At 39.6% G+C, this 72,089-nt stretch overlaps 2 protein-coding genes across 5 annotated transcripts; one reads left to right on the forward strand and one right to left on the reverse strand.

Annotated features, from left to right (window-relative positions):
- Positions 1-6,656: 6,656 nt before the first annotated feature.
- LOC143571926 (uncharacterized) lies at positions 6,657-10,374 on the reverse strand. 2 transcript variants are annotated; one of them, XM_077057223.1, is made up of 14 exons: positions 9,947-10,374; positions 9,660-9,854; positions 9,335-9,586; positions 9,144-9,264; positions 8,889-9,064; positions 8,538-8,796; positions 8,330-8,464; positions 8,215-8,268; positions 7,853-8,145; positions 7,628-7,778; positions 7,403-7,553; positions 7,236-7,331; positions 7,041-7,149; positions 6,657-6,701 (listed from the first exon to the last, which is right to left on the reverse strand). In XM_077057223.1, exons 2-6 carry the CDS (start codon positions 9,702-9,704, stop codon positions 8,644-8,646), a joined length of 747 nt encoding a protein of 248 aa, XP_076913338.1. In that variant the 5' UTR covers positions 9,705-9,854; positions 9,947-10,374; the 3' UTR covers positions 6,657-6,701; positions 7,041-7,149; positions 7,236-7,331; positions 7,403-7,553; positions 7,628-7,778; positions 7,853-8,145; positions 8,215-8,268; positions 8,330-8,464; positions 8,538-8,643. The 2 variants fall into 2 exon arrangements, with proteins under 2 accessions (XP_076913338.1, XP_076913339.1); XM_077057224.1 differs by having other exon boundaries at positions 8,538-9,064; positions 9,335-9,578.
- Positions 10,375-30,446: 20,072 nt separating this feature from the next.
- On the forward strand, positions 30,447-56,163 carry LOC143571925 (putative serine/threonine-protein kinase). Of its 3 annotated transcripts, XM_077057222.1 has the most exons (5): positions 30,447-30,589; positions 53,759-53,923; positions 54,197-54,313; positions 55,012-55,092; positions 55,594-56,163. In XM_077057222.1, the coding sequence occupies exons 3-5, from the start codon at positions 54,202-54,204 to the stop codon at positions 55,722-55,724; spliced, it is 324 nt and encodes a 107-aa protein (XP_076913337.1). In that variant the 5' UTR covers positions 30,447-30,589; positions 53,759-53,923; positions 54,197-54,201; the 3' UTR covers positions 55,725-56,163. The 3 variants fall into 3 exon arrangements, 2 of the variants coding, with proteins under 2 accessions (XP_076913337.1, XP_076913336.1); XM_077057221.1 differs by lacking the exon at positions 30,447-30,589 and having other exon boundaries at positions 53,749-53,923; XR_013142181.1 differs by lacking the exon at positions 30,447-30,589 and having other exon boundaries at positions 53,871-54,364; positions 54,663-55,092.
- The last annotated feature ends 15,926 nt before the right edge of the window (positions 56,164-72,089 follow it).

Consider the following 72,089-nt stretch of genomic DNA (forward strand, 5'->3'; position numbering starts at 1 on the left):
TATAACGAATCTAGCTTTGTAACGAGTCAAGCATTATAACGAACTGGTCCTTTTGACGAATTGGACCCTTTCACGAACTGGTCCATATAGCGAATTGGACCTTAACGAATTGATCCTTATACGAACTGGTCATAACGAATCAAAGGTAATTCGTTACCCCTTTCCTCTAACGAATCGGAGACGAACTAGAGCTAGTTCGTCGTGCTCCCTTTAGCGAATTAACTAACGAACCACCCTTCAATTCGTTAAGTTCCCATAACAAACTAGGGTTAGGTCAGGGAATGTCAAAACATTCCCTGGCATTCTCTACCTCGTATTAACTTTTCCGGCACCGCCACCGGAAAACCGTGAACTCGTCAGAAAAACGAGTTTTACCGTTTTTCGTCCCGTTCGATCCAGATCTGAGCTAGGGTGACATCATAGGTTCGGTTTATACCAGATTCCACCCGGATCTCGTGACTTAAACGGTTTAACGGTGTTGGCTCGTCGTTTCGTGGCTATATCTAACGGTTAAGCTCATACAATATTAAACTATCATTACCTCGGGTCGGTGCTCGGATTCTTTCTTGGTTTCGGCTAGAGAAGGAGAGAACTAGAGAGAAAGCTTAAGTGTTTGTTTTGGTGGTGTATGGAATATGTGTAAATGAGGAATTAAATGGTGATTAAGGGTTTATATATTTATGGCTCATGGGCTTAAGCCCATGATCTTTCCTTCTTTCTTTCCTAACCCAAGTCCATAACCCATATCCGTTTACCCAACACTAGCTCAACTCGTATTCTATTTATCTACACCGATAACGACCCACTATAAAATAGACGAAATTTATTTTATTAATATAACCAAAAGTATGATGTTACAGACTACCTTTAGCCAATGAGGGCCGCTTACGGAGTATCATGCGTTACTTAGTTGGTCGTTAAAAAAAACATATAAAAGTAAATTATGATTCAACCTAAAATAATTTATTCAAACTTCAACTATTTAAAGCTCACTTATAATATACACCTGATTAAGATTTTATTCTGACCATCGTATATTAGAAAAAAAATCCCACTTACAAAAAATATGTTGGTGCGAAAAAAATCATAGTGCCCTTTTTGTCTATGTTGGTGGGTATCCATTTAGCCATAATTATTTATTTCTTTTTCTCTCATAGGAAGTAAGCAAAATATAAATCTGTATTAATAAATAATTGTTTTACTTAATAAAAAATATATAAACACATATCTTTTCCATATTTATTAACCGTCTGAAAAGTAGTGATGGCATCAAAACAAAACAAAGACAAATGACATCAAAACAAAACAAAGACAAATAGACAACAAGCTACATCACTACCATCTTTGAATTACAAAACTCAATCTTTTAAAAACTACACTGACTGATCTTTGAGTCATAACATTACTACATGGCCCCTTGAACCCGGTTAAGTAACTCCACAACTTCAGACGCGAGATGACCAAAAGTGTCAAAAACAAAAGGTATAAAAGCAGTTGATTGACCGTGAAACTATTACTCCCTAAGCCCACCAGAGAGTAAACCCTTATTAGATCCACACAAGTATGTTTTCCTCATATTTATCCAAACACCAAAAATGTCAGCCGATTAGAGAGAAGATCTTCCATCCGACGGGTTAGTCAAGAAATTAAAAGGTGCTTCTTTCTTAGAAAAATACTGGCCCGCCTGAATAAATAATCTTTAAATAGTTAGCACTTAGCATAAAAAAATTTAATAGTTTATTATTGGTTGAATACATACTTTTTATTTCAATTATTAATCATATATCTTTTGAAGAAATAGTTTATTCATAACATTGTATTGTTTTACCAATTCTTATATTTAGTTAAATATAGTATTTGTTTTTGACAATTATGACTAGATTCATGTATTTTGTATTCGGCATGAGTAGTGTGTAATCTTGAAAGCAATAATATTCACTAATTGTTCATAACCCGTAATATCAATCGAATAATTGAATTAAACAAATCCGGTTTTGTGAGTCGATGAAGGTTTGAAACTTGAGATTGGGTGATTGATTCTTTTTAAAATATAGGTTGGGTTAGTCACAGTAAATTGATACAAACCGAATCATAAATCAACTAATTCAAGAAAAAAAAAGGAATCCCGATCAATTCATCATTTTTCATTCATGATTCATAATAATGATATTGAAAATAATAATGATATTGAAAATAATAATGTAGGCAATAAGATATGAAATCCCAAAAAAACAACTACTAACTCTTAACTAACCACAAACACTTTGTAACTACGTAAAATAAATAAAAACATGAACTTAAATTAGGTGCATGGGCTACGTGCCATGGAGATCATGGGATAAAGGGCATGACACGTAACACGTATCTCTACTATATATAAAGAGTGAGTAAAGGACCTCTTAAAAGTTAAGAGGTCTAATAAATATTGCTAAGTTTACAAGTGTTAATGCATGTCTTAACTTATTTTTAAGGGTAAAGATGTCTTTCTATCAATATTTACATCTTGGCCCCTTAATTTTTATGAACTTTTACTATATAAACAATAATTATATTTTTGGCACATCAAGTAAAACCAACTACCCCTCATGATTTTTAAAAGATCATAACTATTTCATACGTTAATATTTAAAAAAAGAAACTACACCATAAAAACGAGAATTTTGTTCTCTTTAATTTGAGTATAGTAATGCTATACTTTGTAATTTTAAAAAATTCGCATGTTACACGAATACGATTTACGACCGACAACCGGGTTCTGGCAAGGCATTTAACATCGTCGGGTTACACCGACACTGGTTAAGCGTTTGATGTCGGGTTACATGCGTACCAACATCGGTTACGAGTCAGATGCCGCGTTACACACATGGCGACGTTAGATTTCATGCGTTCAAGCGCGGGTTACCCAGGTACCGAATCTGGTTACGCATCCGATGATGCATTATGCGTTTATGGTCGTCAAGTTACGCTCGTACCGGTAACAACTATGTGATCGATGTGCCTTCGTTACATGTGTATCGATATTGATTACAAGTTTGATATTGCTTTATGCGACAGATGTGGGTTTGTGTTCGTTCCAATGTTGGTTGACGCGCATAGCGAGCCTGACGCTCCTACTAACGTCGGGTTATGCGTGCCATATCAACCTATTCTGATCAGTTGGAAACTAACGCCACCTATTTCTAACCTGTTTGAAAATAACACCAACCCATTTTGACACGTACATAATCACGCAATATATGTTGCAATTTTGCATGCACATAATTACGCATAAAGAAAGATAACTGCACACCTTCTATGATAATTACACAACATATTTTCATAATCACGCGTGACTATAATCACACTTATTATACGCACAACACACCTAGGTATAAAGAAAATCATTTTTTTTTCTTTAAAAAATTAGTATAGCAAAAAAAAGTAGTTTGTTTTTTAGAAAAGAAAATACTTATGTAATTTTTTTTAAATGCTTGATTTTATGGTGTTGTTTTTTATATAATACTGTCGTGGAGAAAAGTTATCAATGTTTTAAAAGTTGAAGAATTATGCTTAATTTAGGTTCTCGTATAATGAGGAGAAAAATATAATTGCATATAAAGTTCAATAGTTTAAGTAAATACAAGTGTTAAAACACATTATAAATCTTATAAATAATTTATCTTTTTGTTTAACGTTACACATTTATTATTGTTTCTCTATCCATATGAATGGGGAAACAATATGGGAGAGACTATATATTCAATAAACACAAGTTCAGTCCTTATAACAAGCAACTGACTTACTCAACTTTTTGGTTAAGTAAAGTCTTAGAATTAATCCATCGACATGATTAAATTATATGTGTGATATTTATGATAATAAATTATAAAGTTGAGCCAAATTGAGTCAATGAGAAAACGTATGGTCCTCTTGCAAGATCTAATCGCATAACATGATACGTACACGAGACGATTATGTTAACAATACTTTATTGATATACGTTGTTGTTCATACATTACATAAGTTAAGCCTATAGAGAATTCGGCATGGTAACGTTACACGGAGAATAAATATGGCATTGATATGTACGTATATTCATTAGGAAATGCCTATTTATAAGCTACCCTCATTTGTTAAATATCACTAATGAATGAGGTCTCTCATTCGTTAGACACACCTAACGAATAAGGTTTCCCATAGAGAATGACCTCCCATTCGTTAAACATTCTCAATGAATGGACATTACATTAACGAATGAGCCTTCATTTGCTAAATCCCTTAGCGAATGAGCTTAATCTATAATGAATGGACCTCATTCGCTAAACATGCCTAGCGAATGAGCCATATTACATTAAACATAAAGACTAAACTACACTTAACTTATTCGATCAGCTGTGGACAACAAATCAAACACTAACAGTCAAGCATACCATCTCAAGTTTAATTTGAAACCTAGCCAATTCAGCTCGGAATGAAGTTCGAGCTAGCCCTGGTTTGGATTATATTAGCTCGTTAACAACCTTTAACTATTATTTGCTGCCGCATCGCGCGGTCACTCTACTAGTATGTCTAAATGGTTCGGTTGGTGCATCTGAGCTTTCTCTTTTTTTCTTATTTCTTTCATTGTTTGTTTGCTAACTTTAAATCGTTAGTTTGTATTGAGGTTTTAAAATTATATGAATATCATATATATTATTCCCAGATAGTATATAAATGTTCAATCTATATAACTTTTTATCAAAACCCGCAGAAATAGACGACAATCATTTTACTAAGAGATAGTGAAAAATTATATAGAAATAAAAACACATGATATAAAAGTTAAAAAAGAAAAGGTATAAATTACAAAATCTTAAATCTTTCTATTTACCTATATTGTAATAAAGTAAAATAATTGTAGTTATTTTTTTTGTTAATTCTCATAATTTTTTCCCCTTCAAAACTAAGATATTAATCGAAAGGTTCGGAATTTGGCAAATTGATTATTTTTCCCTCTACTATTAAAATATAAGAAAATATTATGAACACTTTCGACATGCCACCCATACCTATCAACGTTTCTAACTTTTATCAAATTTGAAATTTTTATGTGATCAGCATTAACTTTTCCTTCCATGGTAATCTGAACGTTATATGGGAAGCATGTCATGCAAAACTATGCTTAAATGAAACAAAATATTCATAAAATTAAATGGGATAACATGTTATTTTTTATGTTGTCATTATGACAAAGTTGAGAAGCCCCTGAAATTTCTCAAAAAGTTTTTCATGGTGTAGCTCAGAAAAACATAGTTCTTGAAAAATATTCGTCGTTATAATTTAATGTTCTCCTTTCCTTTCCTTCAATGGGTGGTAAATTGATAAATATATCAATAAAGGTAACACTCCTTCTATATTTAGACTGAGTGGTTATAACTACTCTCGTATGAGAAGTCTTATTTCCGAAATTGGTTCATAACCAAAATTCTTTCAATTATACATATATGGCATGAGAATGAAATTTTCAATATAAAGAAGTTTTATCGGGTACGGTTTTGCATGTGCGTATATTTTTATTAAGTTCATTTAAAAAAAAGTTATTCTGTGATAAATATAAAATCAGTTTATGCACACATAGTATAAATACAGGCATAAATGTAATACATTTTTTCATGTATGCTATGTAATTATCTGCTTTACTTGTAATTTTATAATTTAAATTATCCCGTGTGTGACACGAACTCTAAAAATAATATTTTAATAAAAAAATAACTTAGACACATGTCACTTGTAGATTCATTCATAGCCTAAATTTTCATATGAAATTAGTTTTCTATTTTAATGTAACATGTTTATGTCAGTGTAATTAAAACATATCAATTTATCATTTAGGAAACTAATAATTATCTAAATTATATGGATTCAATATATACGGGTATTTATGTTAATATAATCAAAATATTTTATAATCTGATCTACCTTTTTTAATAAGAATATTTATATACACTTTTGAGTGTAAAATAGGAATGTGCTAAAATCAAATGAGTGATATTTATAGGTCTATGATGATAAATACAAGGATTAATTATGAGGGTAAAGTTAATATACAAATGAAGACAGAAATGAGAAGTTTGAGAAGAATTTGTGACTACACAAAAACTTTTTAAAATAAATTCAAAAAAATAATAAAAAATCATATCTTAATATAAATAAAAAAAAATTTAAAAACTAAAATGTTTCTGTCATCATTCTCCACTAGTACAAATCTGATTTTTTGAGGTGGTGAAAATGATTTTATGAGGTGGTTTTTGAACCACCTCATAAAATAGTGCTTTATAAAATCACTTTCTTTTGAGGCGTTTATATGAACCACTGCAAAAAATTAAAATCACCGCCTCAAAAAAACACTCCGGTGAGGGTCACTACTATTATTTAAGACGGTTTGTGAACCACCTCAAAAAAACGCATTATCTAAGGCGTTTTTAAAGATCGTCTTAAAGTCCTTTTTCATTAAAAATAATAATTACTAAAAATAATAATTCATGAATAACAGATGCTTCCAACAAGCTTAATTTAAAAAATAACCATATCCATTACAACATTCACAATTTACATTAAATGTCATAACAAAAGAGTTAACATACTAAACTACAAAAACTACTAATCAACAAAACCTAGCTTCTGTTTTAAACAAGTAATAATGCCTTGATCCACCCGCTCCCGGCCGTTGATCGACAATTCATCTACAAATAACATAATGTAGTATTAATAAAATGGAACTTAAAAGATACCTCACGAGCAAACAAACAATATGAAACTTGCAACCTGTAACACGGGCCTGTAACCCATTTTCTCCCATTAAAACCCATAACCCTATATTCATTGTTACTATAATTTGGTAACCTATTTTTATACTTAGAACCCATAACCCATGTGAAAAGTAGGAACGCGTTTCAACATGACCGACGCATTTAAGGTCGGACACATCTTAAGTCTTAACCATCTTGTTTCAACCCACAACCCAATACTATGGACGTATTTTCTCCCGCACCCGTAAACCAAAATACATCAGTTTCACATACCCGAGTTCATATCCGGTTAGGAAAACATCTTACTAAGAAATTGTTGCACTGTGTCTAAGACCAATTCCCCAATCTCTTCTGTTGAAACCAAATCGTTTTGATTCCAAATCTAGAAATATAAACAAAAATTGATATAAAAAATATATATGTATAGTGCATTAGACATAGTATATAAAATATATACTAATAGCTTACAGTCTCAGGAAAAGTATGTTGATAAAAATTCACAAACTCTTGCATATGCTTTATCACCATAAACCCGCATTCCCAATATTGTTTTTGTTGTCGACACTGCATTTAGTTAACAATAATCTAATTTATGTACGCGCAAATAAATCAATAAAAAAAAAAAGAAAACATACCTTTACCATTTGCCAATCGAATGATAGCCCAAAAGCATTATCAATTGTAGAGGAAAGTTTGTATGAACCTTTATGTTTTCCTCTGTTCATAGAATCAACAATATATCCTTGTCGCTTTAAAGGACAAACAATAAATAGCGACCAATGGTTTCTACAAAAACGAATATTATAGAATATTTAAGCATGTATATGAATGTGTATGTATGTTGAAATAATATAAATAACCTGGCTACATATGGTGCAAGAAAAAACTGTTTGTCACGATGATGCAAAAATATGTCTATGATGTGTTGCTGAGCGTTAAGAGGATTTACCATTGATGTGCTCCGGATTAAAGAAAGCACATTTAGAATTCATGCCAGATTTATAAAAATCCCTTAAAAAAAGAAACAAATTGTTATTGTATCTAAAAATATTATTGAACCATAAAAATAAATAAAAAAAACTTACATAGCAAACCAATGTACGATGCTGAAATCAAGCCAATCATTGCAAAATAGCTGTAAAATTTCCACATATGGAATCGCCATAACAATCGTCTCACGATACATACCCGCAGGTGAAGAACTCTCAATGTAATGACGCTCACCCATGAACGTCTTTAAAGTTTCAGCCAATTCTTGAATTTCCAGACTCATCATCTTTATTTTTTTCCAAGAATCATCTACTTCAGGATCGATAAAACGATCTGGATATGGATCGGGAGCATGTGTAGTTGGCATTACTTGTTGCATCGTGGTTAACTAACAAACGATTATGAGCTCATTAGTACTCTTGTGGATCATTATTAAAAGAAGTTCTTAATTAATTACCATATTAGTAAAACTCGGCTGAAGATTGTCATTGCATGGATCGGCTTCAATAAACTAAAATAACAAACAATTTGTTATAATATAAACATATCAAACTAAACTAAATGTAAATTACCTGTGGTTTATATATTGAGCTCATTGCAAGATCACTTGTGTTTATTTGTGGCGAGACACGTCCATGACTTGAACTGGAACTCGGAGTCTTTCCCGAGGTGCTCATTGACTTGCGGGGTGCCTCTTTGCTAACAAGCTATCATTTAACAACAAAATTTTATAGTAACTATTGTTATACGAAAAAATAAATAATATTTATACAAATATACCTTTAATGCAAATCTTGGCCACATGACAAACTCATGAAGCATGTCTCCAACTTTTTCAATATTAGTAGTTCGTGAATCAGGAAGGATTGGCATTTTATCGCATCCTTCACACACACAATCTACCTGGACTTTTAACATAATCCTTGTTTAATTGCGATGTATGCAATAAGGTTTCTGAAGATGGCCATACTTTCCCTTTAGCCACAGTCATATTCAAACTAACATCATATGGAAACAATAGGTCACATCTTTTCAATTCCTACAAAAGCATACAACATTTTTTAATAAACAAATATCTGATACATGTGAGTGCACGCGCTCGCGTAAAAATAAATATATCTTATCAATTACCTCGATAGATGAATAATCAATAGACAAATCACCAGACGCATAACTAGATCCAGGAAAACTTGGGCTCGCGTCAACCCTTGGTACCGAGAATCTCTCATGGTTAGCAAATAGTCCCGCTTCACTTCTTATTAGTTTCCAACTACCTTTGAACAATCCTCCACGGACTTTTGTGGATCCTATCAATTCAATATCCAAAAGTACATCAATATGAATACAAACATTAAATAGAAAACTCATGTATATTAATGGTATTACCTATTACATTGGAAATTGTTCGTGTTCTACCCCCATGTTCAGGTCCCAAAACCCTTATTAGAGGATCATCCTTACCCTCGAAATAAGTGCCATCTTCTATCATTTTCTTCTCGGTACAGGCCTATACAAAAATAACAGTTAAACCAATCAACTATAGCTATATATAACTAAATAGATATATATTTATTCACCATTTCATTAATTGTTTCATGAGCATCAGATGGAAGTTCATATGAGTCAGTTCCTTTGATTTTTTTTGCTCTAGCCATTATATACGATTTAGTTCGTTCATCTCGTATATTTTTCAGATAATTTGGATATTTTGCAACAAGTAGCTGCCAAAGAGTATTAGCCTTTTCTCTCAAACCCGCATAACCGGTGCGTCCTAGACGGGCAACATTTTTGTTCGCTTTTGCACTTTCTTTGGCTTTATTACTTTTTGCCTTCTCACAAATCAACAAACTATTATTAATATTTGCAAACATATAAGTACACAAATAATAAGCATTTACGTACCAAAGATTCTTCGGTTGATTTTACTTTACAGAATTCCTTCCACATTGTAGCATCAAGAAATGGGTAATCACCAAAAGGTTCTGCCTCTTTTCTAACATACTTGGTAACAAGCTTGCTTCTAAAATTGGTACAATGTCTCTTCGCCTTTTTTAAAAAATAGTTTTTTGGCGCGTCGCTTTTAATATTCCAAGTCTCCTAAAAGGTTACAAAACAAAATGTTAAGCATGATAACTAACAAAACTTTGATATTTCTAATAATTTAAAATATTAAGAATTCAATACAATACCTTGGTTAGTAACCATAGTTCTTCCCACTGCTTGTCTTCGAATTTACTCGTCTAAATATAATACGGAAAATCGTATCTACATTGTGATCCGAACCATGACATTAATTTTGAACCAGCCTTGCCCAACGGCTTATTATTCTCATCATACTCAATATTAACATCCTCATCGTGTTTCTTTGAACATGATGCACAACCGCGTTGACCTCTTTTCCGCTTAGCCATAGTTTACTAATTAATCAATAACATAATCAAAGTTATTTAAGTAAAAAGAACAGATTAATAAACTAAAGAAAAACACATAAATACGTATTAAATCAAAACTTGGTAATAGTGTTTAGATTTTGCATGATTGTGCACAGTGTATCATTTGTAATTCTGTTTTATTGTATGATTCTCAGTATGCTAAGCTATGTATGCCTGAGATGTAGTGTACACATATTTTACTATATATATGAGCTCTAAGTCTTTAACAGAAAGCAACAAACTAACTACATGTGCAATCGATTAAAAAATTAACACAAAAACAACAGAGGACCACTTGAAATTATTAACTACTTTAAATATATCAACCTAATACTTAAAAATTAAGTTCGTATCTATGTTTTCGTCGATCTGTGTCAAACAATGAAACCGGTGGCGTTGATGCTCCAGAATGATTTCTATGGACTTCAACTGATAATGCGCTAGATGGGTGGGTGGTTTCTCATAGCAGGCGGGAACGATTAATTAGCTAGGGCTCGAAAGATTTTGATTTGCTTTCTTCATATTATAAATTAAAGATATGACTTGAAAATTATGATTTAATTTTGGGAATTAAAAGTTGTACTGAAATCAAAACAATAAACATAAAAATATACTCAAAACAAATAATCGAACGAAAGCTTCTTATCAGCCTCATCATTGTTTATCCTGCATAAGAATTATTATATCAATAAATTGGCTATATTTGAAATTTTATAAGAAAAAATGCATAATTTATATATATGCCATACCGTATTTTTCGATTTACGTGCTTTATCAACATATATTTCATCATTGTGATCAGATCAAAAGTATGTCTCGCCATTGTGTGTCCACTGCCGATTGAACACAAACAGAAATGGTGGTAGATCATCAAATTGGTCATATTCTTCCTCATCAACAACATTATCAACGCCAAGAATGTGCCGTTTACCTTGCAACACGATGTGGTATCTTTTTCTGCTCGGGTCATTAACAAAGAACACTTGTGTTACTAGTTTCGCGAGAATGAATGGTTCAGATGCATAACCTTCACTTGTAAGATCAACAAGTGTAAAACCATATTTGTCGACTTGTACACCTGTACATTTATTCACCCACTTACATTTTCTAAGAGGTATAATGAAAGAATAATAGTTCAGTTCCCAAATTTCTTCTATGATACCATAATAAGAGTTTTTTGGCGATTCTTAACAATCTATCATGATTCGTCCTATCGAATTCGGTCGTTGATGCTATTATTGTAACTCCACTATTCTGCACTGTACTTTTTTCATCCTGATCTTTGGTGTAAAATGTATAACCATTAATTTTGTACCCTATGTAGGATGTTACTTTAACATATGGGCCATGTACCAACCTTTTCACAGTTTGATCAACGTTAGCTAATGTTGTTACCTTTGTTTTAATCCAGCTAGAAAACTCTTTGTTATGCCTCTGAACATGCCACATTTCGTCCTTATCACGATATGTCGACCGTAATACGTTCATGTGTTCTTCAACAAATGGGTCAATACAAGTCATGTGCTTTAAGACTACTAAATGTGCAAGTTGTAAACGATCGTAAGTTGGGAAGAATGTTTTCATACCAACACCTCCGGCCCCTTCAAGTTTACCCGTGTGACAAGATTGAGGAACACCAATACTTTTGACACCTTCCAAATAACCTGTGCAGAATTCAATCGCCTCCTCTGAAGCATACCCCTCAACAATACTACCCTCGGGTCGATTACGATTTCTTACGTAATCTTTTAAGAAACCCATATATCTTTCAAAAGGGTACATGTAACGTAGAAATACAGGACCACAAGACTTGCTTTCTCCTACGATATGAGATACCAGATGAACCATCACATCAAAAAAGGACGGTGGGAAGTACATCTCAAGTTCACAGAGCGTGATGTAAACGTCTTTTTCCAATGCATCCAGCGTATCAGGATCAATAGATTTTGAGTGAATCGTGTTAAAAATCCAACAAAGCTTTGTGATTGTATTCCAAACGTTCTCTGGTAATGAACCACGAATTGCAATAGGAATCATATATGTCATCAATGTGACAACTGCCCAAATCCGACCCGACCCAGGTACCCGTTTTCGAATCCGATTCTTTTTATGATTTAAAATTTGATTATTAATCTTTGTAAAAATTAACATTAAATAAATCATATATATATATATATATATATATATATATATATATATATATTTATATTACTTACTAATAATAATAATTCCTTTCCGCCGTCCCGCCTCTTCTTCCCTCTTGTCGCCGTCCCGCCTCCCTTTTCTCTCTTGTCGCCGTCCCGCCTCCCTTTTCTCTCTTGTCGCCGTCCCGCCTCTTTTTCTCTCTTGTCGCCGTCCCGCCCCTCTGCTTAACCCTTAAGCCTTGAAACCTCTTTTTCTCTTAACTCTTTGCTTGTCCTTTGGTTCTTCCCGCCTAAGGATGTATGCGCAGCTCCACGCGCCAGACTCCTTACAAGGAAGCCTGCGCGAAGACCAACTGTTCCTGCAATACGCGAGGCAAACTGTTCCCGCAGCGCGCTAAGAATGGTAGTTCTTCCCGCGGCGCGCTAAGGGTTTTAGTTCTTCCCGCGGCGCGCTAAGAATTGTAGTTCTTCCCGCGACGCGCTAAGGATTATAGTTCTTCCCGCGGCGCGCTAAGAATTGTAGTTCTTCCCGCGACGCGCTAAGAATTGTTCTCTGTCTGCCTCCGCCCTCGCGCGCGCTCGAGTCTTCTCGCGCTAGACCTTAAGTCTTTTCTTCAGTTTAGGTCAGCTTGTATTCTTTTGAAATATCTTATCTTTTGTATGAGCACTGTAGGTCAGTTCCGACATCTGTCCGAAAAGCCACTTTCGGCGCAGCATGCGCACCAATCCTATTGGTTGACAGAAAAAGTGACTGACATAATCTTTTGAAATCTTCTTTTGCATGTCTTGAACAGTGTTTTATCTGACACCCCCCATGCTTTGTTTAGTAATCTGTCAGCTTTTCCCCATCCCCTGCAGCTGCCGGCTTATCTTTTAATATCTTTTGCTTTTGGTTTCTTGTACTTTTTAATATCTTTTGCTTGATTTGATAAGATCTTTTCCCCTTTTTAAGGGATTGTGTTCCCTAGGGTTTTCCTATAAATTAAGCTAAGTTTATTAACACTACACACACTACACTTAAGCACTCCCCAAATCTCTCTCCCTTTGCTCTCTGCCGTAGTTCCTCAGCAGCGCCACTCCTCTCTTTGCCTCCTTCTTCTCTTCTGTTCTGCCCAGATTCTCGGTAAATATAAATATATAGTTTGTTTTAATTTGTTTAACTAACAAAAATCGATACTTACTGCATATATTCAAGACATAAAAAACCAATAACCTCTTATTTATAGGTTAACTTGTGCTTGTTTAAAAGTTGGTTCTTGCATTATCTTTCAACACACCTTTTTCAGGTGAGTAATCTCGTACTTAATCCCCTTTTATTTTTAACGTTTTGGGATGTTCATGTGTTCGTACAACTTGAGTCTTAAACTTGTTTATGAAATTTATGTGCGCAAAACCCCATGTGTTATGGACGTTTACTTGGCTGTTTATTTGTATGTGTGACTCATTAACCGCTTTGACAGCCTATTCCGAAGTTTTCATGGATCCATTAGATGAACACGGGAGACCTATCGTTTACGGTTTTCTTGATTTGTTACACATGCACGTATGATTTCTTGTTTTTGTGCTCAATTGGGAGCACGGATTGAACTATGAGCTATGATCTTAGGCTTGATCACAATCTGATTACACCCTATGTTAAACCCCAGTTAAGCACATGTTGCGCGCAGTGTTTATTATCTATTTATATCTATTAAACTTGATTTCTCACCGACACGCAAGTGTTGACGTTTTATTTTAACACATGTTCAGGTTTGCTGTAGCTGCTTTTGGGAATCTCAAGGACACGTAGGATGTTTTCTTTTTCTTTGGACCTAGATTAAAATGTAACAAGACGAATTATGTTATTTGAATATTTTAAGTTATGATATGATTTATGTTACTTTACGATTCGTGTTCTGCGCGTGCGCAATGAAAATGTATTTATTAAATATTGACACCCAAATAGTGTCACGAGTAATGAAACAATACGTGGCGCCCCGATGTATAATCCGCCATCGGTCGGGGTGTTACAGATTGGTATCAGATCTCCGTGACTTTAGGATAGGTGGTTAGACGTAACGACCTAGAATACCTAAGAGTCCCTTTTCGCGCATGAGAAATATCTCATGTTTGCGCGCTAATTGTTAATTACTCGATATTTATAAAATATGCTTGCGCTTACGCAGCACATGATTTCATGTTTTATTCGCGATCTTTCGATTTTATTGTTAAATTTCAATTTATTTCTTTACTTGCATATTCGTTGGTTGTGGGGATTGAAAATCCGAGAAGTCATGGTGGTACATGAATAGTTGATTTTCAATTACCATTAACTTTATGTTTTAAATTGAAGATTTGAAAAGTCATGGTGATACATGAATTGTCAATCTCCAATATTCATTTACTCGATATTTTAAATTGAGAATTCGGAAAGTCATGGTGATGCATGAATTGCCGATTTTCAATTCGAATTTATTACCTGTATTAAGTTTGCATTTAATTCATATTTTATTTCAAAATTTGATAGCATTTAACTCCGTGAAACAAGCTTTACGACGATATACTTTGCGCTAAAACGAATTCCCATACCAAGATATTAACAAAAACTAAAACTTTTATAGAATGTCTCCGCTATCAGCTCGCCGTCATCAGATGAGAGAAGCCGCGCGCAGACGTAGGCAGCAACGTTCCCAGGAAATGGCCGCCGCAATAGCCCAAGCCTTAAACCAAAACAATACCAACCCCTCCGGATACAATATTAAATCCTTTAATGCGGGTAACCCTCCGAAATTCACAGGGCTTGAAGGAGCCACCGTAATGCTCCAATGGCTTGAGAAAATTGAGAACACCTTCCTCCATACCCAATGCCCTCCAGACCGACGAACCTTATACGCCTCAAGTGTCCTAGAATCAAGGGCGCTTACTTGGTGGAACGGAGTAGCTCACGCGCGTGGCGCAGAGGCTGCTTCTAGCATGCTCTGGGAGGAATTCAAGGAACTTTTTACTAGAGAATTCTGCCCTCCCAACGAAATAAAGCGCCTTGAGGAGGAATTTTGGAACTTGAAGCAGTACAGTGGTGAAGCGCGCGAGTACGCCATGCGCTTCCACGAACTAAGTTTGCTTGTCCCACACCTAGTTACCCCTTCCCGCCGAGCCATCGAGAAGTTTCTTGGGGGTCTCCCCATGGAAATTCAAGATTCTGTATGGGCCAGGAACCCAGCAACCCTCTCTGACGCCATCAAGTTGGCCGCTGTGCTCAGCGACAACCATGTCAGGGCAGGAACCCTGTTCCTGCGGGGAGCCGAGAAGACCAAACTCACCAAAACTGTCCCAGAACCAACAGAAACCAAGCCAGAACCCTCAAACCGTAACAACCTCAAGCGTAGGCGCAGACCCAATCATCAAGCCTATGCGCTTATCAACCCGCTCGTTGTCCAGCAACCCGCCTACCAACCTCTAGTATACGCTTCTAACCCACTGTCAACCTACCCAACACCCCCTGTAGTTCATAACTATGCCTTAACCAATCCCGCACTCCCTGCCCCGTCAACTAAGAAACCTTACACAGGAAACCAACCCTTTTGCCCAACCTGTAGACTTCACCATCCAACTCAAGTCCCGTGTCGACAATGTAACCGATGTGGCCGTACTGGTCACACTGCTGAGAACTGTAGAGTCCTTCCCGCCAACCCAATCGCGCAAACACCACCAACTTACCCGCTAAACCCACAACCAACATACCCTAATCCACGACCCAGGTCGTGCTATAACTGCGGTGACCCCAGTCATTTCCAGAACGCGTGCCCGAGACTGCAAGTACAAATTACCCAAGCTAATCCGGTTAACCAAATTTCAAACCAAGTGACGCGCGGACGAGCTTTTAATATAACCGCGCACCAAGCGCAAGCGAATAATGACGTGGTTAATGGTACATTTTTACTTAACGGACAATATGCATCTATGCTTTTTGATACTGGCGCCGATAGAAGTTTTATTTCTCGCGCATTTGAACAAAAACTTGCGCGACCGCGAAAGAACTTAAACGAAAACTTTTCAGTTGAATTGGCTAATGGTGAAACTATTTTAATAAACTCCGTGATCAAAGATTGCACGCTTAACCTTAATGAACATGATTTTCTAATCGACCTCATTCCCATGCCTCTTGGAAGTTTTGATGTGATTATTGGAATGGACTGGCTCTCGCAAAATCGCGCCGAAGTAATCTGCGCCAAGAAGTTGATTCACATTCCTCGGAAAAATGGTCAAGATCTTCATATCTACGGCGAGAAACCATCTAACGGTCTTAAACTTATGTCATGCACTGAAGCCCGGAGACTTTTGCGGAAGAAATGTGTAGCGTTCTTAGCTCATGTGGTCAAACCCGATGAAGGAAAGAAGAAACTTTCTGAAATCCCCATCGTGCGTGACTTTCCTGAAGTCTTTCCCGATGATCTTTCTGGTTTACCTCCCGCTCGGGAAGTCGAGTTTCGTGTTGATCTTGTCCCTGGTGCATCCCCCGTAGCCAAATCTCCTTATCGACTTGCACCCGCTGAAATGCAAGAATTGGCAAGTCAACTTCAAGAGTTGACCGATAAAGGATTCATTCGCCCTAGCTCTTCGCCATGGGGTGCTCCGGTGTTGTTCGTTAAAAAGAAAGACGGTTCGTTTCGCATGTGTATCGATTACCGCGAGCTGAACAAGCTCACCATTAAGAACCGGTATCCCTTACCGCGTATTGACGACCTCTTTGACCAACTCCAAGGTGCCTCTTGTTTCTCCAAAATCGATCTCCGTTCTGGCTATCACCAGTTGCGTATCCGCGAAGAGGATATTCCCAAGACTGCCTTTCGAACCCGCTACGGTCATTTTGAATTCTTGGTCATGCCCTTCGGTTTAACCAACGCACCCGCTGTTTTCATGGATCTAATGAACTGGGTGTGTAGATCTTTCTTGGACCGATTCGTGATCGTGTTTATCGATGACGTTCTGGTTTATTCCAAAACCAAGGCCGAGCATGGACAACATCTTCAGTTGATGTTGCAAAAGCTTCGAACCGAACAACTCTATGCCAAACTCTCCAAGTGTGAGTTTTGGTCGGATGAAGTACAGTTTCTTGGTCATGTTGTAAACAAGATGGGTATTCATGTCGACCCATCCAAGATTGAAGCAATCAAGAACTGGATTACACCGTCCACTCCTACCGAAATCCGTTCCTTTTTGGGCTTAGCTGGTTACTACCGGCGATTCATTTCGAACTTCTCAAAAATCGCCTTGCCTTTAACAGCATTAACGCACAAAGGCAAACCGTATGTTTGGGGCTCTAAGCAAGAAGAAGCCTTTCAAACGCTCAAGCAATTGTTGTGCGAAGCTCCTGTTCTAGCGTTACCTGAGGGTACTGACGACTTTGTCGTTTATTGCGATGCCTCCAACCAAGGTCTCGGTTATGTACTTATGCAACGAGGCAAGGTTATCGCTTACGCGTCTAGGCAACTTAAAATTCATGAAAAGAATTATACGACTCACGACCTCGAACTTGGTGCAGTTGTATTTGCCTTAAAAATCTGGAGACACTACCTCTATGGGACTAAGTGTATCATATACACAGACCATAAAAGCCTTCAGCACATTTTTGATCAAAAGGAACTTAACATGAGGCAACGCCGATGGAACGAACTCATCAGCGATTACGATTGTGAGATCCGATATCACCCTGGAAAGGCTAATGTGGTAGCCGATGCGCTCAGCCGCAAGCCCAGCCAACTCAACTGTATCTTGCCGCGCACGCAGCTTCGTTTCGCGCCGATCCAAAACGATCTTGAATCGCGCATTCGCGACGCGCAGCGCGCATCGATCAGCAAAGGCAACCTACGCGCCGAGTTAGCGTGTGGTGCAGAAGCACATCTAGTCCCTAACTTGAATGGAATTCTCTGTTATCTCAATCGCATCTGGATCCCCAATGATGAGAATCTTCGCTCTGTCATACTGAGTGAAGCGCACAAAACTCGGTATTCCATTCATCCTGGTGCTGACAAAATGTACAAAGATTTGCGCCTTTCTTATTGGTGGCCTGGTATGAAAAAGGATATTGCTGTGTTCGTAGCTAAATGCCTAACTTGTTCTAAGGTAAAAGCTGAACATCAACGCCCATCTGGTTTACTCGAACAACCTGAAATTCCTACGTGGAAATGGGAAAGTATAGCAATGGACTTTATCACCAAGTTACCCTTGACCGCAAGCAAACATGATAGCATTTGGGTAATAGTGGATCGATTGACCAAGTCTGCCCACTTTCTGCCCATTCGTGAAACCTACCGTGTTGAACAACTTGCGCATCTATATGTTAAAGAAATTGTCTGCCGTCATGGTACTCCCTTGAGCATCATATCCGATCGCGATGGCCGTTTTATATCTCGCTTTTGGAAATCTCTCCAATCTGCGTTAGGAACTCGTTTGGACATGAGTACTGCATATCATCCTCAGACTGACGGACAGTCTGAGCGAACCATCCAAACCCTTGAGGATATGCTTCGATCTTGTGTTCTTGATTTTGGAGGTAATTGGGATTCACACCTACCTCTGATCGAGTTCTCTTATAATAACAGCTATCATTCCAGCATCGGTATGGCCCCATTTGAAGCACTTTACAGTCGAAAGTGCCGCTCCCCGATTTGTTAGAGCGAAGTGGGTGAAGTTCAAATCACAGGACCCGAACTAGTTCAAGAGACAACCGATAAAATCGCCAAGATCCGTGATCATCTGCTGACTGCCAGAAGCCGACAGAAGAGTTACGCAGATCGCAGGCGGAAGCCTCTCGAATTTCTAGTTGGTGATCTTGTTCTCCTCAAAGTGTCGCCCTGGAAGGGTGTTGTCCGCTTTGGGAAGAAAGGTAAGCTTGCACCTCGTTATGTTGGACCATTCAAGATTCTTGCGAGGGTGGGAAAAGTTGCCTACAAACTGGACCTGCCGCCCGCGCTCAGCAATGTGCATCCAACTTTCCATGTATCCAATCTCAAGAAATGTTTAGCTGACGAGAACCTCCACATACCACTTGATGAAGTTCAAGTTGATGAGTCTATGCATTTCGTTGAGAAGCCTGTTGAGATTATGGATCGCGAGGTAAAGCAAACCAAGCGCAGTCGCATCCCTATTGTCAAAGTTCGTTGGCAGTCCAAGCGCGGAGCCGAGTTCACTTGGGAAAGGGAAGATCAAATGAAGATCAAGTACCCGCACCTTTTCTCTGCACATCCTACTTCGAGATAAATTTCGGGACGAAATTTCTTAAAGTAGGGGAGACTGTGACAACTGCCCAAATCCGACCCGACCCAGGTACCCGTTTTCGAATCCGATTCTTTTTATGATTTAAAATTTGATTATTAATCTTTGTAAAAATTAACATTAAATAAATCATATATATATATATATTTTTTTTATATTACTTACTAATAATAATAATTCCTTTCCGCCGTCCCGCCTCTTCTTCCCTCTTGTCGCCGTCCCGCCTCCCTTTTCTCTCTTGTCGCCGTCCCGCCTCCCTTTTCTCTCTTGTCGCCGTCCCGCCTCCCTTTTCTCTCTTGTCGCCGTCCCGCCTCTTTTTCTCTCTTGTCGCCGTCCCGCCCCTCTGCTTAACCCTTAAGCCTTGAAACCCCTTTTTCTCTTAACTCTTTGCTTGTCCTTTGGTTCTTCCCGCCTAAGGATGTCTGCGCAGCTCCACGCGCCAGACTCCTTACAAGGAAGCCTGCGCGAAGACCAACTGTTCCTGCGATACGCGAGGCAAACTGTTCCCGCAGCGCGCTAAGAATGGTAGTTCTTCCCGCGGCGCGCTAAGGATTTTAGTTCTTCCCGCGGCGCGCTAAGAATTGTAGTTCTTCCCGCGACGCGCTAAGGATTATAGTTCTTCCCGCGGCGCGCTAAGAATTGTAGTTCTTCCCGCGACGCGCTAAGAATTGTTCTCTGTCTGCCTCCGCCCTCGCGCTCGCTCGAGTCTTCTCGCGCTAGACCTTAAGTCTTTTCTTCAGTTTAGGTCAGCTTGTATTCTTTTGAAATATCTTATCTTTTGTATGAGCACTGTAGGTCAGTTCCGACATCTGTCCGAAAAGCCACTTTCGGCGCAGCATGCGCACCAATCCTATTGGTTGACAGAAAAAGTGACTGACATAATCTTTTGAAATCTTCTTTTGCATGTCTTGAACAGTGTTTTATCTGACACCCCCCATGCTTTGTTCTGTAATCTGTCAGCTTTTCCCCATCCCCTGCAGCTGCCGGCTTATCTTTTAATATCTTTTGCTTTTGGTTTCTTGTACTTTTTAATATCTTTTGCTTGATTTGATAAGATCTTTTCCCCTTTTTAAGGGATTGTGTTCCCTAGGGTTTTCCTATAAATTAAGCTAAGTTTATTAACACTACACACACTACACTTAAGCACTCCCCAAATCTCTCTCCCTTTGCTCTCTGCCGTAGTTCCTCAGCAGCGCCACTCCTCTCTTTGCCTCCTTCTTCTCTTCTGTTCTGCCCAGATTCTCGGTAAATATAAATATATAGTTTGTTTTAATTTGTTTAACTAACAAAAATCGATACTTACTGCATATATTCAAGACATAAAAAAACCAATAACCTCTTATTTATAGGTTAACTTGTGCTTGTTTAAAAGTTGGTTCTTGCATTATCTTTCAACACACCTTTTTCAGGTGAGTAATCTCGTACTTAATCCCCTTTTATTTTTAACGTTTTGGGATGTTCATGTGTTCGTACAACTTGAGTCTTAAACTTGTTTATGAAATTTATGTGCGCAAAACCCCATGTGTTATGGACGTTTACTTGGCTGTTTATTTGTATGTGTGACTCATTAACCGCTTTGACGGCCTATTCCGAAGTTTTCATGGATCCATTAGATGAACACGGGAGACCTATCGTTTACGGTTTTCTTGTTTTGTTACACATGCACGTATGATTTCTTGTTTTTGTGCTCAATTGGGAGCACGGATTGAACTATGAGCTATGATCTAAGGCTTGATCACAATCTGATTACACCCTATGTTAAACCCCAGTTAAGCACATGTTGCGCGCAGTGTTTATTATCTATTTATATCTATTAAACTTGATTTCTCACCGACACGCAAGTGTTGACGTTTTATTTTAACACATGTTCAGGTTTGCTGTAGCTGCTTTTGGGAATCTCAAGGACACGTAGGATGTTTTCTTTTTCTTTGGACCTAGATTAAAATGTAACAAGACGAATTATGTTATTTGAATATTTTAAGTTATGATATGATTTATGTTACTTTACGATTCGTGTTCTGCGCGTGCGCAATGAAAATGTATTTATTAAATATTGACACCCAAATAGTGTCACGAGTAATGAAACAATACGTGGCGCCCCGATGTATAATCCGCCATCGGTCGGGGTGTTACAATCAAAACATGACAGTCATGAGACTTCATACCAATCAATTTCAAGTCTTTCATCGACACCAACCTTTTAATGTTTGCAGAATAGCAACTTGGAACTTTAATTTCGTGTAAACATTTACAAAACGTTTTTTTTCTGCGTTTGACATTGTATGACTCGCCGGTGGTAGAAAAATACGATTGCCTTTTTCAACAGGAGCAAGCTCTTTACGTATTCCCATTTCTTGCATATCTCTACGGACTCTAATCCCGTCTTTAGTTTTTCCCGGGATGTTTAACAATAAGCCCAACAAGCTATCACATACATTTTTTTTGATATGCATAACATCTAGGCAGTGTCGAACTTCAAAATCTTTCCAGTACGGTAAATCCCAAAAAATTGATTTTTTCTTCCATATGCCAACTCCAACTCCAGCTCCAGCTCCATTCCCATCACGAGTTCTTTTTCCCAACACTGAATTTATATTTTTAACTTGATCATAAGCATTAAATTGTTTCCTTTCCGTTTCGTGCTCGGTGCACCCGTTAAACTCATCTTTTTTCTTTCGATAAACGTGATCTTCCGGAAGGAATCTTCGATGTCCCATGTATACGATTATTTTGCAATTTCTTAACCTAACCGAACTTGTATGGTTTTCACAAACCGGACATGCTTTATAACCTTTCGTACTATATCCTGACAAGTTCCCGTATGCTGGAAAGTCACTTATGGTGCAAAAAATCATGGCCCGCAAGTTAAAGTACTGTTCAGTATAAGCATCATACACGTTAACACCTGAATTCCGTAGAGTTTTTAAGTCATCAATTAAAGGCGACAAATAAACATCAATGTCATTGCCAGGCAGCTTCGGACCCTCAATTAACAACGACATCATAATGTATTTTCGTTTCATGCATAACCATGGTGGAAGATTGTAGATGCATAGAAGAACCGGCCACGTGCTACGAAGACTGCTCATGGTTCCAAAAGGACTAATTCCATCTGAACTAAGGCCAAACCGTATATTTCGAATCTCTTTTCCAAATTCTGGATATATGTTATCAATTTTTTTCCACTGTGGTGAATCCGCCACATGCGTTAATTTCCCATCATTTATGCGCTCTTCCGAGTGCCAACGTAATAATTTTGCTTCTTTTTCATTTGAAAATAATCGTTGTAGTCTCGGTATAATGGGAAAATACCACAACATTTTGGCCGGTGGTCCATTTTTCCTTACATCATCATGAATTTCATCTGATTCTTTTTTACGTTTGTACCTCGATGTACCACAAGTAACACATTTATGAAGATTTTCGAACTCGTTTCTATACAACATACAATCATTTGGACATGCATGTATTCTTTTGATTTCCAATCCCATCGGTCATATTAACTTTTTTGCTTGGTATGTCGAAACTGGTAACTCATTATCTTTTGGAAGCTTGTCATGCAAAACCTGTAGCAAATCTGTGAAACTTTTGTCACTCCATCCGTAATTTGACTTTAAGTTAACTAACCTCAAAACAGCACCAAGTTTTGAAAATTTGTCACAACCAGCATATAATGGTTTTTCTACATCATCAAATAGGTGTTGTAATTTTTCATGATGATCATCACCAATATTAGTCTCTAAATCATGTAACATCTCATCTAAATGGTCATCATCGTCATGTATGTATGAATCATTATTCTCGGTATTGTCATTGTTTAAATTGATCGGCGGCGTGTTACGCTCGATAAGGGATTCTCCATGACTTGACCAACAAGTGTATCTTGGCCTAAAGCCATTTTTCATCAAATGAACTTTTATATCATTGATATCATTAAATCTCTTAAAGTTTTTACAAATTGAACAAGGACAACAAATTGATTCATTTCCTTCTTTCATTCTATTAGCTTCTGCCGCCGTAAGAAAATCCTGAACACCCTTCATATATGATAAGGTTGTGCGTTCAGGTTGGTACATCCAGTCTTTTCGATGCATCTGAGAATTAAACAAACAAATATATGCATAATGTAAACCGCTGCTCCAAGGGCGGATCCTAATCTATTTTTTGAATATTCAATATATATGCAACACACAAATATAGTATATATATTTGGAATGGGTCGGTTCTAGGAAACCGGGTTGCAACCGGTTTCAAACCTACACGTTAAATCGGGTTGAAACCGGTTTCTATCATATTTAGTCCAAATTACTGGTTCGAGTTCATGTTAGGGGTAGCTTTTTTAACCGTACCTCGAAACCCAGCACAACCCAAAGCCACCCAGAACCCATTTAAACCATACCCGACTTACCCGAAACCGAGTAAATATAAACCCTATCCCGATAACATTTAATTAGGACCCACAGGGTGAACTCGATTAACCTAAAAACCATACTCGATTTTAAACAACCAATTAATTGCTTCCTAATTGTTTGGTTATAGTATGAAAATTTCATCGATTTTCATAAGTCTGGTACTACATGTATATTTAATTCTTTAGCTATTGGAAAGAGACCCATAATTCATCACTTCATCCTTCTATTTAATTTCCATAAAACTTTGGTGGTGTTTACGATCTTATAACAGATTGTATTTTTAATTTTTGTTTTTAAAAATAAAATATACACATACACAAGAAATCAAGCTATCTACATACAAAATTAGTGGACATAAACAAACCTGACAGTTGAGGACAACGAAAGTTGAAGAAACAAATTAAGGTTAAATGTTCTTTTTTCTAAGAGGAGGAAAGGTTTACAAAATTGAGATTTTAATTTAAATATTAAAAGATGAGGTGGGGTAGCTCTAGATAATAAGTTCAAATTTTGAACGTTATTATTTATATCTTATTTTTTGTTTGAATTATGCACCACCGCTTCAAAAAATATTGCTAATTAAAAGCGGTTTGGTTAATTGTGAGGCACCCCTTCAAAAATGATGCATATGGCGGTTTGGTTTGAGATGTGAAACGGTTTTGTAAATCCTCAAAACTATGAGGCGGTTTGGTTTGGCAACCACTTTAAAAAATAAAAAATCGACCACCTCAAAAAATCAGATTTGTACGAGTGCTCGTTCAAAATTAAATAATTAAAAAAATTTGACGAAAAGACACAATGCCGAGATCAAGACACAATGAAAAAAATGAATAAAAGACACAATTATAACTAAAAAATACACAATATATCGCAAAATATAACACAATGCCGAACAAAATATAGCCCAATATAAAAATAAAAAGACATAATATCAAGGAAAAAGGCACACTCAATGATGAAAATAAACACAACACACAATGATAAACAAAAATACACAATGATTTTTTCACTTACAATTGTGTCTTTTTTTAGAACAAGAAATATGGTGAAAAAATTTGTGGTTTTATTTTTTTCGTTTTTTTATTAAATTTTTAGTTATGATTTTATTATTCTTTTGAGGGGTTCTTTTGTGTGTCTACAAATCCTTCTCATTTTTGTTATAATTTGTAGAATAACTTGACTCTCATTTACGAATGAATATCAATTTTATTGTTGCATATTTATTCAACCTCCATGGATCTCTATAGAGTTTTCATCACTCTCTTTTGAAACTTTAATACAAAAGCGTGTTTTATTCACGCTGATTATATATGATATTTTTTTACGTCATTAATAATCAACATCTTATTATCATATGTTATAATTCGTTATTCCATTAAAAAAATATAATTATAACTTATAAAATCATTATGTGTTTTTCCTAATTATGAAGACACTGCGTGAGAATACACCATATATTCATATATAAATATTCCATTAGAAAATTTGATTTTAACTTATAAAACATTTAATTTCATAAATATAGTTCTTTTTTAATTTAATAATTTAAAATCTATAGCTTAATTGTAATTTTTTATGCATTCCGTGAATCACACAGGTTATAAAACTAGTTACATAAATAAATATAAAACATACATAAGTTAATAATTATTTTAACAATATAAGACCATACCTTTAGTATTCCATGCCTTGCTTATACGCACTTCCACAAAAGGTTCTCTTTATTTCACCACGCATGTGTTATATATATTCACTTTTAAGACACCATCACCGTCACTTGTTAATATCTTACGTCCAATTCCTGTCTTAAATTCCTCACAACCAATGGAATCCAAATCCTTTTCTTTCTTCAATTCCATCCATGATTTCTTTACATTCTCGTGTTTTTGTTCACACCCATTCTTCTCCATCGTTGTTACCATATACACTTTGATTCTCCTTTATGCTCCATCTTTTTTCCTAAGAGTAGTTCTTTCCCCTATTCTTAATTCAACTGGAATCATACTTCTTTTCCTTCTCAAGTTAGGCGTCAACGAGAGGCCGGCGAAAGATTTAAGTTCTCAAGAAATAATAGTTCTTCCTTCAAGTGAAAATGATAGACTGGAAAGGGAATCCAGTTATTTGAAACAAAGAGTTCTTGAATCCAAAGATAAACATTATGGGCAGACATCAAAAGATGGTGACAACTCGACTTTTAATTCATGTTTTGCTCTAGAATCAACTTCTTTAGAACAAAGATTTGTTGATTGTCTTGATAATAATCACGCCAATGAAAAGTTCGAGGCTAAAGTGGAATTAGGTTTTGGATCTAATCAAATTTCCATGGAGTCCATGCCCGATTCTAGTTTAGAGCTAGAATACAGCCAAATCAACGTAGAACTTGAGCATGATATAGGATCAGAATCCAATTCACAAGATGATAGCTACAAAGGGGAGTTACTAGATACAATTTCCATAGATTCACCACAAGTGGTTGAAAAAGGGGAGAAAAGAATGAAAATGTATTCAATTCAAATGGATACAACAATGAAACTTCTTGAATGGAACTTGAAAGTACCATTAGAGATCATATATGAATCATATGAAGGAGAAGAGGACAATGATAGTAATGAAAATATCATGGATTACACTGATAAGTTAGTCATGGGATGTGTGAGATATCCATCATTGTCAATGTATTACCCTGAGATCGAGACAGATAGCTCGTCAGATGATGAATTCCCAATAAACGAAAAGTGGGAAACAAACGAAAGGGTGTTTTTCAAATGGGAAATGGAAGTGGATGAAAGAGATGAGCTTATTGAGATTTCACTAGATCATTATGGGAAGAGAAGTATTGAATTTTGTCAAGATGAGGAAGATAGTTTGATTGAAATCGACATATTCACACAAGAAATGAAATAGCAAGCTTACATAATCATATACTATATACGTATGTGTATTTTGGCTATTTTGTGACATCAAGTTGATTTTCGTACAAATTTTGTTCCTAAACTAACATCATCTAACAATTGCAGTTACCAATGGGTTGGTGGTCCATTGGCAAAGGCAAAACGTATAAACACCTTAGGTTGAGAGGGTTTAAAAGGTCTTGGGTTCAAGTGTCATAGACGGAAAAAAATAAAAAACAATTCGTCGTTAAAAGAAAAATAAAAAAAATCTAGCAAGTGTAGTCAGGTAGTTCATATAGTTAAAAAGAATGATTCCCTAACGATTTAGCGCCTAAACTAAACTTGTCAAAGTCGCTAACTAAATTGCTTGAAGTTTACATGATGTGTACTTTGATTTAAGCCTTTTTTTATTTAAAATCAAAATTTACATGAATTATAACATAGATTATAATTTGATATTGGGTGGGTATTAAGTGCATGCATAGAGTGAAAAAGACTAAAAGCATGATCAGTGAATAAAAGTTAAGACCATATGTTCATATACATACTTTTTTTAAAAAACTGATATAAAATACAAGAGTTTACACTTTTTTTTTACCGACTTCATGTTACATTTTCCAGGGATTATACCCTTAACTTCCTATTTTATATCATAATCATCATACCACACCCACTAGGCCACTAACATGGAAATATATATAAAAGTTTAACCTTATTAGACCATGCCCTTTATTTACATCTTCCACCCCTCTCATAATTGTATAAGAGCACCTCTAGCGGAGACACTTGTTGTCTATCAAAACCGAGGTGGCACTTGACTGGAAAGAGATAGATGAGATGAAACAGAGAGATTGTGGGGTGTTTGGATTTTTCGACGTAAGGTTAAGTGTTGTATGGGTGGTGTGAAATGTGAGATATGAATTCGTCATGTAAGAATCACGTAGACTAAACCTAGGTGGTCGGGGGTTTAATATTGTACACTAAAAAAACATGTGCTATGGTAGCTTAAAATAAATTATTGGGTTATATATAATTAATATTAAAAAATAATAATATACAAACCAAATGCCCCTCATGCGTCCACGTTGCCTACCTAGTGCCCTGCTCGCGTTTGTGCCATGACGGTGTGTTGTGCCCACGCTGCCAGCCCGGAGGCTAACGCCCAACTCATAGGATCGTAACACATTGCCGATGCGAGAATTGAGAGACGGTAACGGGTTCATAATTTAAGAGTTAGGTTCTTTCTAATAACGTTCTAGATTTGTTATTGCAATATGACAAAAATTACATATTTAAGTGATGATTGATTGGATAACATTTCTACATAACAATCGGTTACTAATAAGTGGCCCACATTGGAACAAAATTTCGGTTCTTCAGTCACTACAATATCTCATTGAGTCCGTTTATCACACAACCTTGTGAACTTAATCCATTTTCAATTTTGTAAAGGAAATTGTTTTCTTTATTATGGTAGAGTGAATATGTTAGACTTGAAACTGGTGTGTTTCTAGATTTGAATATGATGTGTTAATGGTGTGTATTTGAAAGTCAGAATATATAGTTAATGAGCAGGGTTAGTGTGTTTATACAAGTTAGTGTGTTTATGTTACTACTGAATATGTATTTAACAAGTTTGACCGGATTATAACTAAATTAATAATTCAATTCCAAAATTACAAGATATGGTTGTTTACAATCATTCCCTCATGTGGTATATTAGATCTAACGATCAAAATAACTTTTTACACTAAAAAAATACTTTTTATATTAACCTTCCTTTATAAAGACATAATCCATTTATATAGGTTCTACTTTATAGTGGGTTATGGCTAACACACTCTAAATTTCACACCCTAATTTAGTAAAAACAAAATAGAGTTGCTAAGCCGAATTTGGTCCCAACTTTTTCATTATGATGGATATTGAAAATTAAACAATCTTCAAATTTGTTTAAACTTTTGAAGCACAATGGCATAAGGTTATTTCATTTTGTACAAACCATATAAGCCATATTAAACATGTTTGAAACTCCTAACATACTATTTCAAAAGTATTCATCTAATATCACAAGAGAACATCTTCCAATAATTCATTATAAGTAGGGCCGTCTTCAAAAATCAATCAAAATTTTAAGGCTCAGAGCAATCAAAAAAAAATTCCCTAAATAATGTTTTAATTTAAGTGATAAATAATTTGACAATGTTGTTTGTATTTTAAAACTCAATACGAACCAAAGAAAATAATAATAATAAAAATAATAATAATAATAAAATAATAATAATAATAATAATAATAATAATAAAATTATTAAATGACTCATATAAAACATGTAAAAAAAGTTTTTTCTATTAAAAAAATGCTAACCGTGGGAACTAAACAAATTACTTTGGTTTTATACAATCACTCTTTTCGTAGCACTGATGAGTCATTTTATATGCTTGTATCTTAAAACAATATTATATAAGAAATGTATATATAATTTTTATAAATAATTATGTGTCTCTCAGGAGAGTGGGCTTGGGTTGGTTGCCCTTCTCTCCTTCCTATCAATACTTGCACACATGTGTGTAGGGAAGACTCGGAGGGTGTGCGAGCCGCACCATCGGCCGGGACACATAAGGTTTGGGAGCATAAAACTTTTTATACATATTACATAATATGTTATTTGGTTTTAAAAATAAGGTTATTTACCATAGTTTATGTGATAAGTACATGCTCAGAATGGTTTTTGCTTATAATAAACTGGTCGATAAAAATTTTATTCATGTACGCTAACGAATAAAAAATTTTCATTAAGGCATACGAGCCTTTTTATTTTTACTTGGCCGAGGCATTTAAATTCTCGGAGACGGCCTGCATGTGTGAAATGACAAAAGTTGCCATTTCATTGTGTACAAAGTACAAACCATATATATTAAACATGTTTGAAACTCCTAACATACTATCTCAAAAGTATACTCTTGCAGTTTTCAAATTTCTTCAGTTGGATTCACAAAGTGTGAAAATGTTAATGTCAGAACGAAGTGACCCGCACCAGCTACTGGTTTTCAATAGGTTATTTTTTGTTCTGTTAGAAGTTGCAATTTCAAGTAGTTTACCTAAAAAAAGGTTGATTTGAGTCGGATTTTACCTTTAACATGTCAAAGTTGAAAACTTAGCGAAACTTCAAACGGTCCAAAAAGGCTGACGATTGCCGAAAGCGTTATTCGGTTTCCAAAAAATGATTTCTATGAGCAACTTAAACGTAGTATACTTATTAAACTCATATTTAGTGTATCTTTCATTTATAAATTTAAAAGGTAAAGGAAAGTTGGCGAGTTCCATTACTTATCATGATCTTAGAGATTTTAATCTATCCACATTCCATTCTGTTTTGGCAGTGAACTGGTTATGTTATTTTTGAAGTATTTATGTGATCAACATAATAATAATAATGATATTTTATTAAAAAAAAAAAAAGAAAGAAAAAAAGTAAAGCGATTGCTTGAACCAACTGAAGTTAACCATAGTGTTGAAGTTTACTTGTAACTTATTCAACAAACTCAATTACTTATACATTAAAAACCTCCTTTCTAGACGTGGCGATCAAAAGCCCTAACACCAATTTCTTTAAGTTGCATCCTAACCCACTGTTCATAAGCATTTCTGGCCGCCGGGTTGAGCTCGTCGTTGGCCTTCAATCCAGTATTGTTTCAGGTACTTGTGTGGTGCTTATGAATCGATTTTAACCCTGTTTTAATAACCCTAACACTAATTTGATAAACAATAACTGGTTAATTGAATTGCAGAATCTAGGGTTTATGTATGTTTGGGGTTTTAGCAGTAATGGGTTCTAAATATTTGTTTGCAAGTTTTAATCAGCTGGTGGTGTGGGTGTGTTCAAGATTTGTGTTCCGGCCAAGACTCAGGTTCGAGTCCCTGGACGCATTTTTATTTGCTGCTTTGTTCTTTTCAATTTTTTTATAAGATAAATATTTTGTGAATCATTATAGTTGATATTTAATATAAAATAAAACAATATTATATTGAAACCAAACCATATGAGCAATCGGTTCACGCCCCGACATTTCCGCCGTAAGTTGGGGTGTGGCAGGAAAACTGCCCTAATATTCGACACAATTCATGGTATTGTTCCACAACAGACCTAGAGTCAACCATCTTGTAATTATTAAAATTACTCACAAGAAACTTCTTACTCGAAGAATCTTCTGCCATATACTTGGATTCAAGTATATCCCACAGTTCCTTAGCGGTTTCAATGTTTTGGTACAAATCAAATAACGTATCACACATACCATTCAAAATAAGGCCGAGACAGATGTAGTTGTCATTCTCCCATTTTGATTTCCTCCTAATCTGTTTCAGGTTTCCTTCTTCTTCAACCAACGGTATGGGCGTACTCAACACGTGCACCACTTTCATGGTTGTTAAAAGGAAGTGCATCTTCTTTTGCCATCTACGAAAATCCTGGCCTTCAAATTTCTCCAGTTTGTCAAAATTGTCCGTCATCCCCTTCAACGATTGTCCGTTCGCCATCTTAACAGAAAATAATTTTGATCTTTTGTTGGGGAATTTCTGCAAACGATTATCTTTGGATATCCTAGAGTCGTGTAAACACTATCAGATCAAAATTATTTGTGGTTCCCAAATATTTTGACCGGATGAAACTCAAAATTATGAACAAGAATCAAGTATGGATTTGTGTATGTTTTGATGAACCAGGAAGAACTTCGTATTATGATGATCACGTTATATTAGGGTTTTCAGGGATAATGATAACTGCTTTATCATAACTACTTTGCAGTTATCATAACCGCAAATACGCTCATGTTTTTTTATTAAACGTTGTAACAATATTAATTAATTAATTTTCTAATACGTTTTTAATAAAGAAACATATGTCCGAAATAAAAATTTCCAAGCTGACCTGGCAGTTCGACCTCAGCCAGGGGCGCTGCCCCATGGACCCTGTCAGGGGCTGCCGCCCCTTGGACACTGTTACCAGGGGCGTTGCCCCCTTGGAACCCCCATGACTATAATAATATCAAATAAGTGTGCACCCCGCACCCGACTTATTTAGATTCATATTACAAATTAACTTGATCAACAAGTTAATCCCCAATTACACTAAAATCACCAGTGTTTTAAAAACCGGTTCAAACCGGCCAGTTGAACCGGTTTAACCGGATTTTGCACACTAGGCCGGTATTTTGAGTCAGGTATTTTTGACCGGTTTGCTAGAACATCGTACCGGCGGTTTTTGTCTAAAATACTGGTTTTTACCGGCAAACCGGTTTTAAGCCCGAGAAATTTTTGATATTTGCTGCCTATATTTTTTCAAAATTACTTTTAACCCAACAATTAACATTCAAACGTGTAAACTTTAGAACTACTTTTTTAAAATTGAGTGCTTTTGCATTATTTTTTAATATGAATTAACTTTTGGATTATTTTTTGTTATAGGAATCATTTAGTTTTTGGTTATTTTTGAATTAAAGTTACATTATAGGAAATTATAAGACAAACTATTCAACCGGTTGAATCTCCCGGAATAAACCGGTTCAACTGGTTGTACCATTTCTTAGCCTAATCCGGTACAATTAAAATACCGGTTTTTAAAACATTGAAAATCACTAACATAAGTTTGTCAAACACTGTATTGATAAATACTTTACAAAGAACACTTATTTGGTAAATATTTTTTTCACTAACACTAATTTAGGAAAAATAAAACTCGGCCTTCATAACCTCCAAAAGTTTTTTTTAATAATTCAACTCTTTAAAGTGGCGAGCCATTTCTCTCATGGCATTCGTTTTTAATGATGAATTTATGAAAACGAACTACATGTGTTTACTATTAGGGCTTTTCTAAACAAACCGAAGGTGTTAGAAAACCGGTCAAACCGTCACTTATAGCTCTATCCGTGGGCCCGTGGCATATAGGTGTTTTAAAAAAAAAGACATAAAACGAACTACGTGTGTTTACTATTAGGGCTTTTCTAACCGGTCAAACCGTCACTTATAGCTCTATCCGTGGGCCCGCGGCATATAGGTGTTTTATAAAAAAAGCCGTGTTTTTTGTCTTTTGTCTTACCGTGGCTTATAGCTCTACATGTGGCATATGTGTTTTTTTAAAAAGATGTGTTTTTTTGTCTTTTTATGTTTAATGTATATTTTAGTTTTAATTTAATTTTATTTATTTTTATTATTGTTTTTTATTTTGTTGTTTTATTAAAAAAACAATTATTGATTTTCTTTATCAAGAATAACAAAAATTATAACGAAGCAATTTAAATAAACGATATATATACACGCACACACACAACCATTACAACAAATTTGTACAAATAATAACAATATGTAGAAATATATCTAAATGGCAGCGTCACTAGCGTGGTAACAGGCGATGTTTAAATCTCAGGATTATGTGACGATACACAAAAAACCACCACCACGTTCTAACCATGAAGCGAGCACATCGAGCATTAGGCGTGGTCGCGAGGACAACGACGACATTGTACAATAAAAACACAAAAACCACCACCATTACAACTAGTTTGTACGAATAATAACAAAATGTAGAAATATATATAAATGACAACGTCATCAGCGTGTTAACAGACGATAATTAAATCTTAGGATTTACGTGACAATAAAAAACACAAAAAACCACCACCACGTTCTGACCATGAAGCGAGCACACCGGGCGTCAGGCGTGACCGCGAGAACGACGATAGACCGAGATTCAGATGTAGGTTTGATAGTGACGACGACAACGATGACATTCGTGACACTGTTATTAAGATAGATTTTTGTTACTATTTGTACAAACTCGTTGTAGTGGTTGTGTTTATGTATATATCGTGTATTTATATTGTTTCGTTATAATTTCTATAATTGTTGATAAATAAAATCAACAAAAAAAATCTTTTTTTTAATAAAACAACAAACTAAAAAAACAATAATTAAAATAAATAAAATCAAATTAAAAGTAAACTAAAATTAAACACAAAAATACAAAAAATGTATTTTTAAAAAATACTTTTATATATCACGAACTAGCTTATATCCCGTGTTACACACGGGCTGAAAAAATTATATTTTAAATGTATTAATAGTATGATGTATATAACTTATAGGTTTTATTTGCTATTGTGTGACACATCAGGTTCACCAAATAGAAATCCACGTCTTCGCTTTACAAACCTTTCTTTATCTTCGTCTAGAAGCTTTGTGATTTAAATTTGGAAATCAAATCAAACATTGAAACCTCTAATATAAAAAAAAACCCCTAATCTTGAATTGGGTGTGTAACATCCCGGATTTCCAAAGAATAATATTTAAATATATAATTTATTTATGGGACAATAGTTACTCGGATTAATAGAGAAATAATAAAATAATAGATAAATGAAAGTCCATGAAATTATAAACTAGTGTTAATAGTTAATTAATATTAAATATAGAAAGAATTATGGACTTGGGTAATTAAAATGGATCAAGATGGTGGGATGGGCTTTAGGTCCATGGGCTTTTGAGGAGTATAAATATATCCTTAAACCATCCTAATACCCTAACTTTCATTTCCATTCTCCATAATCTCTACACACACTCAAGAACGCACACACACCTCCCTTACTATATATAAACGGCCGTGAGAGAGAGAGAGAAAAACGAGATCCGAGACCAAAATCAAGCCAAACATAGATAAATCTTCAATATATAGATAGATACAAGATTCAAGATTTATAATCAAGCTAACCGAGACCAAACGAACTCTTAAAGGTATGTTGTTGAACTTAAAGTTTATGTTTTAATAAACGTTTAGCCTTGAAACTTGAAACGAGAGTAGATCGGGTATAAACGAATATTAAAGTTGAAAACTTGATGATAAAATGGAACTTAACGAACTCGTAACTATGAACGGCTCGTTTAGAATGAATCCTAGATCTAATCTTGAACGTTTTAAGCTTAAAGATCCGAACTTTATAAATTCTCGGGTCAAGTCTTAGCCGAGATGGGGTCGTGAGGGCGTTTACGGGATATAAATATATATTTATATATATAGAAAATGTAAGTTAAATAATAATAATAATAAACGTACAGTGGGTGACCCGTGGCCCAAGTACTTGAAGCTCAGCCATATCACATACAATTACAACGAGCAGTACTCGCATACATTACAAATGCATACGTACACAGTTCACATACAAGGGAGAGTCGGTTACAGTGGTTAATCACATACAACTGATATGTTCGATTACAAATTATAATCGATTACAACATGGGTCAATCACCTGTACCAATCGATTACATTGCAGCCGATTATGAGCCTTCGATTACATTGTAATCGGTCATATTGGAGACCCGATTACAATACAGGTTCGCTTACAATACCTCTATGCCGGAACTCGCTTACATTGTGTTCGATTCCAGCAACATTCGATTACAATTAATGCCAAATCAGTTACAGCCAAGCTCGTTTACAATACACATGTCGCATACAATCTGAAACTCGATTACAACAACCCTAAATCGATTACAATAGAACTCGCTTACAATAGGAATCGATTACACTGTTATACTTGAATACATTAAGAAATCGATCACTTTGCCTTAACCCGAGTATTATGTCGTAAGTCATCGATTTGCAAGGGGATTCGATCACTTGGGAGGGTCGCACACCATGAAGCTGTTCATATGGAGCCGATTACGCGGGTGTTAGGGTTGAAGAGCACCTGAATCGATTACATTGTAATCTATTAAGCCCTAAATCACAAACAGGGACTTGGAGCGGCGGTGGGGAAAATGAAAAGAAAAGAAAAGAAAGATAAAGAAGGATGAAGAAGGACGAAGGGTGAGCAGGTGGTTGGGACTTGGGATGAGAAGGTTGGGCCATATATTTCTATTATTAATATCAACATACGGCCCAAAGTTTAGCCAAGCCCCATTACAACCCGAGCCCTATGACGTCCCTTACCCTCGATCATTTATAGTTCGATTACATTACGAAGTGATTTGATTACTTAGTAATCGATCTCGTTGAGAACCCGAGAGTACATATATGTATAAGAACTACTCGCTTAAAGCTACACCTAAGATTACACTTGGAGATCCACAAGTATGGGATAACCCGTGTTTCCTATACATACACACATACGTTAAAAGTGAACAAACTTATAAACACACGACGGGGAATCGATAAAGAAAAGATTGAAATATAAATTAAAAGTATTAAATAATTAAAAGGCTAATACCATAGAAGTTAATAAATAAAATAATATAAGTAAATGTAATCCAAACGAACCGTTAGATTACACTAGACTATGCCATTTTGGCTAAAGAACATATAGGACGAGTTTTAATACGTGTGATTTATATACAGTTAGCAAGGCACAGTTAAAGAAGGGAATTACGATAAACGGAGAAAGAAACCAAATCCATGTGAGTTTCTAGCCCCATTCCTTGTTATGTTTTCGGGGCTGTGTGCATACTCGATGTGATTTGTTAATACACTTATCCTAAGTGATAAGTGTATGCCCTATGTGATATATGTGAACGGTATGAATGATTGCTTGTCGGCACTTGAACGATCTTCAGATATTGCACGTACTGTCAAGCTATAGTTATGAATATGAATGCTATGTATAATGTATGAATGATTGTTTGTCAGTACGTGAACGATCTTCGGATATTGCACGTACTGTCAAGCTATAGTTATGAATATGAATGCTATGTATAATGTATGAATGATTGTTTGTCGGTACGTGAACGATCTTCGGATTGCACGTACTGTCAAGTTATAATTATGAATATGAATGCTATGTATAATGTATGAATGATTGCTTGTCGGTACGTGAACGATCTTCGGATATTGCACGTACTGTCAAGTTATAATTATGAATATGAATGCTATGTATAATGTACGAATGATATGTATGTATGTTATAAATGAATGTAATTGATTGAGAGGTAGAAAAGAGACTGGACCCTAATAATATCTAAGGCAGAAAAGGGACCGAGCCCTTTAATAATCTCAAGGCAGAAAAGGGACTGGACCCTAACAATATCCAAGGCAGAAAAGGGACCGAGCCCTTTAATAATCTCGAGGTAGAAAAGGGACTGGACCCTAATAATATCCAAGGCAGAAAAAGGGACCGGACCCTAATAATATCAGAGGCAGAATAGAATAATGTAAAGTAGAAATTTGAATAAAGTAAGAAGGTAAGTATATATATATATATATATATATATATATATATATATATATATATACTATGAATGAAGTATGTAAATATGTATGTAAATTATGTTATGTGATTAACTAGAACTCACTCAGCGTAGCTGACTTTTAGTATGTACGCAAGTGAGTAGGATGAGACAGATCGCTTGAGGGGAACACGTGGCATTGAATAAGAGGCTGGCATCGGAAGACTCGAGACGTTTATGTTTCATATTATGATATTTTGAAAGACAAGATGTTTATTTTCAGACAAGTTAGGGATTTACGAAATGTTTTACGAATGTTTTTATATTCCGCGTATGTTTTTATTAACTCTGATGAATAAAACTATGTGAATGAGTAAATCCAACGTCCAAATGTGAGGTACCGGTAACGGGGCCTTACAGGGTGATAATAGACATTCAAATAAATTCTCAATTCCCAACTTACTAATAGGTATGTTTCACAATTAGACAAACATTTAAAATAAATATTAATCCACTAAACAAAATATAGTATTATTAAATAGATTATTTTAGATATGTATCAAACAAAGCAAGAAGTAGATGTCTTGGTAAGAGTGTTGCATATTTGTTTGATGAAAAGTTTGAAAATATGTATGTGTATCAATAGTTGACCACACACTCAAATTTTGAAAAGACAAAAAAGTAAAAAGTAAGATTTTATAGATTTTTTGTCCTTTATATATTAGATCAAAAAAGTCATTTTAGGTAAGACTGAAAAGATGAAAAAAATATGAAATCTCTTGGATAAAGACTTTAATACCACTTTGATACAAAGTCTTGAAATATACAAAATTTGACTTTTAATATGAAAATGACATATAAGTTAATAGCTGCTAATCAATTTCAAAATTTGTATAGAGTTTAAAAAAGTTGAAACATTTTAGTTATTATATAGCAATTTTGTCATGTGATACACAAGTTGAAGGAAGCTTGCGTTTGTACTTGTTTGGCCAGCTGTAATAGTTCAGTAGAGCTTATCTACATGCTTATCTTTTGAGATTGGAATTACCAAACATGGATTCTTTTCATAGATCTGCAACAGTTGACAAATTACCAAAAAGTCAAAAATCAATAAACCCCATAACATAGAGTATGTATTTCTGCTTCATTCTCATATTGGTTGATTGTTAATGTATAATTCCGGGTCATCTTTTAACTGTACAAGTCTAACTTATGTTTACAAAAAGTGTTGCATTTATTTTAAATATGTATCAAACAAAGAGTGATGCATAATCTATCTTGGTAAGAGTGTTGCATAATTATTTGGTGAAAATATGTATTTGTCTTAATAGTTGACCACCATCTCAAATTTCAAAAATATAAAAAGTAAAAGTAGAGTTTTGTAGATTTTCCCTTTATATGTAAGGTGAAAGAAGTTGTTTTAAGTAATATTGAAAAATGAAGAAAGTGTGAAATCTCTTGGGTAGAGACTTTGATAACACTTTCATGTAAAGTCTTGAAATACAAAAAAATTAGCTTTGAATATAAAAATGGTATATATGTCAAAAGCTAGTTATCGATTTAAATTTTTTTATAATGTTTAAAATGTTGTAACTAATAAGTTATTATATAATAGAGGCATGAGTCTTAAAAAAGTGTTAAAAATGTAATTTTAAGCATAAGCAAAACAAATTCTACTTACAAGTAAAATAAAACCACAAAATGCTACTAAACCGATATTATAAAAACACAAAAAATAAATATTATGATAAGCCATAAAACTAACCTGATTCATGATTCATTCAGAAGATACGCATCATCAAACTGAGGAAACAATCTCTTAAGGATGTTTGATTGCATGGTGGTACCCTATAAGTATCAAATGAAAAAGTGTGAGAATGTTTTATTTATTAATTTATATAATATAATTAGGGAATTAGTAAAAATAGACACAATTTTTAAAATACAAATAAAGTTTTAAAGAATAGAAGCAACTTTAGAAGATGATGGTTCCATTTCACCAACCATCACTATATCATGTGTAGGCTCCTCTACAAATTTTTGTCCAACTTAAGGATTATGTGTAAACTCCTGTACATATTTTGCCCAACTTAAGGATTATTTAATAAACATAAACAATTCCATCTATAATTTTTTTATGTTTATTATATAAACAATAAATTTTATATTTACTTATAGACTTTTGATGAGTTGAATAAAAGCAAGACCATTATTGTAAAATAAAAAGATTAAAATATATAAAAGGAAAAATGAGAGAAAAGAATGTAAAAGTACCTTCTAACTATAACCTTATAAAGAAATATAACTACGGTAAACAATTTAAGTTTTAGTACAAAAAGATCTTCGAAAATCCAATATGTGCTTAAAAAATTTGGTTAGACCTGTCACCTAATCTAGACAACTGACCCGTATTGCAACCATTAGTTACCCAACATTTTCAGGCCAATTTTAATAATATACTTGGGTGAACCTCTGACTTATGCTTTTAAAAGAAAATTAGAAAAACAAAGCTGTTCGGTTAGGAGGTTGGAGCTTTTAAAAAAAAATATTTCAAAACCGCTTTCTTAAACATACTTTAGATTAGAGGTGTTCACGGTCCGGTTTGAACGGCTTTTTAGTTCAAACCGTGAACCAAACCGTTAGTACCGGTTTTTGATCGTCGAATATCTAAACCAAACAACTTTGTTTAAAATTAACTTCGCCCAACAATTCACATCTTGCCAAAAATTAAATTGTTTTTATATCGTAAACTCAAAGTGTATTTAATAACCATCAAAGGTAACACCCAACAGTATAAATTAAAAAAAACATCTAAAACAATTAAAAATATATATTAAAATTTATGAAAATAAACACATTTAAGAAATGAGTTTTAGGACTATGAAAACCAACAAAATATTTAAAAGTAAAAGCAACACAATGACACTGGATGAGTATTGGGATTATGAAAACCAACAAAGATTCATGAACAATAATAAGTCAAATAGTGTAAAACAGGTAAACCGACATGAATAGTAAACAACTACACATAAAAAACCATGAATTACATTCATATCAATTTAAGAAATTAACCAAATTAAAAAATGCAAAGCCAAACTCTAATAAAAAAATGAAAGTGAGTTCACCTGATGGATATGAGGATGATTTAAATATGTCATGAAGTAACATAATGTTTTAATTAGAACCTGAAATGGAAGAAATAATCAAAACGAAGAACAGTGACAGTAACAGAAAAATAGCATGGTGAAGAAATTAGAACCTGAAATGCAAAGAGCCGTTAATGGTGGTGGTTGTGTAGTGGTCGACGATTAGGTGGGGGTTAGTAGCTTCGGTTGTCTCGAGAGCCGTTAACAGGAGGATGTCGGCAGTTAGGACGGTTTTCCGATGTACTATTCTTCCTCACGATTCGTCGAAACCCCAGCTCCAACAGAGTGGAAGCCCTACAACGGAGAAATATGTGCTTTAAATATCTAAATCTAACTTCGATTTAACAAAAGCAACAACCAAAACGGAAACAACAAACCTTATGTCGAGATTTTGACCGGAAATCTACAACCGTCACCATTATCAACCAGAAATCGGTTGCTAGAGTTGGTGGTAGAACTGATTAGCTTCTTACTAGGGTGGTGGTTGAGAGTGAAGAAGGAAGATGGAAGATTGAAAGAGAGAGAAATATGATTTTCATAAAAATGAATTCAAGATTCAAATAGAAGTGTGAAGAGAGAGAATGATGAATATGATTTTGAAAATTGAATATACTGAAGAAAGAGAGTAAAGAGGCCTAGATAAACCCACCTTATTTATTAATTGAGACTTCCAAAGGAAGCTTTGTAAACAACATACATGAATAGCTTGTCTATTGAACACAATATCAAATAGAATGTGGGGCTGACACGTGTTCCAAATGCATGTGGTGGTGACACGTGTCAGAACCTATTTTCTTTTATTATATATATAGATAACACTATCATGATATATAAGAGGGTGTGAGATGTGGTTAAAAACACCCTAACTATTATTATGATTTCACCATTTTTAAAAGCAATGATCGATTATTAGTGTAATTCATAATTTTCACCCATCTAGTCTAGTTAATTGAAGAGGTAGGTCCCAGCAGAGCCCAGTTGGACCCGCAAGACTCACCTTGAAGAGGGACGTCTGCACAAGGACCAACTGGTTCCGTAGGACCCACCATGCTCAGAGATGAAAACCTTACGCGCAGTACGCCAGCTGTTCCCGCAGGAAAAGCCTCTCAATGGTGAAGTACCCCGCCTGTTCCCGCAGCTGCGGATACAAGCCATCAGGGAAGGCTACCCGCACTAATAGCAAGGCTACACGCACAAGGCACTAACTCAATAATTCAGTAATGTCACCTGAAGGAATGAGCAAGGCGGGAATACTCCCGCCCAAATGAGCCAGTCCGTACGCTTCTGGAAGATCTTTTGTACTATACCTGCCAAGGTATGGATAAAATAGACAAGATCTGACCAAAGCAGCCCATGAACCAATCACAGGGTGACAGCTCACTGACAACAGTATGAGAAGGAACATGCTCTAGTACAAAATGTCACTATCAGCCGCTGCCTACTCACCAACCCTTGTCGTGGCACGTACGTAGCCTGCAGTTGGTGGAAAAGGAACAGCCGGCCATGTCACTATCAACCGCTGCCTACCCACCAACCACCAGCATGGCACGTGCGTAGCCCACAGTTGGAGGAAAAGGAATATTATACAGCTGGCTGTACCTGCTTGGAAACCTACCTTCGGCTATAAATACTCCAACACCTTGGAACGGTATCATCATCTTATCTTCTCTAGCAATCTCTCTCAATATATACACTTATATTCAGAGCAATCTAGTCTGATTCTCACGCCGGTGGGTGGTCACAAGGAGGAACCCCCCCTTCTCAGTGACGAGCTCACGGTGTCTGTTTTGCAGGTTATTAGAAGAATAACCATCTTTGCCGGACCTAACCCTCGTGGGAAACATCTACTTAACCCCCAGATTATCCGTAATCTGCCCGGGGTCACTTAGTGTTTCTTCATTGGCGCCATTCGTGGGACAAAAAAGCTAGAACTAATTCTTTCAGTTTTTTCAAAACTTCTGGAAAAATGGTTAAGGTTACTCCGGTGCCAAGGCCAGCGAGTGACCAAGAGACCCCGGTAACCACAACCCCAGCTACTGGGGGGAACACCGGCGAGTACACACATTTTACGAACACTACCCCGGCTACCCAAGCCGGGGCAAGTGCAGTAAACAATCCTCACCTGGGATTCATTGATACCTAGGTGGAAAGACAACAGACGAGGCTCCCCCGCCAAACACTTGATCAAGTTAAAGCGTGGGCGGAAGCACGTCAAAAGGAATTCCAAGCTGAGTTGGATGAACGCTTACGTTCACTCCAACAGGCTGACGAATTCGGAAGCACTCGACAACAGCTCAACATGAGCAATGAGTGCGAATACTTGGACGATGATTGGAAGGAGTCCGACAGTGACGCAAACCCTCGCCATAGGGCGAAAGGGAAGCGCAAGGAAACGGACTTCCAACCAAGAAGGAATTTGGGAGAAACCTTCAAACCAAGGAACGTGGGGGGAAACCCACGTGACTTTTCCAAAACCTTTAGACCAACTGTTGCAAATGCGGGAACGTCCAAGTTTGCAAGGGACATTGCGGAAGCAATCGCCCCGAAAAGTGCCAAACAAATGTCCAATATAGGCACTTATGATGTTATATCCGATCCAGACGATCACTTGAACAGATTCATAGCGGGGGCAACCGTCAGCAACTGGACGGAACCCACGTGGTGTTATATGTTCCAGATGACGCTGGTTGGAGCGGCCAGGGCTTGGTTTGATCGTTTACCGGTCCACCACATCTATGATTGGGCGGACTTTCAACACAAGTTCAGCCAACACTTTAGTCAACAGAGGAAATATACTGAAGAGCAGTGGACGATCCTCAACTGCGTTAGAGAGGAGGATGAATCTTTACTAGACTTCATCACTCGCTTCAACTCCAAAAAGCTGAGTCTGGGCACCATAAGCGAAGATCTTGTTCGCGCCGCTTTCATCCAGGGCGCCGAATTCCCAGAGCTTATCCGCACGTTGACGGGCAAGGACGGCATGCCATCCACATGGGATGCCATCATGACGGCGGCCAAGAGCTTTGCCGAAACGGAGAAGCAACTGGGTAGGGATCTTCCCCAGAATACACACCTCTACACGCAGAGGACTAGAGAAAACAACAATCGGACCGCCCGGCAAAACAAAAAGAGGAAGCTAGGTATTTGGCAGTCAAGGGTATACTTTGACACCTCATCCAGCTCTCGCCCTCTAGTAGGCGGAAGGGATAACACGCACCCATCAAGCCGAAAACACCGGTGGACGCCACTCACCAAAAGCGTCACGGAGATATTTGCCACCGAAAAACTCCCATAGCCGAAAGCTCCAATGATCCGGCAGCGACCTAATGCGGATCAGAGCAAATCCTGTGACTTCCACGGGACAAAGGGTCACAACACTGAGGAGTGTACATCCTTGAAAGATATTGTTGAAACATTCGTCAAGGATGGAAGACTTACACACCTTGTGGCATCAATCAAGAATGGAGGGAGGAATGATAACCGATACAAAGGCAACGGACGAAAGCCCGTTGACATCAGCATCCACATGGTTCATAGTAACATCAGAGGAAGAAAAAGACGAACGACAGAACCATACGCGTGGAAGGAAGCTGAGGTGCGCTTCCCGCGAGTGCCAGGAGGACCCAGCAAAGAAGGCCCTATCGTCATCAAAAGCCAGCTGGGGCACTACATCACATCCCGCACTCTTGCTGACAACGGCGCCTCGTCAACGGTTATGTACAGGCAGTTCTTCGACAAGCTAGACGACGAAGACAAGGAACGCCTGGAAACGGTCTACGCCTCGATGGAAGGGTTCGACGGCAGTACAAACACCCCCTGGGTATCCTATCTTTCCTCGTCATTCTCACGGACGGGAAACACTCCCGCACAGAAGACGTGGACTTTGTCGTGATGAAGAAGCCACACCACACATACGACATTCTCTTCGGGAGAGACGGGATGGCAAGATTCAATGCTGTGGTATCTTCATTCCACGGCATGATGGGATGGCCAACAGCTGAGGGTGTAGCGATGATCACCGGTATTCCCCAGGTATGCATCGCATCTATCTCATCTAAACCCAAACCAAAGATGGCTAAACCAACCATCACCGAACCAGAAGAATGGGCCTTCAATGGCAAATACCCTGACCAGGCCGTTACCATTGGCCCAACAGTCACTGATCCTACGCGCACCTTACTCAAACGCTTACTACAGAAAAATGCTGACATCTTCGCGTGGACACCAGCTGACATGACTGGTGTACCTCGAAGTAAGGCAGAGCATAAGCTCAAGTGTGACCCGGCTTTTACGCCAGTCATACAAAAGCGCAGAGTAATGGGGGCGGAACAAGCTAACGCGTGTAGAACCCAAGTCAAGGAACTCCTTGACGCGGGCATCGTACGCGTTAGCAGATATCAAACATGGGTTGCAAATCCCGTTATGGTACCGAAGTCTAACAAACAATGGCGCATGTGCATAGATTTCAAAGACTTAAACAAAGCATGCCCAAAGATTGTTACCCGTTACCCGAAATTGATCTTAAGATAGATTCGTTAGCACCGTTTCGCCTTAAATGCTTCCTTGATGCGTATAAGGGGTACCATCAAATTCACATGGCCGTTGACGATCAGGACAAAACCGCTTTTCAGACGCCCGATGGCACATTTTGTTATCAAATGATGCCATTCGGACTTAAGAATGCCGGGTCCACATGCCAACGCCTGATGGACAAAGAGTTCCATGCCCAAATTGGGAGGAACTTGGAAGTCTACATGGATGACTTGGTCGTCAAAAGCCCTGACCCAGAAGCGATGTTGAAAGACATCGAAGAAACTTTCAACACGCTCAGGATGATAAACATGAAGCTCAATCCGAGCAAGTGTTCCTTTAGGATGGAAGAATGGAAGTTCTTAGGAGTCATCGTTACTAAAGATGGCTTCAGAGCGAAACCTGAAAAGGTCGAAGCCATTATCAAAATGGAATCACCTACTACCATCAAGCAAGCTCAGACACTGAATGGACGACTAGTCGCACTTAACCGCTTTTTGGCAAACCATGCGGATAGGTCGTTTCCATTCGTGTCAACATTGAGAAACTGCTTAAAGAAAATGCACTTCCGCTGGACACCAGAAGCGGAAGCAGCTTTTCAGGAAATTCGATCACGCTTGATCGAACTCCCAACGCTCACCGCACCAGAAGCGGGGGAAGAATTAATCCTATACCTTTCCGCCACAGATAGAGCAACCGGAGCAGTCCTGCTAGTAGAGCGGAAAGGCATCCAGATGCCAATCTACTATGTTAGCCGTGTCCTAACAGACGTAGAAACCCGGTACTCTACCCTGGAAAAATTAGTCTTAGCACTTGTACAGGCTTCACGCAGGCTAAGACGATATTTCCAAGGTCACCCAATCACCGTTCTCACCAACTTCAAACTTGCAAACGTTCTAGGCAAACCCGAATTGTCGGGACGCCTAGCCAAATGGGCAATAGAATTGGGAGAATACGCGATAAAGTACAAGCCGAGACCAGCCATAAAAGGCCAGGTCTTGGCTGACTTTATTGCAGAAGTCCCCACTTCGCGGGAGAAAGAGTGCCAGGAGGAGGCTCAACCCTCCCCAGCACAGGACATCGATGATGTCTGGCGACTCTACACTGATGGAGCAGCCAGCAACGAGGGTTCAGGCGCAGGGTTGAAACTAACCAACCCAGCAGGCCAAGAATACACTTACGCTATTCGACTGGATTTTCCAAGTACGAATAACGAAGCGGAGTATGAAGCATTCTTGGCCGGGCTGAGAATTGCGCGTAAGATGGGAGTGAAAAACTTGGAAGCCCACGTGGATTCCATGTTAGTAGCCAACCAAATAAACGGGACGTACACAGCCGTGAACGACACAATGGCCCTGTACCTCGCACAAGCAAAAACCCTTATGCGCGAGTTTAACGATTGTAAAGTCATACACGTCAAGCGTAGCGAAAACAAATCTGCGGATGCGTTAAGCAAGCTTGCATCGTCAGCCTTCACCCACTTAGGAAAGGACATCCGCATTGAACTCCTTGGAGCACCATCAGTCCCGCACAAGGAAATCTGTGTCATCCAAACCGGTACAGAAACGTGGATGACACCCATAATAAATTACCTTGCGGCGGGTATACTACCAGAGTAAAAAACACAGGCAAGAAAAATACGCTGTAAAGCACTGAACTATCAACTCATAGATGACATCCTTTACAGACGTAACTTTCTTGGTCCACTCCTAAGATGCATGGACAACCAAGATGCCGGCTACCTCCTAAGGGAAGTACACGAGGGCATCTGTGGAGTACACGCAGGTCCACGCGCTGTTGTAGCTAAGCTAAACAACGCGGGATACTTTTGGTCGGGGATGCATACGGATGCGCTGGCATACATCAGAAAGTGTAAGTCTTGCCAGCTCTACGCACCCAACACGCATCGCCCGAAGAATGAACTTGTTCCAGTCACCTCTTCATGGCCATTTCAGAAGTGGGCCATCGATGTGACAGACCCATTTCCCACAGCAGCAGGGAACGTTCAGTTTCTAGTGGTAGCCATCGACTACTTCACCAAGTGGATAGAAGCAAAACCCTTAGCCCAAACAACCGCAAAAAATATCAAAAAATTTATTTGGGAATTTATTATTTGTCGTTTTGGACTTCCACAAACTTTGGTGAGCGATAACGGCACCAACTTTGCTGACAAGAAGCTACAAAAGTGGCTGGAAGAACTTCAAATCACCCACACCTTTACCTCAGTGGCGCACCCGCAGGGTAATGGTGAGGTGGAAAGAGCAAATAAGAGCATCGTCGACGGCATAAAGAAAAGACTCTTGGAACACAGATCCGGCTGGGTGGACGAAGTTCCACACGTCCTTTGTGCAAACAGAACGCTGAAAAAGGCCAGTACGGGAGAAACCCCGTTCAGCCTCACTTATGGCACTGAAGCCATGGTCCCGGTCGAAATCGGTCTACCCTCACCAAGGGTCTTGATTCAGCCTGAAGACAATGATGCGGAAAGACGGTTAGACCTTATGCTAACCGAAGAACGCAGAGACTTAGCCGCAGTGCGTGAAGAGAATTACAAGCGACAAATGCAAAAGTACTACAACACGCGGGTAAAACTCTGCAACTTCAATGTAGGAGACTACATATTGCGTAACAACGAGGCTTCGAACCAAGAGCGCCCAGGAAAGCTGGCCCCGGTCTGGGAAGGACCATACATTATCAAAAAAGTTTTGGGAAAGGGCGCATACCGGCTCGAAAGGCTCGATGGCACCCCCATCCCAAAAACATGGAATGGAGCTCAATTACGCAAATGTTACATGTAGATCAATTCCAAACTTGTAAAGAAAAGGCCTAGAGCCACTTCTAATGGAAATGATTCTCCTTTATCACATTGTGTTGATATCCTTACCTTTATACTTATGAACTTCCCACACTGATGCCGGTATTCACCGCATAAATAAGTATGGGAAGAAGTAAGTCGTTGCGTGTGGAAGGCGGCAAAACCCGCATAAACACAAAAAACGGTAAAAATTTATAAGGAAAAAAGATAAGGAAAACCTTCACGCAGGTCAGTTATAGGTGAAGTTTGGTCATCCCACTAAATGAAAGTGACGGTCCTACCCGCACAATCATGATAGAGGAAACTAAACATTAACCTATTAACAACCGCGCGTCGAAAGGTTAACTTATTCAAAACACTTAGAAAATTTCTAAGGAAAAGATGAGGAAAACCTCCACGCAGGTCAGATATAGGTAAAGTTTAGCCATCCTACTAAGTGAAAGTGACGGTCTTACCCGCACAATCACGAAAGAGAAAGCAGAACTTTAACCTATTATCTGCCACGTTGAAAGGTTAACTTATCCAAAGTACTTAGGAAATTTCCAAGTTAAACTAGAATATGCATGAGCAAAACATATAAGGTTTACAAGGCAAGGCATTAACAAAAGATTTATATTCCATAAAAATTCAAGTATTACAAGAATAGCTGGGCACATACCCGCATACAAGAATATAAATCTATACAAAAATAAAAATCTATTCTAACAGTGGGAAGGGATCTAAAGGATCAAGCTTCAGGACCACTCCCACTTGAACCCGCACCATCAGTAGAGTGTGGCGGTTCAAGGAAAGCCTTGAGGATAGCTAGCCCATCATCAGCAGCAGTAATCTCGTTCACCTTCTCCACCACCGGATGCGGGAAGGCAGCGTACTGGTTCACTGCTTGGTCATAAGCAGCTTCAGTATCCACATCATATAGAGGGAAGTTGGAAGGCGGGATGCCCTTCTCAACAAACCCTAGACCAAGCAAGAAGCCAACCTTCTCCCCATCCTCATGAGAAGCATTGAGGACTGCGCTCATGGCATCGTCATATGATGTGTTCGTAAGAACCCGATGCACAACCTACAAGAAAGTATATCAAAAACTCTTCTAAGGAAAAGCGTAAAGAAATTGTGAAACTGCGCATACCTGAGACAACGCTTCTCGAAGAAGCCATTCCTTGGTAACCAGAGCCTCCTGGAGGGCAGCTTGAGCTTCATCTCGGGCGCGTTCGGCTTCGTTTTTAGTAAGGTTGGCAAGCAACACATCTTTAGCTGCAGCCTCTTCAACGCCCTTTAGCTTACGTTCAGTATGGTCAAGCATGCCCCTCTGGTCCAAGATCTCTTGGAGCTTCTTGGCGTCTTCCATGGCCAAGGCGTCATGAGCCTGCTGGAGCCTCTCTAATTTGGCTTTAAGCTCCTCATTCTCGATGCGTAGAGGCTCAGCAACAGCTTCAGCCTTGGTGGCCCTCTCAGTTGCGTTCCGTGCAGTTTCCTTAGCCAACCGAAGCTGTTCGTTAACAGCTTGGGTAGCCTTGAAACGGGCCTCGAGCCGGGTCTGAACTTCAACCTCGAGGGCCTTGAAGGCCTTCTCCTTTTCCGCAGCAACGGCAGCAAGCCTCTTATTCTCCCCCCGGATAGCCCGCGCCTGAGCCACTTCCAGGCTACGCGCCGTCTTTAACTTGTCGTTTTCACGACAAAGCAACTCGACGCGCGGCTGCATCCGGGCAAGGAGAATCCTAAGCTTGTTGGACAGCCTACCCTCCTGGTAGCTGGCCATGGCTTCCCCCAGCGCACCACTGGGGGCGGCGTGGCGCGCCCATTCGACGCACTCCTCAGCAGTCCGGAGGGTCGTTCCCCGGCGGATATTCCACCGAGAAGCGTACACCTCGTTGGAATCACGAACTGCAATAAAACAAAAAACAGTTAAAAAAAATTATAAAAGGGGTATATGCCAAAATAACCCTACGCACCTGTAGGGTCGACAACAGGCCGATAGCCACCAAACCTATCACCTGAACCTAAGGGATATCCATCCAAAAGGTCAGGGAGACGGGAAGGAGGCAAGAATTGGCTAGACGCCCCAACCCCGAACATACCTGAAGGACCGGCCGTAGTCGCCGGCGCCGGAGGAGGCATGGTGGAGGCCGCCGCGGTGGAAACCAACGGAGGTGAACTCACAATCGTGGCCGTCGCTGCGGAAGAACCCGCAGAAGAAACCACCGCCGGCTCAGTGAAGGATTCCGTGAAGATGGCACTGACAGCCGTGGGAGACGATGTTACAGTTGGAACAGTTGCCTCAACAGGATGAGCTACTGAACCAATACTGCAAACAGGCGTAGCCGCCTGGGTCATCGCCTCGGGTAGGTTGACCAAACCTACCGTCATGGGTCCAGAGCTGCTCCTCCCCGCTCCACTCTGGAATGCGGTTGCATCCACGCCTGCATGAAGACAACATATTTAAATATAATGGCGGAAAGGTATGCAGTTTAAGTAAATGAAGTTTAGACTTACGAGTCTTCTTGAGCTTGAAGGATCGGACAGGCGGGGACGAACCCGATGGAGCCGGCCTCTTCACGCCGGTCACCGTCGTTGTATTGGGCTGCCCGGAGGTGACAGCTGTCTCAACCTCTGGAACAGTGGTCTCATCACCACCAGGGTTCCCCGCCGCCTCTTCATTTTCGGTCTCCGACTCAGACCGGTTCCCCTGATCGGTAGTGGAGGCAACCTTCGCCTTGCCCTTCCCGCCAGCAGCATTCTTTCTCGCGAAGAAAGGACCATCTTCGGATTCCTCATCAGAAGATGACAAAATTAGAGGAATTCCAGCAGAGGTTTGAGCATTGAGAGGGCGAGGGTTAAATAATCTTTTACCTGGCCGCGTGGCGCTCAGTATCTCGTGGCCTGGCGGGTAGGCCTCCACAAACCGATCCGCCGTCTGCTCAAGGATGGGCAACTCGTTCTCGTCAAGAGCACGAGTACCCAACCGAGCGGGACCACCGCTCTCCCGCGACTGCAGAAGAGACTGCAAGTTGTTTCCCTCTGAAAATAAAAAGAAAGAAATGGTTAGAACAAAAACCCTAAATTAGTAAGTAATATGAAGCATACCGTAAGAGACAGAGTTCAAACCGTATTCGAGGACGATGGGAATCTGTGGCGCCTCTGCCCCAGCATCCTTCCACACCCGGCTCATACCGAGCATCACCATCCCGGACTCCGCAAAGCGGTAAACCGGAGTCTGGATCCGGGAAATCTTGGAGAACCATTCCGCCTCCTGGTAGTTGGAGGCGTGAAGGCTGGGGAGTGCTCTCCCGTTCTTGAATGTCATCGCTATGGGGACGACACGGGCAGAGATGTAAAAGAACTCCCGCTTCCAAGACCGAAGACTGCGCTCGGTAGCACAGATCTTCAAACCCTTGATCCGGGTGACCAAGGTGTACCAGCCTTGGATGCACCTCCAGGAGTAGAAGGTCATCAGGCGGTCGACATGGGGCTCCACACCCAGAATGAGGCACACCCATTCAAAATGGCGGATCTTGGCGATCGCCATTGGGTGTACCTCCGTCAGGTGCACACCGTGTCTCTCCAAAACACGGTATACAAACTTCGTCAATGAGAACCTGAGATTCCCATAGACGAAGAATGCAGCATATACCCCTATCTTGCCCTTGGGGGCATCGTACACCGTCAGGTAAGGCTCAGGAAACTCAGGCTCGAACGGCTCGAGCATGAACTTCCTGATGATGTACTGATAAAGCTCGATGGGAAGAGCACACTGGCATTCGCCGGTAGTGCTCTTATCGTCCTTATCAGACGTGGACGTCGGGTTCTCGGCGTACACGTCAGACTCCTCATCGGTAGCTTCAAGATCATGAGCAGAAGACATGTTTTAGATGCAAAGAAGGAACGATTTCAGGAGAATGCTCGACAAAGGTTAGAGTATTCGCCGGAAATCGTTTAGAAGAAGAAGAGTGAAGTGAAGGTGTGGTTTAAGATGCACCCTCTCCCCCTTTATATACTCATCGCAATGAATGCGATGAATTTAATGCGGAGGAGAGAGGAAAACGCAGGTGCAATGAAACTATGACACGTGGAAAAAGCAAGCTGGCAACAGCTGTTGACAGGACGCGCGCCGTAAAGTTCGCACCCACGCGACCGAAAACTCGCGCCCACGCGCCTGAAAAAGCGTCTGGAATGACCATATACTGTCACGTCGCCATAACTTCCTGCACATCCTGAAACTGTCAGAAGAAACCGTCGGACTACACTAACGTCCCTTCAACAGTTTGGACTGTTTGTTATCCTTTCACCAACTTTTCGAATTTCAAAAATATTCAAAAAAGATTCAAAGATTCAAAAATAAGAGGGAATATACCCCCTTACCTTGGTACCCAAGAAACCGTAAGACAAGTGCGGGTACAGTGTCAAGGCAAAACCCTTCACATACCTAGCACCTGCAGGGAATTGAAGCCAAGAATACATTGGAAGTAAAGAAACTATAAGACAAGTGCGGGTACAGTGTCAAGGCGAAACCTTCACATACATAGCATTTGCAGGGAATTGAAACCAAGAAGGATCTTCTGGACCGTGCTTGCGGAAAGGGAAATAGCATCTCCGCATATCGGAAACGTTGAGAACTAGCTTGTTTGAAACTTCAAGGCGGAATTGGTGGTTTAACATAACTGATCACTATGTCCGAAACTACCAAAACCTCGTGAAGAATCTATGCAAGCGAAACTCAATGCTCCCGATGTGCGAAGGGGTTAAACACCTACCCGCATCACAACCAAAGATCAGACAGAAAAGTCGGGAATTTCTGCGAGTGACATTAGGAAAACCGCGGGAGGAATCCCCACGGAAAACCTTAAAACTAAGAACCCTTTTCAAAACCCCTTGCTTAAGTCCAAAAGTTCACCTCACTTATTAACAATTCATGAGAAGAACATTGGACTGGGGGGACTTGAAGAGGTAGGTCCCAGCAGAGCCCAGTTGGACCCGCAAGACTCACCTTGAAGAGGGACGTCTGCGCAAGGACCAACTGGTTCCGCAGGACCCACCATGCTCAGAGATGAAAACCTTACACGCAGTACGCCAGCTGTTCCCGCAGGAAAAGCCTCTCAATGGTGAAGCACCCCGCCTGTTCCCGCAGCTGCGGATACAAGCCATCAGGGAAGGCTACCCGCACTAATAGTAAGGCTACACGCACAAGGCACTAACTCAATAATTCAGTAATGTCACCTGAAGGAATGAGCAAGGCGGGAATACTCCCACCCAAATGAGCCAGTCCGTACGCTTCTGGAAGATCTTTTGTACTATACCTGCCAAGGTATGGACAAAATAGACAAGATCTGACCAAAGCAGCCCATGAACCAATCACAGGGTGACAGCTCACCGACAACAGTACGAGGAGGAACATGCTCTAGTACAAAATGTCACTATCAGCCGCTGCCTACTCACCAACCCTTGTCGTAGCATGTACATAGCCTGCAGTTTGTGGAAAAGGAATAGTACACAGCCAGCCATGTCACTATCAGCCGCTGCCTACCCACCAACCACCAGCATGGCACGTGCGTAGCCCACAGTTGGTAGAAAAGGAATATTATACAGCTGGCTTTACCTGCTTTACTCCAACACCTTGGAATGGTATCATCATCTTATCTTCTCTAGCAATCTCTCTCAATATATACACTTATATTCAGAGTAATCTAGTCTGATTCTCACGCCGGAGGGTGGTCACAAAGAGGAACCCCCCCCCTTCTCAGTGACGAGCTCACGGTGTCTGTTTTGCAGGTCATTAGAAGAATAACCATCTTTGCCGGACCTAACCCTCGTGGGAAACATCTACTTAACCCCCAGATTATCCGTAATCTGCCCGGGGTCACTTAGTGTTTCTTCATTAATAATATGTAAAAAAGATAAAAGGTAATAAGAACAATTGCTAGGAATTATTTGATTCGTCACATCCTCATTTGTCTTTACCACATATCCGTGTATCCGTCCTTTTGATTCCTATCAGTCATACACCAACGAAAATACAGTGCTTTTTGACTAGTTTTTTTTTTTATTGACCGTCCTTTTCAAACCAAGACATACCTTCAATCTATTTATGTCACAGAACCTCCTCTCCAACAACTATTGTTTTCTTCCTTTATTTTCCCTACCGGCCTGTGTTCGATACAAAATCTCCAGTCTCTCACAGGAGGGTTTTAAAGAACTAACACCAGCCACAAAAACAAAAGGCTAAGGTACAAACAAGCCGCATAAACTGAATCGACACCAGGCCAACTGTGGAATCCATCAAGCCATCATCAGTGCCTGGGCGAGTCACTTCGGCTTAATGTTTTTGTGATTCAGGTAGTAAAGTGTATAACTTTATTATTATGTTACACGTTAATCATTACTTACAGTCGTTCGTTAAACACCATACTTTTTCTTATAAACAAAACCTCATCCGGATGAACTAATTTTAAAAACCCACCAGTTAATAAGAAACGGTATGTTTTGAGCTATTCGGGTTGACCTCTGGTTTCAAAACAACGATGGTTACAAATATCAAGTCTTTTCACGCTTTCACCTTTGTTTATGTGGCATCTTTCTTTATCTGATATCATGTTTTATTGTGTGTAGTGTATATGGAGTGTATGATGGAATTGGTGGTTAACCATGTGTACCGCAATGCAAGTTTGTTTATGTTGGAATGGGTGGTCTCGGAATTAAAATCCGTCACATATACATGTGAACAAGGTATACAATCTTTATTCAAAATAATTTATTGACATAGGTGTAGAGACAGCAGTGGCGAAGCTTGGACTAAGATACCGGGAGGACTCAAAATGTATTAAAAATGTCAAAAACGAGGGGGGCTGGGCTCAAATTTTAGAACGAAAGCGGCTAAATTTACACTACGTATACAAAATTTCTGCCAAAAACGGGTAAATTTACACTACCGCGCAAAAAAACAGAGGGGGCCAGGCTCAAATTTTAGAACAAAAACGGCTAAATTTACACTAAGTATAAAAATTTCGGGCGAAAACGGGTAAATTTACACTACCGCGCAAAAAAACAGGGTGGGCTGGGGGTTCGCCATTGAGAGACAGAGTTGATTTTGGGCCTTTATTTTTCATCATAACTTCTAAAACTTTTAGTTATGAGTCAACGTTGTTTATAATCAGGGATGAGTGAGTGGTACCACGTATCGTTTCTAAATCTGTATTGAACCGAGCATTTTGATAGTTATATCACTTTTTTAAGAAAATTGGGATCGGAAAATTGGGATCGGTATCGATATGGTACTGAGCTCATTCTTATTTATAACGAGATTTTTACAAAATTATATGCATTTATAATTCATTGTGTGGTCTTTGTTTACTTGCTAGTTTTCTTTTTTTTCAACTTTGGAAAATGACCAAGCGCTGAACTTGATCTTCATGATGATGTTTTAGGTGATACTCATATGGACTTATCTCGGCAATTAAGCATTGCCATAGGCTGTGCTAAAGGGCTTGCACATCTACATTCAGTGGGTAAGTTAATTGCCTTCATTTTTCCACTTAATTTGCTTGCATACAGTTTGTTTGAATCTTAATGATGATATATAGTGTTTGAAATTTGATTCCTCAAACAGTTTAATTAAACTATTTACTGTTGATTGATCATATTTAGACATTGTTATTGTTACTGTTAATGTTAATGTTAATGCATATATAGAAAGAAAATTAGGTTATGTTAGTATTCTAGTAATAATGGCAAACGGTTGTTAAACACAACTGTTAACGCAGTTGTCTGTTTTCATTGTTATATATGATCGTTAAGCACAATTAATAGTAGTATTTAACTGTCATGTATATGTGTATATATAAAACTAAATGTGAATACAATATGTACCAAGTTTTGTATGATGTATTCTTGTTCATATATATAAGCCCTAATTGCATATTACACACAATTTTTGTTTACCGATTACCATCTTATTGTATATATTACCGGATATCGTTTGTTAAATTAAAATTTACTTTGTGTTGTAGGCATCATCCACCGAGACATAAAACCCGCGAATGTGCTCCTAGATGAAAATTGTGTGCCCTTGTTAACTGACTTTGGGCTCTCGAGGAGGACTGTCTCGGGTAATAGTCATGTCTCCATCAAGCCCATGTGAACGATTGGGTATGCCGCACCCGAACATGTTGCGCTTTCAAACCAATTCACTGAACAAAGCGACATCTACTCATATGGGGTGACTCTATTGAGCGGACGTAGTGCCGCCTCCCAAACCAACATGATTGAGGAGTGGGAAAGTAACACGTACGGTACGGTATCGTTTGATTTAAGGTAACGGTTTTTGCGTAATGACTTCGATTAATTGTCACAAGTAGGCCAAACCCGTTCTTAGAGCAGATTTGGAAAATAGAAATCTATCATCCCTTCGAGACCCCAATTTACCCAACCGAAACTATATCGAAGAAGTAATGTTCAAGATGCATGTTGCGCCGCTGCTTGCGTGAGGAAGACAACCCATCTTCGTCCCAATATGACGACGGTTGTTAAAGTGTTGGAGGTTGATATGAAACTGGAAGAGCTTGGCATCTACGAGTTCCCTATGGTGCACAACCATGTTATGCTTCGTTAATGGGATTTTACTTGGGGTATGTTAAATTATACTTTTAGATTGATGTGTATATATGTTGACTTTGATATATGTGACACCCGGTAATCTCCCAACCCTATAAACTAAGTAATCAACCTAATAATTAGGTGATTGTGAATATTATGCGCGCTAAATTAGAATCAGCGCGGGCACGTTATGTGCGCCCTGCGCGAGCGCGCTATGTTAGAGTCAGCGCGGGGCACGTTATGTGCGCCCTGCGCGAGCGCGCTATGTTAGAGTCAGCGCGGGGCACGTTATGTGCGCCCTGCGCGAGCGCGCTATGTTAGAATCAGCGCGGGCAATTGTTATGTACGCCCTGCGCGAGCGCACGATGTAAGAACCAGCGTGGGCATATGTTATGTGCGCCATGCGCGAATGTTTTGGCTTTATGTTTTCATATAACTTAACTTTATGTTGTCTGATGGGTTGACCGTCCCGCATGATGCTAAGGCGGGTGCATCCTAAATCGTTTATGCGCGTGCGGAAGGAGAACTAACCTCCCCGCATGGCGGGAACATTGAGAGTTAGTTTGTCTGAAGCTCCAAGATGGAATTGACTTCAACATAACCGATCACTATGTTGAAATACCAAGACCACCTGGAGAATCTACAAATGAAACTCAATGTCCCTGACTGCGAGAAGGTTACGTACCTACCCGCAGCAAAGAAATGTCCTTCACGCAGAAAGCTATGCGCACAAAGCTATACGCGCAGAACACTTAGCCTAATCTCCAGATATAAGGGGATTATTCCCGCCCAAAAAGGAAACAGTTGCGTGTTTCAGAGATTTCTACTTTTTAACTGTACACTGACAAAAGCACCTGAAAAAGCATACTGTAACATGAAAAGTCAACTGTCAGCCACCCTACTCTCACCAACCACAGACCTGCATGTCCTGTCCAAATCAAATCAGAATCTTTTATCCACTCCTCCACTTTTAAATAAATAATAATAATTTCCATACTTTATCATCATTACACCTAGATATGAAAAGATTACAACCCCCTAAAGCAAGGGATTGTGTTCCCTAAATCTTGCCTATAAATATGTAACCCAAATTATCACCCAAACACACTTCAAACTTCTCTCTTAAAACTGCAAATTGCACTAATCATCGTCCAAGCATCCGTTTGATTTTCAATTCCGTTCCTGTTACTAGGTAAGCCGAGATTATAACCCTGAGATCTACTTTCCAACCCTTATATTCTCCTATTTCTTGATCTTAATATATATACTTGTTATTTAATCGTATTCTAGACCTTCAATTCCGAGGCCAACACCAAGAAAACCCGAATCTCGATTAATCCCTTAACAAGAACCACAGGTGAGTCTCACAGCCCCTATTTTCACTGTTTTCACTATTTTTAAACTGTTTTCGGGGCGAGGGACACGTACTGAAATAATGTTTTATCATGGTATACTTACAAGCTATGCAAGCGATTATGTGTTTAAATTATGTTTCATGATGAGCAATGCAAGCGGTTATCTATGGTTTTCGATGTTAGTGTACCAGATTCGAGTAAGTGATCACTTTACCATTGGAACTCTAAGGGTAGGGACTGCTGGTTTGATCCGCCCACTCGTAGGGGTCGCACCTCTTACACAGACGAGTGCCTAGCATGTCACGGGGCAGTACTATGGGATTGAGCCCGCTCGTAGAGGTCGCTCCTCTTACGCAGACGAGCGCCTTGTTTTCCGGCACAACGTCCGCGCGTAACCCGCGGGACGGTATTATTCGCTCGTAGTGGCAGCGCCACTTACACAGACGAGCACGGTTCTCAGAAATGTTCGCGCGTAACCCGCGGGACGGATTTATCAAAGGAAACGTTATCAGAACTATGATTTACTAAGTATGTGTTTCAATGATGCTATCAGAATTATGTTTTAGAATGATTTTTATCAAGACTATGATGCAATACGATTTATCAAGTTACTAAAACATGTGAACTCACTCAGTTTATACTGATTCACATGTTTTACGTGTCTTTCAGGAGATAACTAGGTAGCGCATGGAGTCACACTTAGAGCACCTCACGCTGAACATCTAAAACTAGCTTTTTGGAAGATTTTAGTTCTATCCCTTCGATGCGCGCGGTTGTTCCCGCCACGCAAAGGGGATATGGCGTGGAAATCTTCAACAGTTTTTATACTTGGATGTTTTTATGTAATCTTTAAACAATGTAATGTATTTGTATTAAACATTTCATGCGCAATGAAAATTTTACTTTGAATGTTTGCAATGGCCCATGCTTAATTATCAATCCCCACTCGCGCGCGCCCGGCTGTTTCCGCCGTTCAGGGCCGGGTGTGACAATATATGTTAGTCATTGTACTCTTTTGCACTTTATTGTCTTGATATTAATATAATTAATCTTATAGCGGTTGATCTAACATAAGCAAGAATAACATAAATAAAATAACTTCAGCATACGTATTAACAAGAGAATGCACACATTTAGTAATCAACACATAAGTTGTAATTTACATTCGACTCTAACCATTTCGAACAATTCAAAGCTACAAACGATAAATTTTCAAAATTTATAAAACTTTAGTGCCTTTTTTATACTTTTTTTCTTGCCCTTTTATTTACTCAGTTTTGTTAAAGTACTCTTTGGGTGCAATGGTCTTTTCTCAACTTTCTTGAAAGTTTCTTCTTTATCGTTTTGCCCCTAACAACAAAAGAATGAAGACGGTTCTTCCGCCTCAATATAAAGGGCTAATTAGGTAATTGACCTGCATATATAGCATTTCTTTGGGGGCATTCAAGAAATTTGACTACAAGTCAAAACAGTTTTGTGTAATTTAATATGATGGTCTCATATGTAAGAACATCCACATCAAATAAATTTGACTACAAGTCAAACCGTATCTCACTCTCACCCAAAACTACGGATGATAACATAAATTGCTTTTATTTTTCTCTTGCTCGTTTTTTTTCCCTTTTTACTTAAAAATAAATATTGAGTTTCAAGTTCGGTAATTTAATTTTGTTAGATAACTATATAGCCGGCTCACAATCTATCTGTGATATCGACCGTGTTTCTTAATGTTGTTGCACAACTGCTGATTATTTGTATTTATGCACTTTGGACGATTAATACATGATACAACTTTTGACACGGCCGGCTTTAGATCTTCTGTGTAAGTATTTATTAATCTTTTTATCGGTTTTGTATGTGATAGGCAAATCACCGGTAACGTACAGAAAATTGATTCGAATATAAAACGGATAGAACAACGGCTCGTTTTCGGATACAGATACACCACCAAACCAAACCGAAGGGCGTCTAACACGCGTTTAGGATACATAAATCACCACCTAAACTTGTGATTAGATTCCAAAGATCACCATTCAAGTTGTCACACTTGAACTAGCATCGGAGAATCAATTTTACTCAAAATCCATCCAGATAAAATTAATACAATATTTTTAATCAAACATGAACTAACTTCTTCACTCATCCGTAGGCTTACATAAACACATTGGAAACAAACTGCTACCCATGTTCCTAGTATTTAGAAAATAAAATTAACTTCTACCCACCACTAATATTAGACACGTTAAACATTAAAAGAAAATAACTAATCTAATAAAATAAACAACTTGAAAATTAAATACGAAGCTACTGCATGAAATGTGGATTGGATAGCTAGGAGTCTTCACGCCGGGATTGCGTTCTGACCTGTTTAAATGTAATTTGAACCATCGGTAACCTGCATTCGATGACCCGTTTGCATCAATGACTAGTGATTTAAATTTGTAGCGTTTTACGGGGTCGCACTTGCTATCAGTATGATTCTAACTTTATGACACTAGCTAATTGGAGGATAAATCATAAAAATAATATGATCATTAATCAGCTAGCATTTGTATAACATGTTCTTATATTTATCATGATAAACAAGTGTGTATAATTATGATTCCTATATTCACTTCGCCATAACACATGATGGAGTATCGTTGAAGCACATAAGCACACCAACGCATATAGAAATATGTCATTCAAAATGATATTATCTATTTAATGCATTTTTTTGTTTTCCAAGTATACTAATTTGATTTTTGCGAGTCATCACTAAGCATCAAGATGATAATATCATAATAGCGTAAGAGAACTTCTCTGAACAGCTTTTAGTTCTGATCTATTAGTGGTTTTACTACTTAAAAGAGGTGTAATATATATTTTTTGTATATATCAAGATATCACGTATTTTGTAAGCAGTTATTTAGAGAATAAGATACATGTGATATAACTAGCTAGTTACATTAATATATCAAGCGCGGCGTGATAATTACAAATGTGTCAAAACAATTGGTAAACGGGTGGCAATATCTTATCACATGCTTTCATGAGTCAACACTATATATCGTTTAGCAGTATGCATTTGATTATATATTTACTTGGAACCAAATTTGATCCATCAAATTATAACAAGTGTTCAAGTAAATATTCGTTTATGACACCAAAATGATTATTAGTAATTAGCTTTCATGTCTAACTTTAAAAGTGGTTACATGATAGATTAATGTGACTTGTATAAAAAATGGCAAGATGCGTATGGTTGGGCTAAATGCAGCTCATTTATGCTCAACATGTGCACGGGTAATACCCGGACATAAAAATAGCGGCCAACTCCTAAAAAACTATGGGCTTACACATGGAAATATCATAATTATAACCAATCCATATTTGTGGGTTGCATATTTGGTAAATTCCTAAATACACTGTTCATTTTGGTAACTTTAATACTCAAGCTCTCGGTACATCATCGATCCGGTTAAGGCTTGACTCGTGGTCTGCAAACACTTGTATCTCAATGGAATTGTTTAAATTAGGATGATAACATTATTGCGAACTAAAAAACAGAAAAATTAAAGTAATTAAATGCTACTTGGTATGCAGAAAGACATAGCCAGCATCATGATATAACATTAACTTGAAAACATGTATTGTTGAGCAGAAAACTCCCTCTATTTGCAGTTCGACATGGTATCTGTTTATAATATGCAATTATGCATTTAAGATTGAGAACACAGAATTACATAATAAGATCTTGTAACATCTTGAAAAGCAGATATAACATTTCAGTTTATTATATTGGATATTAATAAAGATATGTATATAAGTTTGTGTGATGGAGCAATGTTCTACACCCCATTTTTGAAAAACAAAAAACTTTTATATTGTTAAAACTATGTTATTGATTTATTTGAAATCAATGGTTTTGTTACCTTGGATATAAACAAGTTCCTTCAAATATAATTGTTTTGAAGGCATTCGACTATATAGACAGATTTTTGAAAGACAACAAAGCTAAGTTTCCTGTTATAGCAAGTTGATTATAATAAAATATGAAGTTGAAATAAAGGTAGTGTTAAATGCGTTTAAAAAAATCACTCTGTAATTTAGGGTGTTATAGATGCATTTAACCATGCACGAATGGTTTGTGCACTTGCCTCGCGAGTGCTGATGCAGAAAAAACATGTTTCTTGGTTGCACATTGTTCCAGATTCTCGGGAGCAACATTGGCCCTCCGGTGGCTGAATTGAAACTGCGGTTTCACCTAACAAAAAGCAACATGAAGAGGTAGGTCCCAGCAGAGCCCAGTTGGACCCGCAAGACTCACCTCAAAGAGGGACGTCTGCGCAGTTGAACCCGCAAGACTCACCTTCAACAGGGACGTCTGCGCAAAGGCTAAACTCGCAAGACTCACCTTGAAGAGACGTCTGCGCAGAAACCAACTGGATCCGCAGGACCCACCATGCTCAGAGACGTGACGTCCTTACGCGCAGTACGCAAGCTGTTCCCGCAGGAAAAGCCTCCCAATGGTCGACGTACTCCGCCTGTTCCCGCAGCAACGGATACTAGCCATCAGGGAAGGCTACCCGCGCAGCAAGGCTACACGCACAAGGCACTTAACTCTTAAATAATTCAGTAATGTCACCTGAAGAAGGAGTGAGCAAGCCGGGAACACTCCCGCACAAAGCCGGGAACACTCCCGCACAAATGAGCCAGTCCGTACGATACTGGAGGATCTTTTGTACTGTACCTGACGAGGTATGGACAAAAGATCTGAAAGCTCACTGACAACAGTATGACGAGCAGCACGCTCTTGTACTGTATGTCACTATCAGCCGCTGCCTACTCACCAACCTGTCGGAGGACGTGCATAGCCTGCAGTTGGTGGAACAGGAATAGTACACAGCCGGCCTGGTCACTATCAGCCGCTGCCTACCCACCAACCACCAGCATGGCACGTGCGTAGCCCACAGTTGGCAGAACAGGAATACTATTCAGCCGGCTGTACCTGCTTGGAAACCTACCTTCGGCTATAAATACTCCAACACCTTGGAATGGTATGGACACATTACATTACATTACATTACATTACCTTATCACATCTTATCTTTTCTAGCAATCTCTTAATATACACTTATATTCAAGAGCAATCTAGTCTGATTCTCATGCCGGAGGGTGGTCACAAGGAGGTACCGCCCCTTCTAAGTGACGAGCTCATGGTGTCTGTTTTGCAGGTCACCAGAAGAACCATCTTTGCCGGACATAACCCCTCGTGGGAAACATCTATTTAACCCCCAAATTATCCGTAATCTGCCCGGGGTCAATTAGTGTTTCTTCATTGGCGCCATCCGTGCACAAAAGCTAGAACTAATTCTCTCAGTTTTTTCAAAACCTCCGAAAAGATGGTTAACGTTACTCCGGTCCCCAGGCCAGGGAGTAACCAAGAAACCCCGGTAACCACAACCCCAGCTACTGGGGGGAACACCGGCGAATACACACATTTTACGAATACTACCCCGGTTACCCAAGCCGGGGCAAGTGCAGTAAATTTTACGAACACTACCCGGGTTACCCGAGCCGGGGCAAGTGCAGTAAACAATCCTCCCCTGGGATTCATTGATACCCAGGTGGAAAGACAACAGACGAGGCCCCCCCGCCAAACACTTGAACAAGTTAAAGCGTGAGCGGAAAAACGTCAAAGGGAATTCCATGCTGAGTTGGATGAACGCTTATGTTCACTCCAACAGGCTGACGAATTCGGAAGCACTCGACAACAGCTCAACATGAGCAATGAGTGCGAGTACTTGGACGATGATTCGGAGGAATCCGACACCGACGTAAACCCTCGCCATAAGGCGAAAGGGAAGCGTGAGGAAACGGACTTCCAACCAAGAAGGAATTTTGGAGAAACCTTCAAACCAAAAAACGCGGGTGGAAACCCACGTGACTTCTCTAAAACCTTCAGACCAACCGCTGCAAATGCGGGAACCTCCAAGTTTGCAAGGGACATTGCGGAAGCAATCGCCCCAAGAAGTGCCAAACAGATGTCAAACATCGGCACCTATGATGGTATATCCGACCCAGACGATCATTTGAACAGATTCATAGCGGGGGCAACCGTCAGCAACTGGACGGAACCCACGTGGTGTTATATGTTCCAGATGACGTTGGTTGGAGCAGCCAGAGCGTGGTTCGACCGTCTACCGGTCCACAACATCTACGATTGGGCAGACTTCCAACAGAAGTTCAGCCAACACTTCAGTCAACAAAGAAAGTACACTGAAGAGCAATGGACAATCCTCAACTGCATCCGAGAGAAAGATGAGTCTTTACTAGACTTTATCACGCGCTTCAATTCAAAGAAGCTAAGTCTGGGCAGTATTAGCGAAGATCTTGTTCGCGCTGCTTTCATCCAGGGCGCGAAAGACCCAGAGCTCATCCGCACTTAACGGGTAAAGATGGCATGCCATCCACATGGGATGCCATCATGACAGCAGCTAAACGCTTCGCGGAAACGGAAAAGCAATTGGGTAGAGATCTTCCCCAAAGCACAAACCTCTACACCCAGAAAACAAGAGAAAATAACGTCCTTACCGCCCGACTAAACAAAAAGAGGAAGCTAGGTATTTGGCAGTCAAGGGTAAACTTCGACACCTCATCCGGCTCGCACCCTCGGTTAGGCGGAAAGGACAACAGGCAGTCGTCGAACCGGAACCCCCGGTGGACGCCGCTCACCAAAAGCGTCACCGAGATTTTCGACACCGAGAGGCTCCCATGGCCAAAGGCTCCAATAATCCGAGAGCGTCACAACGCTGATCAGAGCAAATTCTGTGACTTCCACAGGACAAAAGGCCACAACACCGAAGAATGCATAGACTTGAAAGACATCATCGAGACATTCGTCAGAGATGGAGAACTCGCACACCTCGTGGCGTAAAGGATGCTGAGCAGGCCAACGCGTGTAGAACCCCAGTTGGGAAAAACACGAAACTACAGCTACAATGTTGGAGACTACATACTGCGTAAACAACGAGATTCCGAACCAAGTGCATATCGGCTCGATGGCACTCCCATCCAAACAACATGGAAGGGAGCTCAATTACACAGTGCATGTAGATCAATTCCAAACTTGTAAAAGAAAAGGCCCAGAGCCACTTCTAATGGAAATGATTCTCCTTATCACATTGACGCTGATAATCTTACATTTATACTTATGAACTTTCCACACTGATATGCCGGTCTTCACCGCATACATAAGTGGGGAAGTAAGTCGTTGCGTGTGGAAGGCGGCAAAACCCGCATAAACACAAAAAACGGCCAACCTTCACGCAGGTCAGTTATAGGTAAAGTTGGGTCATCCCACTGAATGAAAGTGCCGGTCCTACCCGCACAAATCATGATAGAGGAAACTGAACTAACCTATTGACAACCGTGCGTCGAACGGTTAATTTATCCAAAACACTGATATGCCGGTATTCACAGCATAAATAAGTGTGAAAAGAAGTCGTTGCGTGTGGAAGGCGGCAAAACCCGCATAAACACAAAAAACGGCAAGAGTTTCTAAGGAAAAGATGAGGAAAACCTTCACGCAGGTCAGTCATAGGTAAAGTTTGGTCATCCTACTAAATGCAAGTGACGGTCTTACCCGCACAATCATGATAGAGGAAACTGAACTTTAACCTATTGGCAACCGCGCGTCGAACGGTTAACTTATTCAGAACACTTAGAAAATATATTCAAGGAAAAAATGAGGAAAACCTCCACGCAGGTCAGATATAGGTAAAGTTTAGCCATCCTACTAAGTGCAAGTGACGGTCTTACCCGCACAATCACGAAAGAGGAAGCAAAACTTTAACCTATTATCTGCCACGTTGATAGGTTAACTTATTCAAAGTACTTAAGAAATTGCTAAGTTAAACTAAAGTATGCACAAGCGAATCATATATTGTTTATGCGGCAAAACAAGTGCCAAATTAAACTATAATATGCATGAGCAAGTCGTATAACGTTTATAAAGCAAGAGTGACGGTCCTACCCGCACAAAAGATTTACATTCCATAAAAATTCAAGTATTACAAGAATGGCCAGGTATCTACCCGCCTACAAGAGTGTAAATCTATACAAAAACATAAACCTATCCTAACAGTGGGAAGGGATCTAAAGGTTCAAGCTTCAGGACCACTCCCTCCAAACCCACTTGTACCCGCACCATCAGTTGGCTGTGGCGGTTCAAGGAAGGTCTTGAGAATGGTTAACCCATCATCAGCAGCAGCAACTTCGTTCACCTTCTCCACCACTGGATGCGGGAAGGCAGCATACTGGTTCACTGCTTGGTCATAAGCAGCTTCAGTATCCACATCATATAAAGGAAAGTTGGAAGGCGGGATGCCTTTCTCAACGAACCCTAGACCAAGCAGGAAGCCAGCCTTTTCCCCATCCTCATGAGAAGCGTTGAGGGCTGCGCTCATGGCATCGTCATATGATGTGTCCGTGAAGACCCGATGCACAACCTAAAAAACAAAAATACAAGTATCAAAACCTTTTCTAAGTATAAAGAAAAGCGTGAAGACATTATGAAGCTAAGCTTACCTGCGACAACGCTTATCGTAGAAGCCATTCCTTGGTAACCAGAGCCTCCTGGAGGGCAGCTTGAGCTTGGTTACGGGCGCGTTTGGCTTCACTTTTGTTAAGGTTGGCAAGCAACACTTCCTTAGCAGCAGCCTCTTCAACGCCCTTTAGCTTACGCTCAGTATGGTCAAGCATACCCCTCTGGTCCAAGATTTCTTGAAGCTTCTTGGCGTCTTCCATGGCCAAGGCGTTATGAGCCTGCTGGAGCCTCTCTAATTTGGCTTTGAGCTCATCATTCTCGGTGCGTAGAGGCTCAGCAACAGCTTCAGCCCTGGTGGCCCTCTCAGTTGCATTCCGAGCGGTTTCCTTAGCTAACCGAAGCTGTTCGTTAACAGCTTGGGCAGCCTTGGAACGGGCCTCGAGACGGGCCTGAACTTCAACCTCAAGGGCCTTGGAGGCCTTCTCCTTCTCCGCAGCAACGGCGGAGAGCCTCCTGTTCTCCTCTCGGACAGCCCGCGCCTGAGCTACTTCTTGGATACGAGCTGCTTTTAACTTGTCGTTTTTACGACAAAGCAGCTCGACGCGCGGCTGCATCCGGGCAAGGAGAATTCGAAGCTCGTTTGTCAGCCTACCCTCCTGGTAGCTTGACATAGCTTCTCCCAGTGCACCACTGGGGGCGGCGTGGCGCGCCCACTCGACGCAGTCCACAGCCCTCCGAAGGGTGGTTCCCCGGCGGATGTTCCACCGCGGAACAAACACCTCATTCGAATCCGACACTGCAAAAACAAAAAGCAGTTAGGAAAAGATGACAAAAAAAAAAACATAACAGGCCAAAATAACCCTACGCACCTGTCGGGTCGACGACAGGCCTGTAGCCGCCAAACCCATCACCCGAACCTAACGGATATCCATCCAAGAGGTCAGGCAGATGGGAAGGAGGCAGAGATTGGCTAGACGCTCCAACCCCAAACATACCTGCTGAACCGGCCGGGGGCGAGGTGGTCGCCGGTGCCGGAGGCGCGGTTGAAGCCACCGTCGTAGGAACCAACAGAGGTGAACTCACAACCGTGGTCGCCGCTGCGGAAGAGCCCGCAGAAAAACTCACCGCTGGCTCAGTGAAGGAATCAGTGAATATGACACTGACAGCCGGCGGAGACGACGTCACATTTGGAACAGTTGCCTCAACCGAGTGAGCAACTGAACCAAAACGTGAAGCAGGCGCAGCCGCCTGGGTCATCGCCTCCCGTAGGTTGACCAAACCTACCGTCATGGGTCCAGAAGTGCTCCTCCCCGCTCCACCTTGGAATGCGGTTGCATCCACGCCTGCATGAAGACAACATATTTAAATATAATGGCGGAAAGATATGAAGTTTAAGTTAAAGATTACACTTACGAGTCCTCTCGAGCTTGAAGGTGCGAATAGGCGGGGACGAACCCGATGGAGCCGGCCTCTTCACGCCGGTCACCGTCGTTGTACTAGGCTGCCCGGAGGTGACAGCTGTCTCAACCTCCGGAACAGTGGTCTCATCACCACCAGGGTTCCCCGCCACCTCTTCACTCTCGGTCTCCGACTCTGACCGATTCCCCTGATCTGCAGTGGAGGCAACCTTCGCCTTGCCCTTCCCGCCGGAAGCCTTCTTCTTCCTCGCCAAGAAAGGACCATCTGCGGATTCCTCATCAGAAGATGACAAAATTTGAGGAATTCCCGCAGAGGTTTGAGCATTGAGAGGGCGAGGGTCAAAAAGTTCTTTACCTGGCCGCTTGGCGCTCAGGATCTCGTGGCCTGGCGGGTAGACCTCCACGAACCGATCCGCCGTTTGCTCAAGGATGGGCAACTCGTTCTCATCTAGAGCACGAGTACCCATCCGAGCGGGACCATAACTCTCCCGCGGCTGCAGGAGAGACTGCAAGTCGTTTCCCTCTGAAAACAAAAAGAAAAAACGGTTAGAACAAAAACCCTAAATTAACGGATAATATGAAGCATACCGTAAGGGACATAGTTCAAACCGTATTCGAGGACGATGGGAATCTGTGACGCCTCCTTCCACACCCGGCTCATCCCGAGCATCACCATCCCGGACTCCGCAAAGCGGTAAACCGGAGACTGGATCCGGGAAACCTTGGAGAACAATTCCGCCTCCTGGTAGTTGGAGGCGTGAAGGTTCAGGAGAGCTCTCCCGTTCTTGAACGTCATCGCTATGGGGACGACGCGAGCGGAGATATAGAAGAACTCCCGCTTCCAAGATCAAAGACTGCGCTCGGTAGCGCAGATCTTCAAACTCTTGATCCGATTGACCAATGTATACCACCCCTGGATGCACCTCCAGGAATAGAAGGTCATCAGGCGGTCAACATGGGGCTCCACACCCAGAATGAGACACACCCACTCGAAATGGCGGATCTTGGCGATCGCCATTGGGTGTACCTCCGTCAGATGTACACCGTGTCTCTCCAGAACACGGTAAACAAACTTCGTCAATGGGAACCTGAGATTCCCATACACGAAGAAGGCGGCATACACCCCTATCTTGCCCTTGGGGGCATCGTACACCGTCTGATGAGGCTTAGGAAACTCGGGCTCGAAAGGCTCGAGCATGAACTTCCTAACAATGTACTGGTACAGATCGACGGTAAGAGCACACTGGCACTCACCAGCAGTACTCTTATCGTCCTTATCAGAAGTAGACGACGGATTCTCGGCATACACGTCAGACTCCTCGGCGGTAGCCTCAAGATCATGAACAGAAGACATGTTTTGGATGTAAAGAAGAACGATTTCAGGAGAATGCTCGACATAAAAGTTAGAGTATTCGCCGGAAATCGTTTAGAAGAAGAAGAGAGGTGAAACTGTGAGTTGAGATGCAACCTCTCCTCCCTTTATATACTCATCGCAATGAATGCGATGAATTTAATGCGGAAGAGAGAGGAAAACACTGGTGCAATGAAACTATTACACGTGGAAAAAGCAAGCTGGCAACAGCTGTTGACAGGACGCGTGCCGTAAACTTCGCGGCCATGCGCCCGAAAACTCGTGCCCACGCGCCTGAAAAAGCGTCTGGAATGACCATATACTGTCACGTCGCCATAACTTCCTGCACGTCCTGACATTGCCAGAAGAAACCGTCGGACGACGTTTCAACAGTTTGGACTGTTCTTATCCTTTCACCAACTTTTCGAATTACAAAAAGATTCAAAAAGATTCAAAAGTAAGCGGGACTATACCCCTTACCTTGGCAACCAAGTAACTATAAGATAGGTGCGAGTACAGTGTTAAGGCAAAACCCTTCACATACTTAGCACCTGCAGGGAATTGAAGCCAAGAATACCTCGGCAACCAAGTAACTATAAGACGGGTGCGGGTACAGTGTCAAGGCAAAACCCTTCACATACTTAGCACCCGCAGGGAATTGAAGCCATGAATACCTTGGAAGTAAAGTAACTATAAGACGAGTGCGGGTACAGTGTCAAGGCGAAACCCTTCACATACCTAGCACTCCGCAGGGAATTGAAACCAAGAAGGATCTTCTGGGCCATGCTTGCGGAAACGGGAATAACATCTCCGCATAGCGGGAACGTCGAGAACTAGATTGTTTGAAGCTCCAAGATGGAATTGGTTGTTTTAACATAATTGATCACTATGTTCAAAACTACCAAAACCTCATGGAGAATCTACACAAGTGGAACTCAACGCTCCTGACTTGCGAGGAGGTTACAGACCTACCCGCATCATATCCAAAGATCAAGCAGAAAAGTCGGGAATTTCTGCACGTGACATTAGGACTTCCGCGGGAAGAATCCCCATGGAAAACCTTAAAACTAAACCCTTTTCAAAACCCTTTGCTTAAGTCCAAAAGTTCACCTCACTTATTAACAATTCATGAGAAGAACATTGGACTGGGGGGACTTGAAGAGGTAGGTCCCAGCAGAGCCCAGTTGGACCCGCAAGACTCACCTCAAAGAGGGACGTTTGCGCAGTTGAACCCGCAAGACTCACCTTCAACAAGGACGTCTGCGCAAAGGCTAAACTCGCAAGACTCACCTTGAAGAGACGTCTGCGCAGAAACCAACTGGATCCGCAGGACCCACCATGCTCAGAGACGTGACGTCCTTACGCGCAGTACGCAAGCTGTTCCCGCAGGAAAAGCCTCCTAATGGTCGACGTACTCCGCCTGTTCCCGCAGCAACGGATACTAGCCATCAGGGAAGGCTACCCGCGCAGCAAGGCTACACGCACAAGGCACTTAACTCTTAAATAATTCAGTAATGTCACCTGAAGAAGGAGTGAGCAAGCCGGGAACACTCCCGCACAAAGCCGGGAACACTCCCGCACAAATGAGCCAGTCCGTACGATACTGGAGGATCTTTTGTACTGTACCTGACGAGGTATGGACAAAAGATCTGAAAGCTCACTGACAACAGTATGACGAGCAGCACGCTCTTGTACTGTATGTCACTATCAGCCGCTGCCTACTCACCAACCTGTCGGAGGACGTGCATAGCCTGTAGTTGGTGGAACAGGAATGGTACACAGCCGGCCTGGTCACTATCAGCCGCTGCCTACCCACCAACCACCAGCATGGCACGTGCGTAGCCCACAATTGGCAGAACATGAATACTATTCAGCCGGCTGTACCTGCTTGGAAACCTACCTTCGGCTATAAATACTCCAACACCTTGGAATGGTATGGACACATTACATTACATTACCTTATCACATCTTATCTTTTCTAGCAATCTCTTAATATACACTTATATTCAAGAGCAATCTAGTCTGATTCTCACGCCGGAGGGTGGTCACAAGGAGGTACCCCCCTTCTAAGTGACGAGCTCACGGTGTCTGTTTTGCAGGTCACCAGAAGAACCATCTTTGCCGGACATAACCCCTCGTGGGAAACATCTATTTAACCCCCAGATTATCCGTAATCTGCCAGGGGTCAATTAGTGTTTCTTCACAACATTATCAGTCAATCACAAAAGCAAATATATAATTATGTCATGTTCAATCCTCTACTTCTTGCTTACCAGGTGTCCAAATTGCTAAAAGGTAAGAGCAAGGATCATCGGTTTCTCATTTGTTCAGATGGAATTTAGGACCCATTTGTTACAAAACTGAGATTAAATGAAGATGCAATTAATATATTATTCTAAAGGTATTCTTATCTTATCCCTTTCAAAAGAGGATGCAAGTCTGGAAGCTCATATCTGCGAAGTTAATATTATAAAACCATTAAAAGTCACATCTAATCGAAAGCATAAACACAGAGACATATAACATCAAATTCATAGTCACTCACAACCTTTTAAGACAGTTTTGGTGTAGAAATTGAGGTAGCTTCCTGCCTTAGTCAAGCCTTCTCCCAGCTCCATGTAAGTTTGCAAGTTTTGAGTAAACTCTTCAATGTTGAGTTTTAATCATCGCGATTTCTTCATCAGCGTCTACATTGAAGTCCTCTATATCAAATCAAATGCTTCTTATTGCATTTGTTCTGACTCTGGTGATGCTGATATATAAAACTATTTGTTCTTGTGCTGCTGGGACCTCAGCCATAGTCAACTTTGGTTTTTAAAGAATAATGTTATGATCAGCCTGCTGCAGAGATGATTGGAATTAGGGGAATTGATATGAGAGGACTTTCTAAGTGGCGATCACGTTACCAGGGTGTCGGTTTAAGCGAGACTTTAATCGTTATAGCAACTGGGAATACTGCCCGTTCAAGTCATATCAAATGCTTTATGGCGACATGTGATTATTTTAGTTCATAAGATCATCGTTTCTTTGAATAATGGATTATAAAAGTATAAACAGTTCAGTTTCAGTTTCTTTGTTTTCTTGTTTTGCAGTTTTCAAATTTCTTCACAAATGTTAATGTAAGAACCAAGTGAACAGCACACACCAGCTTTTGGCTTTCAAGTAGAAGTTGCAATTTCAACTAACTTTCTTAACTTTCTTTAAAAATAAAAGGTTGATTGGAGATAGATTTGATCTCTAACAGGTCAAATTAAAT

Source organism: Bidens hawaiensis, unplaced genomic scaffold (genome assembly GCF_021521415.1).
Source record: "Bidens hawaiensis isolate Kalapana, Puna unplaced genomic scaffold, B.hawaiensis_p1.1 tig00025625_1, whole genome shotgun sequence".
Classification (NCBI taxonomy): domain Eukaryota; kingdom Viridiplantae; phylum Streptophyta; class Magnoliopsida; order Asterales; family Asteraceae; genus Bidens; species Bidens hawaiensis.

Coding starts and splice junctions, on each gene's coding strand:
- LOC143571926 (XM_077057223.1), bottom strand. CDS start 9,704: ATGTGGAAGGAATTCTGTAAAGTAAAATCAACCGAAGAATCTTTG. Junction 9,065..9,143: donor AACAATTTCCAATGTAATAG/GTAATACCATTA, acceptor TTGAATTGATAG/GATCCACAAAAGTCCGTGGA. Junction 8,797..8,888: donor TTGATTATTCATCTATCGAG/GTAATTGATAAG, acceptor ATGCTTTTGTAG/GAATTGAAAAGATGTGACCT.
- LOC143571925 (XM_077057222.1), top strand. CDS start 54,202: ATGGAGTGTATGATGGAATTGGTGGTTAACCATGTGTACCGCAATGCA. Junction 54,314..55,011: donor CACATATACATGTGAACAAG/GTATACAATCTT, acceptor ATGATGTTTTAG/GTGATACTCATATGGACTTA. Junction 55,093..55,593: donor TGCACATCTACATTCAGTGG/GTAAGTTAATTG, acceptor TTTGTGTTGTAG/GCATCATCCACCGAGACATA.